Source organism: Ailuropoda melanoleuca, chromosome 10 (assembly GCF_002007445.2).
Source record: "Ailuropoda melanoleuca isolate Jingjing chromosome 10, ASM200744v2, whole genome shotgun sequence".
Taxonomy (NCBI): domain Eukaryota; kingdom Metazoa; phylum Chordata; class Mammalia; order Carnivora; family Ursidae; genus Ailuropoda; species Ailuropoda melanoleuca.
Genome location: NC_048227.1, coordinates 60,362,504 through 60,426,469, shown reverse-complemented (window position 1 = coordinate 60,426,469; position 63,966 = coordinate 60,362,504). Strand labels below are relative to the sequence as shown.

The 63,966-nt window shown below is 39.9% G+C and overlaps 1 protein-coding gene across 1 annotated transcript; it reads right to left on the bottom strand.

The window, feature by feature from the left end:
* Positions 1-19,213: 19,213 nt before the first annotated feature.
* Positions 19,214-41,892, bottom strand: AMD1 (adenosylmethionine decarboxylase 1). The gene is made up of 9 exons (XM_002927552.4): positions 41,443-41,892; positions 25,441-25,527; positions 24,325-24,451; positions 23,644-23,746; positions 22,507-22,549; positions 22,260-22,404; positions 22,063-22,155; positions 21,828-21,983; positions 19,214-21,434 (listed from the first exon to the last, which is right to left on the bottom strand). Exons 1-9 carry the CDS (start codon positions 41,550-41,552, stop codon positions 21,294-21,296), a joined length of 1,005 nt encoding a protein of 334 aa, XP_002927598.2. The 5' UTR covers positions 41,553-41,892; the 3' UTR covers positions 19,214-21,293.
* Between the last annotated feature and the right edge of the window lie 22,074 nt (positions 41,893-63,966).

Below are 63,966 nucleotides of genomic sequence, written 5' to 3'. Positions count from 1 at the left end.
AAAAAAAAATAAAAAAAAAAATAAAAAAATAAAAAAATCATTTGTTCTTTTTAAGGAAGGAGGTGCTTGCTTCAACTCTACAGAACTCCTATAATGATTCCTTACATCATTTTCTATGTGGAAGTCACTCTGGTAGGTTGGGAACACAAATGAGCACCATCAGTAGCTTTTCAGAAGCCTCTTGATAATTTTAGATACAGCTTTAGGAAGAAGAAAAATTTTTTACTCACATTTTTGCTAACTTTAAAAAAAAAGATTTTATTTTATTTTTTATTGTAATCTCTACACACAGTGTGGGCCTTGAACTCACAACCCTGAGGTCAAGAGTTGCACGGTCCACCTACTGAGCCAGCCAGGCGTCCCCTCACATTATGCTAAATTAACAGTATCTACGTATCCTTCACGAACTTGTGTTCCATGAAACACTGTCCAGAAGCTGATAAACAATTTGAGAGTAAGAGACCATGTGTCACTTATTATCGTGTCCTTTGGTGTTGTGTGTCAAGCATTAAAACAGCATACCTAGTAGGATATTGATACATACTCGATGAAATGGAGCAATTCATTACAAAATGCCAGTTTGTAAATAAACATTCAGTACATAAGGGCAAAAAAGGATTAACTTGGGCAAACAAACTTACCTTAGTTTTTCTAACTTTCTTAACATGAAAACCACATATATTTCTATTCAGAAGTATGTTACCAATGCAACTGGGTGTCATTTACAGTTGAAGCTTAGATGGGTGCCTGGCTGGCTCAGTTGGTAGAACATGAAACTTTTTGGGTTTTTTAAAAAGAGTTATTTATTTATGTTTTAGAGAGAGAGAAAGAGAGAGAGAGCACATATGAGTAGGGGGAAGGGCAGAGGGAGAGGGAGAGAGAGAATCCCAAGCAGACTCCCTGCCTAGTGCAGAGCCCTTTGGGGAGGGGGGTGCAATCCCATGATCCTGAGATTACTACCTGAGATCATGACCTGAACTGAATCAGGAGTCAGAGGCTTAACCAACTGAGGCACCCAGGCGCCTGGAGTGTGCAACTCGAGATTGGGTTGTGAGTTTGAGCCCCATGTTGGGTATAGAGATGACTTAAAAATAAAATCTTAAAAATAAATAAATAAAAATAAAGTTGAAGCTTGGAAAAAAAGATATAATATAACAAAAACTAATTTCAACATTCTTGTGTTTTATTGTGTTTGACAGTACTGATGTTCTCTTGGAGAAATAACAAAGTTTTTTTTTTTGACTGGCATGGAACGAAAGTCCTGCGCTACTCATGGGGGTGTGGGGACGGGCCACAGAAGCTGCATACAGCACTTAATCATATCAGTGCTAACTTGCTGTCACAGATGTCACATCCTGGAGAAAGCTGTGAGATGCGAAGTTTAAGAAATGTCCAAAAATGACAAATTACAGTACAAAACTTAAATATAAGTGCCTTTATCATCAAGGAAATGAATGAAAGAAAAAGCCTCACGGCCCTTAAGCAGTTGTTTAGCAGATGTCAGTGGCCTCGTTTATAAATTGAGAAAATTGGGTTGGGTAATACTGAGATCCTTTCTACATAGCTTGCTTCATGCATTTTCAGGAACCAAAAGTTCTTGTGGCTGAGACAAGGAACTGACAAAAAACCAGGTATGGCAAGAACAACAGTAAGGATGGTGCCAGAGTCATACATGGTATCACCCTTCAGTAACGCCGCCCAGCGGACCTCGGTAGTCCTGCACCCGACACTGCGGGATCCCCTGATGCTATCCACGATGATAACGTGGCCAAAATTCGCCATTAAAGGGGTTTGCTGTGTTCTAGAGCTAGACGACACAACAGTGTGGCGGTCAGGAAATCTTTGTTCCAGTCTGGGGGTTCTAGCTTTCTGATCTTCCATCATTCTGCAAGTTGTTAGGCGGGTGTTTACATGTTGGTATTCTCCACTCTATTATAGTCCCATCCAGGGCAGGGATCACCCCCCTTCACGTCTATATCCCTTTTCTACCGTGCATGTGCTTTTCGGATAGTAGATACTCAGTACATGTCATTTGAATGATCGGTCTACAAAATACTATTGAAACTGAGTTTTTAAATGGCATTTCACGTGAAAGAATATAATATTCATATAGTATCTACCACCTAAAATATTTGCTTTGCCATATGTGCATTAAACATTTGACCCTTTCTTCGAGGGTTAAATCATGAAGCACTCACTCATTGTTACAGCCCTTGATGATGACTTCTTGTTTCTTGTGCCGCTCAGGTGGCTTAGCATATTGGGTTGATATCACATTAGGTTTTTAGTTTATCACAGGAAGAATCGTTCTGTGTCTCCTTGTATCCTGCAAGCACGCTGCTTTCACAACAAAGGTGCTGAGTAAATATTTGCTAACGATCGTAGTGATCATAATCACCCATAATAAGTGACCGACTGTGTTTTCTAGGAGGACAGTGCTCAGGGAGTAGCAGCTTTGTCACTGTGTTCTTTGGTGCAGGCCTTCCTCCCAGACCCCTGCAGCCTGCTTTAGCTCATACCCAGGCATAGCCTTCTCTATATTTTATTGCTTTCGTTTTTCTGGAAGCCAGGGGATTTGGAGGAAGATCAAATATTTAAAAAAAGAAAGAGAAAGAAAATAAAAATGTTTGTCCATGAGTTAATTGTGAACATAATTGTACAAAGGGTAACAAGAGAACGGACATTGTAGACATTTGAGGTCACTGTAACCTAATGGGATAATCTGGATCGCACCACTGAAAATATGTAAGAATGTATAATGCAGAAATGTAAATGTACTATATCGTGGGGCCCCTGCGTGGCTCGGTCCATTGTGTCTGACTTCAGCTCAGGTCATGATCTCAGGGTCCTGGGATCCAGCCTTGTGTCGGGCTCCCTGCTCAGTGGGAAGCCTGCTTCTCCTACTCCTTCGGCCTTTCCTGCTTGTGCTCTCTCTCAAATCAATCAATCAATCGATACATAAATAATCAATCTTTAAAAAAATGTACTATAGCGTACACATACAACTGTATCTGTATCTCTACACTCAGAGGCAGAACTAGTCAAAGGAGTGAGGAGGAGGAAAGGAAGGAAAGCAGGAAGAAAAGGCAAGATGAACATGGCTACTAAGAGGGAGGGATGGTGCTAAGTGAGGCTTTGGGGTGAGTGGGTATGACCTTCATGTGGTATATGGAGCTGACTGGCTTCCTAGAATGGAGCTCACGCTCAGCAGGTTAAGAAGCTGGTTGAGTAAGGGGGAAAAGGTCAACTGAAAGGGGGCCTTAAGGCTCAGTGTGAATAATGGACAGTTTCTGAGAACATCATAAGCATTATACATAACTTACTTGTATTCGAAACAGTGCTTGAGGACGAGAAGCTGTGCTATGCTAGTATTAGCTAGCTAACATTTAGTGAGCGCTGACTGCAGGTCAGACGCCTATACGTTAACTGTTTCACGTATTAGCCCATTGCATCCTACAGCCACCCTGTGAAGGAGGCACTGCCACCTCTGTTGTACAGGCAAGGAAAGGGACGCAATGATCTGTTCACGTAATGCGTGTCCCCAAGGTCCCATTGCTTCTGAGTAGCAGACCTGGAATGCGAACGTGGGCAGTCTAACTCAAAAACTGGTGCTCCTACGCATTACGTCCCACGGCCTTGTCTTCCCACAGAGCTGTTTATCTACACAACAGGTAGTGAGGAGATTCCGCTGGAGTTTGTAGTAGTATGAAGCACATAGGGAGCTTGCACTGTGGCCACGGAAAAAAACGAAGGGACGAAACTGAAAAAAATTCCCAGTAGAGAATCTTTTTTTTAAAAAGATTTTATTTATTCATATGAGAGAGAGAGAGAAAGAGGGAGAGAGAGAGCACTAGCATGAGCAGGGGGAGGAGCGGAGGGAGAGGGGGAAGCGGACTCCCTGTGGAGGGTAGTGCCTGACATAGGGCTGGATCCCAGGGCTCTGAGATCAGGACCTCAGCCAAAAAATCAGACACTTAACCGACTGAGCCACCCAGGTGCCCCTCATTTTTTTCTTTTCTTTCTTTTTTTTTTTTTTTAAAGATTTTATTTATTTATTTGACAGAGATAGAGACAGCCAGTGAGAGAGGGAACACAAGCAGGGGGAGTGGGAGAGGAAGAAGCAGGCTCATAGAGGAGGAGCCTGATGTGGGGCTCGATCCCATACCGATGGGATCATGCCCTGAGCTGAAGGCAGACGCTTAACCGCTGTGCCACCCAGGCGCCCCTTTTTTTTTTTTTTAAAGATTTTATTTTCATTTTTTTCTTTTTAAATAGGCTCCATGCCCAGCATGGGGATTGAACTCACAATCCTGAGATCAAGAGTTGGGTGCCCTACCAACTGAGCCAGGCAGGTGCCCCCTCATTGGAGAATCAAATAGACTTGCTAGGTAGATCTGAAAAATGGATAAGAGAGCGATTAGAGAGGTAAGGATGATGTTTGTGTTTACATGATTTCATTCCAAAAATATTTACTGAGCACTTCCTATGTGCCAGGGACTGTGCTGGGGAAGAAACACTGAACCAAATAGGCAAAGTCCTGGCACTTATGGAGCAAGATTGTGTTACTAGTAAAACAAAACAATAAAAACAGTTATGTATGCATTGGCCAAGTCTAGAAGGAAATAAACAAACTGGTAACACTAGTTGTTTAGGAGGGGGACAAGATGGAAGCAGGGGCACATATGGAAGGGAAATTTCAGTGTTATGCCTATTGAATTTTTTTTAAGATTTTATTTATTAATTTGACAGAGATAGAGACAGTCAGCGAGAGAGGGAACACAAGCAGGGGGAGTGGGAGAGGAAGAAGCTGGCTCACAGCGGAGGAGCCCGATGTGGGGCTCGATCCCAGAACGCTGGGATCACGCCCTGAGCCAAAGGCAGATGCTTAACCGCTGTGCCACCCAGGCGCCCCTATGCCTATTGAATTTTAACACATCTGTTTAAAAATAACTTTTAAAAAGATTTCATTTATTTATTTGAGATTGAGCAAGAGAGAGAGAGAGAGCATGAGCAGGGGGTGGGGCAGAGGTGGAGGGAGAAGCAGGCTCCCCACAGAGCAGGGAGCCCACCACGGGCTGGTTCCCAACTGACTGAGCTACCCAGGCACCCTGTCATTATTATTATTATTTTTTAAAGATTTTATTTATCTATTTGACAGAGAGAGAGACAGCCAGCGAGAGAGGGAACACAAGCAGGGGGAGTGGGAGAGGAAGAAGCAGGCTCCCAGCAGAGGAGCCTGATGTGGGGCTCCATCCCAAAACGCCGGCATCACGCCCTGAGCTGAAGGCAGATGCCCAACGACTGAGCCACCCAGGCGCCCCCATTATTATTTTTTTAAACTGAGGTAATAAGACTGTGTGCTAGGTTCTAAGACATATGTATGTGTGTATGTGTGTATGTTTGTCTGTATATGCATAGACTTTCTGGCAGTTCATACAAGGAACTGGCAAAACTGTATGTTTCTGGGGTGGGAATTGGATAGGTAGGGAATAGAAGTAGGAGAGTGACTTCACTCTATGCTTTTTACCATTTGCATTTTTAAAAAATTCAGTTATTGATTTATACATAAGTATTTTTTTAAGATTTATTTATTTATTTGAAAGAGAGAGAGAAAAATAGAGACAGTGTGAGCGTGGCAGGGAGGAGCAGAGAGAAACCCAAGCTGACTCTGTGCTGAGCGAGGAGCCCAACACAGGGCTTGAACTCAAGACCCTGAGATCATGACCTGAATGGAAACCAAGAGTCAGATGTTTAACCAACTTTGCCAGCCAGGTGCCCTGAGTATACATAAGTTTTAATTAAAAACTCAGTTTTGGGGGCGCCTGCCTGGCTCGGTCGGGAGAGCAAGCGACTCTCAGATCCGAGGGTCATGAGTTCAAGCGCCATGTTGGACATGGAGCCTACTTTAAAAAGAAATTAAAATTTAAAAAGAAAAATTGAATTTTGAAAATAGCAGAGCCCAAGGAATATAGGTTTTCTATAGAAAGAAAATCACGTAAGTTTCTTTTTTAACAAGCTTTTTTTTTTTGAGTATAGTTGACACACAATGTTCTATCAGTTTCAGCTGTACAACATAGTGATTCAATGTCTCTATACATTATGCTGTGCTCACAAGTGCAGCTGCCATCTGTCACCATGCAACACTATCACAGTATCATTGACTATATTCCCTATGCTGTGCCTTTTATTCTCTTGATTTATTCATTCCCTAACTGGAAGCCTGTATCTCCCACTTCCCTGCACCCATTTTGCCCATCCCCCTACCCCTAAAAATCACACACATTGTTAATATGTTTTATATACTTCTGTGCTTTCTCCAAGTTGTAACTTCTTTTTTAAAGATTTTATTTATGTATTTCTTTATTTGTTTGTTTTTTAATTTATTCGTTTGTTAAGAGACAGTGTGGGGAGGGGCAAAGGGAAAGGGAGAGAGAATCTTAAGCAAGCTGTAAACAGGCTCTATAGCCAGTGGGAGCCCAACAGGCTCGATATCGCGGCGGAGATCAGGATCTGAGCCAAAACCACGAGCGGAACACTTAACTGACTGAGCCCACCAGGCGCCCCTCCAAGCTGTAACTTTTACCAAAGTTTACATTCAAAGAAAAAGTATGCGTGCATGAGTGCACGTGCAATCTAGGGACACCCCCCCAAAAGTTGGTGTTTGTGAAAATAAGAGTTGAAATGTTTTGGCCTTTGGGTAATGTGGGAAAAACTCCTCAGCTATCAAAATTCTCTAGATAAGCTTTCAAAAAAGGCCCAAGGCAGTTTCACTTCATACAATAGATAGACTGTTGGAACAGGTTCGGCTGGTGGCCAACCCCCACCCGTAAGCTTCAGGGATTCTGTGCTTTCTTGTAGAGCTAACTCACCCTGACAGGAGAGCTGATACTGGACTTTACATCAGAATTGATCCACTCAGTCTTCACCAACGTTTGGATCATGAAACCCCTTAATGTTTCACAGGAGTAGGATGGTCGATTTGGTGAAATCATCGTTAGGAAATTTAGTTTTGTTGCAGATATTTTAACTTTCACGGTTTTAACAGCTTTGTCGTGGTACAGTTGACATACAATAAATTGCACATACTCAAAGTGTTCAACTTGATAACTTTTGGTATGGGTACAGCTGTCACCACAGTCAAGATAAGGAACATAGGCATCACCTCTAAGAATTTCCTCCTGCCCTTTTATACTCCTTCCCTCCTGCCCTTCCAGACCCTCTCCCTTCCCTGAGCAACCGTCAGTCTGCTTTCTATCTAGAGTGGTTTGCATTTTCTAGAATTTTATACAAGTGGAATAATATAGTTTGTACTCTTTTTTTCTGCTTCTTAACCCTCAGCATAATTATTTAGGTTCACCTATGTCCATGTACCAATTTTTTTTTTTTAAAGATTTTATTTTATTTTTATCTGACAGAGATAGAGACAGCCAGTGAGAGAGGGAACACAAGCAGGGGGAGTGGGAGAGGAAGAAGCAGGCTCACAGCAGAGGAGCCTGATGTGGGGCTCGATCCCATAACGCCGGGATCACGCCCTGAGCCGAAGGCAGATGCTCAACCGCTGTGCCACCCAGGCGCCCCCATGTACCAATTTTTAAAATTAAAATTTGAAATTCTAAGTCCACATGTGGTTGTAAAAAATAATACAGGGAGAGATTGTGTACCCTTTACATAGTTACCCCCAGGGGTAACATCTTGTAAAACTATAGTCTAATTGGGGAGTCTAGCTGGCTCAGTTGGTAAATCACGTGACTTGGAGTCAAAAAGTGAATTCAAGACCCCTGTTGGGCCTAGAGCTTACTTTATTTTTTTTAAAGATTTTATTTATTTATTTGAGAGAGAGAGAGGGAGAGCGAGCACTAATGGAGAAGGGGCATAGGGAGAGGGAGAAGCAGACTCCCGGCTGAGCAGGGAGCCCGATGCAGGGCTTCATCATTGTGACCTGAGCTAAAGGCAGATGTCCAACCAACTGAGCCGCCCAGGTGCCCTCTAGAGCTTACTTAAAAAAAAAAAAAAGAATAGAAAAACACAATAAACTACAGTGTAATATCATTCAGGATATAGGCATTATACAATGCATTAATCTTACTGTCTTTTGAGGGGTTTTAGTTCTATACAACATTATCACACATAGGTTCATGTATCCACCACCACCTTCAAGATATAAGAATTTTATCACTGCAAGATTCTCATGTTACCCTCCTATAACCTCACAAACCTTCCAACCATACCCCTCAAATCAGTTTATTCCATGTTATTTCTCACTAGTATTCCGTTGTATGAATATGCCACAATTTATTTATTCATTTACCTACTGATGGACAGTTGGGTTGTTTCCAGATTTTGACTGTTACAAATACGGCTGTTACAAACATTCATGTATAAGTCTTTTTTTTTTTTTCAGTAAGCTCTACATGGGGCTTGAAGTCATGACCCCCCAAATCAAGAGTCCCATGCTCCATGCCGGGTACCCAATGTACGAGTCTTTATATGAACATATGCTTTCTCTTTTCTTGTTGAAATACGGAAGAATGGAATAGCTGATTCATATGGTAGGTGTATTCCTAACTTTTTAAGTAACTGACAAACTTTTTCAAAGTGTTTATACCCACCAGCCATGTGTGGGAGTTCCAGCTGCTACACATTCTCTCCAACACTCCAGCCTTTTTAAAAAATACAGCTTTGAGATATAATTCACATGTCATACAATTCACCCATCTCGAGTGTACAATCATAGGGGCATCTGGCCGGCTTTGTTGTTGAAGTGTACAGCTTTTGGTCTCAGGGTTGTGGGTTTGAGCCCCACGGTGGGTGTAGAGATTTAAAAGTAAAATCTTTTTTAAAAAATTAAGTATCCAATTACATTGCTTTCTGAGAAGTGACAATAATCCTGATATTGATGAAAGTAAGGTTACCTCTGGCAGTTTTGTTCCTTCCTCAAATATTTATTAAATGGTTACTATGTGTCATGGAGTTCTAGATCCTTGGTACATGAATTACCTCTTACAAAGTAAATAATTACCCCCAAATTTAGCAGCTTAAAACACTAAACTTTCTCTCACAATTTAAATAAATTTGAAATTTGGGAGCACCTTAATTTGTTCTGGGTTAGGGTGTCATGAGGTTGCAGAAAAGATGTTGGCCAGGAGCAGTCATCCAAAGACTTTATGGGCCTAGAGGATTTCTTTCCAAGATGCCATGTAAAACCTTTCGTTTGGAGTCACACTTGGTAATTGCCATACCATCCCCTTGGCTACTTAAGTCAGCTCTATCAATGTGAGAACAATCAGGGGCCATCTTGGACGCTGGCCTCCACACTTGGGAAATAAAGAAATAAAACAGACATACTATCTCTGCTCTCAAAGTGTACATTCTAGAGGAAGCATCTGGATAATAAACATGATAAATTACTCAGCATCTAATGGAAAAAATGAAGATTAAGGAACAGGGGTGCCTGGCTGGCTCAGTTGGTAGAGCATGTGACTCTTGATCTTGGAGGTGTAAATTCAAGCCCCGTGTTGGGTATAGAGATTACTTAAAAATAAAATCTCAAAGAAAAAAAAAAAGATTAAGGAACATTAAGATTGCTTTGGGGTCAGGTTGCAATTTAAAATAGGTTGTTCATGGGGTGCCTGGGTGGCTCAGTCAGTTAAGCATCTGCCTTCAGCTCAGGTCATGACCTGAGGGTCCTGGGATTGAGCCCTACATCAGGCTCCTTGCTCAGCGGGGAGACCGCTTCTCCCTTTCTCTCGGCCCCTCCTACCGCTTGTGCACACTGTCAAATAAATAAATCTTAAAAAAAATAATAAAATAGGATGTTCAGGGGCATCTGGCTGGCTCAGTCAGTAGAGCATTCGACTCTTGATCTTGGGATCTGAGTTTGAGCCTCATGTCAGGAGTAGAGATTACTTAAAACTAAAATGAAATTAAAAAATAGGGTATTCCTGGTAGGTCTTATTGAGATATTTAAACAAAACCTTTGGTTGGTAAGGGCCTGACCTATGTAGGTATCTAAAGGAAGAGCATTCCAGGGCATAACTTGTGCAAAGGTTCTGAGACAGGATCATGCCTGGTATGTTCTAGAAAAATCAAGGAGTCAATGTTCCTGGAAGGGGTGAGCAAGGGGGAAAGTAGATGAGGTCAGAGAGGAGGAAAGGGGAGGAGCCTGGGTGGCACAGTTGGTTGAGCATCTGACTCTTGGTTTCGTTAAAAAAAAAATGTGTATATATATATATATATATTTTTTTTTTAAAGTCAATTAATTAACATATAACATATTATTGATTTCAGAGGTACAGGTCAGTGATTCATCAGTCTTATATAATACCCAGTGCTCATTACATCACTGCCCTCCTTAATGTCCATCACCCAGTTACCCCATCCTTCCCACCCCCTGCCCCTCCAGCAACCCTCATTTTCCTATGATTAAGAGTCTCTTGTGGTTTGTCTCCCTCTCTGATTAATCTTTTTAAATTTTTCTCTCCCTTCCCCTATGATCCTCTGTTTTGTTTCTTAAATTCCACATATGAGTGAAATTGTATAATTGTCTTTCTCTGATTGACTTATTTCACTTAGCATAAGTGAAGCTCCATCACAACGTTGCAAATGGCAACATCTTCTTTATCCACATCTTCTTTATCCATCACATCTATCATCTTCTTTATCCATTCATCTATCGTTGGACATCTGGGCTCTTTCCATAGTTTGGCTATTGTGGACATTGCTGCTATAAACATTGAGGTGCAGGTGTCCCTTCAGATCACTACATTTGTATCTTTGGGGTAAATCCCTAGTAGTGCAATTGCTGGATGGTAGGGTAGCTTTATTTTCAACTTTTTTTTTTTTTAAGATTTTATTTATTTGTCAGAGAGAGAGGGCACAGCAGGGGGAGCTGCAGGTAGAGGGAGAAGCAGACTCCCTGCTGAGCAAGGAGCTTGATGTGGGACTTCATCCCAGGACCCTGGGATCATGACCTGAACTGAAGGCAGATGCTTAACTGAGGCACCCAGACGTCCCAATTTTCAACTTCTTGAGGAACCTCCATAATGTTTCCCAGAGTCGCTGTACCAGCTTGCATTCCCACCAACAGTGTAAGCTGTTCCCCTTTCTCCACATCCTTGCCAACATGTCGTTTCCTGACTTAATTTTAGCCGTTCTGACTGGTGTGAGGTGGTATCTCATTGTGGTTTTAATTTGTATTTCCCTGATGCCAAGTGATGTTGAGCACTTTTTTTCATGTGTCCGTTGGCCATTTGTATGTCATCTTTGCAGAAATGTCTGTTTATGTCTTCTGGCTGTTTCTCGACTGTATTATTTGTCTTTGAGTTTGCAAGTTCTTTATAGATTTTGGATACTAGCCCTTTATCTGGTAAGACATTTGCAAATATCTTCCCCCACTCTGTTGGTTGTCTTTTGGTTTTGTTGACTGTTTCCTTTGCTGTGCAAAAGCTTTTTATCTTGATGAAGTCTGATAGTTCATTTTTGCCTTTGTTTTCCTTGCCTTTGGAGACGTGTCTAGCAAGAAGTTGCTGCCGAGGTCACAGAGGTTATGCCTGTGTTCTCAGTGGAGAATTTTTGGTCCACTGACTTTTGGTTTTGGCTCACATCTGATCTGGGGTGATGAGAGAGAGCCCCACGTCTGACTCCACCTTCAGTGCAGTTGGCCTGAGTTTCTCTCGCCCTCTGCCCCTCCCCCACTCTCTCTTTCTAGAATGAATAAATCTTTTAAAAAAAGATTTTATTTATTTGCAAGGGTGTGAACATAAGGGGGGGAGGGGCAAAGGGAGAAAGAGACTCCCCACTGAGCAGGAAGCCCAACACAGGGCTCGATCCCAGGACTTCAGGATCATGGCCTGAGCCAAAGGCAGGCACTTAACCAACTGAGCCACCCAGGTGCCCCATCAATAAATAAATCTTAAAAAAAAAAAAAAAAGAAGAAGAAGGGGACAGATCTTAAAAAGCCCTATAAACGACTTGGAATTGAGTTAAACGGGGGAAGTTTTGGAAGATTCTGAGCAGAGGGTTTTGTATTTTACGTCTTAGGCTTCTGTTCAGTAAATATTTGTGGACTGATTTCAGTGGGAGCCATATGTGAAGATGCTGACTTGAGAGTTTTATACTAATAGCGACAACTGTCGGGAGGCCAAAGGGTAGCCAGAGGGGAAGATGTTTTGAGGCAGACAAGACATAGCAGAACCTTCAGACTTTACCACATAGCTAAAAACAATTTAAGAAACACCACAGAAATAATTCACATACTTTCCTAAAAAACATTTAGTAGTGATTTAATGAATCTTGACAACAAGCTTTGGGCAGCAAGCTTCTCTTCACCAGTTGCCTCCCATACTTAATAGGCCTTCAGTCCCACTGTTTCCTCATTCTTTTGAATGGAAATAAAGACGTCCTTTTGATTACTGATAAAACTTGATAGCTTTTTAATTATGACCAATAAATAGTACATCACAAATATAGTACCATTTAGTGATACTGTAGTGTTCTCTTTAAGATTTTATTTTAGAGAGAGCACATGCGGGAGCAGGTGGAGGGGCAGAGGGAGAGGGACAGAATTTCAGGCAGACTTTGAGCAGTACCCGATGCGGGCTCGATCTCCCGGCCCTGACATCATGACCTGAGTGAAAATCAAGTCGGCTGCTAAACCGACTGAGCCAACCAGGCACCCCAACAATGTAGTGTTTTTAAAAGGAGAATCGATGTTAAGGGACGCCTGACTGGCTCAGCTAGTGAAGCATGAGACTCTTGACCTCAGGATCCTGAGTTTGAGCCCCACATTGGGTGGGGAACCTACTTTAAAAAAAAAAAAAATTAAGACCTGGTAATTTGTTAAGAACTGGATCAATTTCCTCCCAGGATGTAAAACAGTTAGCTACTAGATTAAGGATCTATTGATCATAACTGTCAGGTGCAAGAAAGGTTAAATTATGAAGCAATTGCTTTAAGTTCTACGATGTCCTTTAGCAAGTCTTGCCTCCCTCTATAGTAACAATGATAATGATTATTTGAAATGGGATGATCTACTTTTCAGCTATAAGCCCTTTCTGTTCTTCTAGGAAGTGAGCATTGTATTTTATATGTATTTTAATACTATGTTTTATAAATGTCTAATAAATTCTAAAAATTGCCCAGAATTATTCTGCCTTTAGTGTAGAGCTCATTTTCTCAGGACAGGCAATACCAACACTCAAATGTATTTTGAATGAACCTAGTGAATGAGCTGTGTGGTGGGGATGGCCCATGTCCTCAAAGGCCACTTTAATTCGTATAGGGGTGGCATGACCTCCACAAAGACAGTAAAGTGACCCCCTCTTGTCAGGTTTCCCCTCTCCCATTCTTCAGTTTCTATATTCGGAAGTACCTTAAAGCTCAAGATCAGTGCTACCAAATGTCTGCTGACTGCTGTTGGCCCCAAACTGTTACCAGTTTATGACCTGATAAATACAGAAACTAAGGGCAAGCATTTCGAGTTTTTGTAACTATTTGACAGAATAATTGTTAGCTGAATTTTTTTCAATCACACTTTATCTTTTAAAAACCCATTTTCATTGTATTTGGGTTTTTACAGTGTACAGTCTTCAGGCTGTGGGAATTTGGAAATAAAATCTGGTTAAGTAAAAATTATCTGTAACACTGTTCTAGATGACCCTTTACCTCTGATGTCTTCAGAAAAATGCCAGTTCCTGCCTCAGTCCAGCCTTGTTTTTGAAAGTGTGAATGCTAGTGGCCTGTCTTTGAACCTAGTCTTACTGTGACCTTAGCCTCCATTCCATCTCTGCAGCAGGGCTGAAATCAGTACACTCATTTCAGCAGGCCTCCCTAGTGCTGCATCTGCTCACGGGAGATTCTAATTCACACTACTATCCCTGCACAGTGCGGATTATGGTAGGAGGCTCAAGGGAATTGGTGACCAGCAGCAGGAATGCTTTTTGTTTGATAATCTTATTTACTACCCAAACATTATGCCACTATACATCTAAGTTTTGACAGCTTCAATATATTTCAAAGTATTATCTAACCAGGCCCATACAGGTGCACAGGTTTTGCCTGTGTGATGCAATTCTTTTTAAATCGAAAACTTTAAAAGCTTGGAGAATATAGGGTTCCTGGATGGCTTAGTCGTTGAGCGTCTGCCTTTGGCTCAGGGCGTGATCCCAGGGTCCTGGGATCAAGCCCCACATCAGGCTCCTCCGCTGGGAGGAGCAGAGTGGGAGAGGAGCAAAGTCCTCCTCTCCCACTCTCCCTGCTTGTGTTTCCTCTCTCGCTGTCAAATAAATAAAATCTTAAAAAAAAAAAATAAGTTTGGAGAACAGGTTAGACATTCTATGAAAGTACCAATAGTCTCACAATCCCAGCATAGCAAATTTGGGTTTATTCACCTTTCGGCTCATTAAGCTCAACATATCCAAAAGCAAACCCAACCCTCCTCCCTCTCCTTGTCAGTAGAACCAAGCCAGAAAACTCCAGGTCTCCTACCATTTTACTGTGATTTCACCACGTTAGCTGTCACATTTACCGCTCCTCTTGCAGAGGCTCACTGGTCTCCAGAAAGCTGGCCTATTTTGAAACTCCTTCCAGAATTATTTTCAAATGTTTTCATCATACAGAAGTCTTTGGATGAAACAATTTGAAAGGGGCTCAGGTTTGAGGTGCCATTAGCCAATACTCCTGGTAAGTAAGGGAAATTAATGTGTTGGTCCTGGGAGCAGGGTTTGAGGGAAAAGGAAATCTAGGTTTACTACCATAGCATCCACCACCATCTTAACCACCTCCCCTCTGTCCATTCAGCTCCTCCACAGATTCTTGAGATTTCTACAGCAATTCACCTCTCTGAAAAAAGATTAGAATGCTGTCCTTGCTTTTTAGTGATTCCCACAACTGGGAATAAAAGGACTTCTATTAAACCTTCTATGCCCCAACCTCCCCAGGGAAGGGGCAGACTCTCCTCTGCACTTGCACCTGTTTCTATCACTCTATGCATCTTTCTCTAAAAGAATGAGACCCTTGAAGGCAGGGGGTGGGGGTGGATTATGGTTCATTCATTTATATATTCTCAGCATCTAGCATTATGGCCAGCTTTTAATTCATACTCTGAATTTTTTGCTGAACACTCAGTTTTACCTGTATAGTGAAATACGATTTCAAGAATGAGCAGGTGGGAGGGGCTGAAGAAGAGAATCCCAAGCAGACTCCATGCTGTGCCCATCTATCTCAGGACCTTGAGATCACTACCTGAGCCCAAACCTAGAGACAGACACTTAACTGATCCACCCAGGCAGCCCTTAAAAATTTTAATGCAGGGGCACCTGGGTGGCTCAGTTGTTAAGCGTCTGCCTTCGGCTCAGGGCGTGATCCCGGCGTTCTGGGACCGAGCCCCGCATCAGGCTCCTCCCCTGGGAGCTCGCTTCTTCCTCTCCCACTCCCCCTGCCTGTGTTCCCTCTCGCTGTCAAATAAAATTAAAAAAAAAAAAAAAACGTAATGCAGTTGCACAGACATGTCCAAATGAACTAGACAGCACTCTATTTTTGACATCCAGGTTGTTTCTACATGCAATTTTGAATAGGACTATATACATATTTTGGAAAGTTTCTTCAAAACTGAAAATGGATTGCTGATTTTTCTCCCTAGGAACTATTATTCAGACTACCATCATTGAAGTAGTGTTATTTCCAGAAAACCTTGCCAGTGTTAAGATTTCGTTATTTCACCTCATTTTGCAGGCTCTGAATCCCTGCAAAATGATCAGGGCTGGTCTGGAAAATGGTTGAGGAGATACCAGGAAACTGTAGAACCAGGGTCAAGGACATCAAGGGGTTAATGAAGGCTTCTCTGACATCCAGGGTTCACCTCAACCTCTCTTACTGCCAAAATGCTAAAGGTGAAAGCTAAATAGGCAAATCTGCTATCAAAGATGGGGAACTGAGTTGTAAACAAAGGTGAAATAACTGAAAGAACTCCCAAGTTTTAGGGTAGCTGTGAAAAGGAAACATTTCAAAAAGATTTAGCATAGGCCACACGGTGATTAAGAAAATGAGTCAGAGAGGGTGCCTGGCTGGCTTGTCAGCAGAGTGACTCCAGGTTGTGAGTTTGAACCCCGTGTTGGGTGTGGAAGCTACTTAAAAAAAAAAAAAAAAACCACCAAAAAACCCTGAATCTGAACGCTTACGTCTACCTGGGAAATCTTGGGCAAAGTTACTTTCTACGAGACATTTCTGCTTCCAATGCTTGGGAGCCTGCTTCAGGCATAAAGCTCTGTTATAAACTCCCCGAAGGACAGGAATATTAATAAAGATAGGATCATTTCATGCATGCCAAAAGGTGGAGGGCAGGTCTGATAAAATAATTTACCCACTCATGAGAAAATAAGCAAACTATAAACGGAGACTAAGTAAAAGTTATCCATACATAGAAACCAACAGCAAACTTTTCCTAATGGAATATGCAAGGTTTCCTTCCCAAAACTGAAACAAGTAGATGACTTTAGTAGGAGACCTGGATAAGACTCACGCAAAGCCCTTGTCGAGCAAAAGGATAGGATGTACTCTCAGATGCCCACTTACTCTAGAAGAGCAGCTCCCTGAATTTTGCTCCCTGGTTGTCTTAAACTCACCTTAGCCACAGCCTGCTCCTCTTACCACCTATATTCAGTGAATTAGAGCTCCGAACCAGTGCATTAATAAAGAGCTCAACAAGGTCCTATAAAGACTTCAAAAATTACGAATGATGTATAAATTAATTGGAAAGCAATTTCAATTGACACTAGCCTCAAGGAACCTAAAATACTTGAGTTCATCAAAATCACGCAGAACATCACACAAAACATTTGAGAAAAATTATAATGGATTCTACCCAATCCTACTAATTTTATCAGGCTCTTTATTACTTTTTAAAAGATTTGAGGGGGGGAGGGGCAGAGCGACAGGGAGAGAAACTCCAGCAGACTCCACGCTCAGCTTGACCAGCTTGATCATGACCAGAGCCAAAACCAAGAGTCAGATGCTCAACAGACTGCACCACCCAGGCGCCCCACGCTCCCCAAAAAAGAAATTGAAGGGCACCTGGCTGGCTCAATTGGTAGTAGATGGGACTCATGATCTTGGGATTGTGTTCAAGCCCCATCTTGGGTGTGGAACTAAAAAAAATAAATAAATAAAAAATTAAAAAAAATAAAGGCTTGTTCTGTGTAAACTAGTATTTACACAGAAATACAGGTAACCATTAAGTAGTCAAAGCAGTCAGAAACTAGTCAAATGAATTTAAAAGCTGCCAAAAGTAATTCAATGGAGAAAGTACAAATGGTGCCAGAGTTAATGGCACAATCACATGGGTAAAAACAAACTTCAGTCCCTACCACACACCACACACAGAAATCTAAGACGGATGACAGATGTGAAAGCCAACAATTATGAACCTTTCACAAGAAAATACCACCACCACCACGTGAGGATAGGTAGATTTTCTGACAGAAAAATATCCATTTAGAATGCTGGTTAATCAAGACTTGAGATTAAGAACTTCGACTCATCAAGTCGCTATTAGGAGGAAAAAGAAGAGACAAAAAGACTAGATAGAAAACATCGGCAAAACACTAAACAAGGAACTTGTATGCAAAACAACCAACCTAACTTAAATGTACAGAACACTTTCAAAGAACTGGTGAATAAAGATATGAATGTTCAGTATTCAGAGAAACCGATTAACACAAGATACCACTACACATCCAGAAGCCATAAAAACACTTGTATGCAAATGTTCACAGCAGCTTTATTCATGTTTTCCAAAAATTGGAAACCAATAAAATGTTTAACAGAATGGATAAACTACAGAAAATTCAGATACAATGGCTCCTACTTGGCAAAAGGAATACATGATTCAACGTCTCAAGAACTTTGTTATCAAATGAAAAGCACTGAGTATATACCTCATGATTCAGTTAAGGTAAAGTTCAAGTGGGGCAGGGTCCCCAGTGGGACCCTATGCTATGGTGGAAAAAATTGGAAAAGTAGTTAGCTTGGAGGTAGACGTAGATGGCTGAGTTGCCTAATTAGGGTGAAAAGGAACTTTTGTCCCAATATGGCTGTGAGCTAAAAAGTGTATCCACTTTCCAGAACTGTAGTTAAGATTTGCATATTTCAACTTTATAAATCTTCCTTAAAAAGATGTGTGGTAGATAGATGGATGTACCAGAGCAGAACTGAGGATAGTTTGAGGATATGAAGATTCAACGTACGGTTTTGTTTACTTTGTGTATTTGAAGATTCTCCAAATAAAATGTTTAATTACAAATCTCATCTATTTCTGGGGTCCTAGCTAATCCCTGCAGAGAGCTGGGCTTACAGTCTCTCAAGGTATAAGGGATGGAATCCAAAGAACAGTTTCTATTTTAAGAGGAATAAAAGCGGGGAAGAAAACATCAAGTTTGACGGCAGGGAGTCAAGAATTAGTGACAGTTCTTTGGCAAGGACAATGAAAGTAAGGTCCTTTACCTTTCATAGTGTAATACCACAACTGTGACAGGTGTCTGAATCTCCATCACTTACCTGTTCCTGTAAAAGAACCTGGTGTTGACGGTATTACACTATGTGACAATGTTTTACTTTTCTAGGATCCATCCTTTATTTGCTCATGTCTTAGAATATGCTTTTTCTGAAAAAAATCTAATACACATTTTTGTAAGATTCTGCTTTTCAGATTACTGTTGACATGAGACTGAAAAACTGAAATTCTGCCACATAAATCATGAGACGTATCTAACATGGCAGAAATGATCAAGGCTATAACTTTGTTCTAGTTAACAGAAATAACAGTGAATGAAATAAAGGATGTTTACAACTTGTTCCTCCCCACGCCACCAGTACAAGCCTATTCCACAATAAAGGATAACGTTCTATCTTCAAACTCCAAACTCACAAACGCATTTTCTTATTCTTACCACTTACCTTTCCTACCCTTTGATGTCCGGTATACATCTATAACCCAGCTATTTCTTTAAAGCTTCAGTTATGAAGCCACTAACCAAAAAATGCTTAAATCTGAGTATAAATTACTTATTCTCCCAGGAGCTTAAAGATCTTACGTCTTCGTGATTATTCTCCCAAATGTTAGAAAGTAACCATCAAATATAAATTTCCTCAAATCACAAACATTGTAGATTTTTAAAACAGTATACAGGACCAAATACTAGACATCAACAGAAAACTTTGATTGTCACTGGACAATGAATTAAGCAAACTTTTATTGAAGCTTAAAGTGTGGTACAGAAATACATTTCAACTGATTTAAGTCCAACACCATGAAGAGAGAAATAATGGCACCACAATTTTCCCTCCTCTATCATATATACTAGGATTAATTTTGATTACTATTTAATCTATAATTTTAATTTTTCTAGGCTTTATTCCATACAAATTTGTGCAGTTTTTCAACATTAGATAGAAATCTTAAATCTATTAGGAAAAAAAAAATCAGACCTCAAGCCAACAAATGTCATCAAATCTACTGGGATACTGTTCAAGAACAAAATCCACTTTGAGCATTGGTCCTCAAAACAGTGCTGAAACATTAGGTACTGTGTGGTAATTACAGAATCAAACTGATCCACTGACTGAAAGTTTCTTCAATGAAACTTCGAATCGACATGCTTAAAATAAAAGTCAAAATTTGTGTTCCAACCACTTGATTTCAAACCAAGTAGATTTTATGTTTAGAAACACTAAAGAAAAGTGTTTCATTTATAAATACGGAAGGAACAAAAACATAACTGCATCAATCCAGAAAGAATCAAAAAAATTTTGTGAGGACAAGAATATAAAAAATTTAGTCAACTTTGTTTTCTCAGCTGCTTAAATCTCATATTTGCAAATATAGCTAAAAGATGCCAACTCCTCAAAGCCTGTATTTCTAGTTATTTCCCACTGACCAGTTTGGAATTTTGTCTTATGGATAGCATTCTGCTTCACCGTGTATGACTGAATAACCTGAACAGTTCTCATTCTGGGAAGTTTCACTTGATGCTATGAAATCATGGTGAAAGGAACACCAAGAAGAAAAGCAGTTCAAGTCAGAACACTATCATAATGCACACTACAAGGTCAAAGAACTTTTAAGTCACAAGATGACAAAGAAAGACTCCATTTTCAACCAAAGTTTATGTATATTATGAATGAAAATGATTGGAGATAGCTGCTATAGTAAAAGTTAGGGTGAATCATCTGAGCTGACTTATTAAATCCTGTAGAAATACCACCTTTATCTTAATTTCCTTGCTAACAAACTTAAGTGATAAAAAATTTTATATACCTACTTAGCAAATTACTAAAGGCATGGTACTCACGAGAAGCTAATCTCATTTAATGGGAACACAGAATGGCATAGTTTCTAGAACAGTTCTGCCAGTATACCCTAATATAAATGTATGTGGCTTCCTTGCTAATCAACAACAGGTTTATTTTTGTTACTATCTCCCAAAAGAGCCCATGTTAATATAAAAGGAGGCCTTGACCTTAAAAAGAAGATTAAGCCCAGGGTCCACTCTCCCTTCCCCCTCCCAGGTGTAAGATTAGTATAAACCCACAGTGTAACAGTGTATTGCTTTATTGGGGGAGGTTGGGAGGCAAGACACCATGGTGAGAAACAAAATCAATTAAAGTACAGGTACAGGAAGCAATAATGTTAAAATAGTAATACACAAAATGGATAACTGCAATCATTTTCTTAAGAGGACTTGACTCGTGTAAGATAAACTTTAATTGCTGTTGCAAAAAACATCTGTATGAAGTAGAAACTGGTTTCAGTAACATTAGTAGAGAATATGTTCTAGAAAGTGGAGGTAACTGGATGTAAAATCCTGGCAGCAATTTAATAGAACAGTCCCAGATGATTAGGCTGAGGCCAACACCTAATGAGGACGAAAGCCTTGTCTGTGGGGAATTTTGGATGATACCTGGAGAAATATTACACTGTGCATAAACCAAATTGAATTGTTTTCACAAGTGTTGTAAAGTTTCATATAGTAAAAGGTTTTTTCTACATGCACTTCAATTTCACAGCAAGAGTGGCATAGGATACCTAAACACAGAAGAGAGCATTCATGCAAGATATCTAACTCCTTGATATAATAATGCATACAATTCAAAATGATTACACTATCATTACACCTAGGGCTTTCTGCAGCTACAAGGTGGTGGTTATGGAAAGCATGGCCCCCGATATCAATATCTAAAAAGCAGCCACCACCTCCTTCTATGTGTGTTCTCTTTTTGCGTTTTTTCTTCATTTTTATTAATCAACTTTGCTGTTGTTGCTGCTTCTTAGCAAAACTGGTAAAAACAAAATTGTAATCATTGAACATAGCGCTCTGGCAATCAAGACGTTTAAAGCCTTCAATCTTCTGGGGTGAAGAAAGCACTGTGCGACATTTAGAACTCTGGGGAAAAAATTTAAATAAAGGATTAATGTTTCCAGTCTGAAGAAGTTTTCAAACAAAACAGTCAATAAGTGTTTAAGACTACTGTCTGAAGAAACTGTGGCATTTGAATATTTTAGCTGTCTCATGTGTGGATGGAGTGAGACATCCTATGTTGTCCCCCCACCTGCCCATCTGTCTACAGGGAAAACAGGACAAAAGGAACCCATCAATTGGGCTAGATAAAAAGCAAGGAACAAGTCTAAACGAAGATATAAAACATCTCCTCTTCCAGTAACCTTAACAGTAGTACTTCTAGGTATCTGATATTTGCCATCTTAGAATACACTATATGACATGACTCACTATCCTCATTTCCTTTAAGATTTTATTGTAGGTAATAAAACAAATTACCTGATTTACAAACAGGGTGGTCACAAATTTTCCTGGCTTGAAGACTTCCACAACTTTCCTGATCAGGTCATCATAGGAGGTCTGACTTAAGTTTGTTTCAAAGCTAACATAAGAAAATTCTGGTTCTGGAGTGATGTGAATAGTCCAATAAGTTCCCTTAAACAAATAGTTTTATGTTAATAATGGAATGAGTACACTTAAATATTTAACAATTATTAAGCAAAATATCACTTACATCCGATTTCATTCCATTCATCGAATACCCACAAGGATTGAAAAGTGTGGCATCAATGACAGAACCTGGTATCAGGTCACGAATTCCACTCTCCTGGGAAAGGAAAGACTGAATTACACACAAATTTGAAAAATTTGTGAATGAGTTAAATTTTCAGTCCCCAAGAAGAATCCAGAATTATTCTTGAAACTGCTTACACGAGTGACATCCTTTGCAGTAACACCATCTTTCATGTAGAACTGGTCCATAACTGCTGGGTCAAGCTCACTCATCAGAATTTCCAGGGTTTGATCTGGCTGACTGATTACCCGAGTCTCTGGGAAATCCAAAGTATACAAGTACCTATATAAAAGTAAAGAGTAGTTTCTAAAAATGACAAATGGCAATTTAAAATAAATCCTGTAGAGACACACACACAAATCCATGAAACTGTGTCCAACATACCAACAGTCAGAATTCATACGTCCCATACAATATGCTGCTCCATCTGTTGAGGGAGGAGAGAATGTAAAGTAAATTTAACAGCTCCTTTGGTAGGATAGCCTTGCCCCCACCCTTCCAATGGTTAGGGTGATAGTGCTTGCCTCCTATCAGAAATGTTCTCATTGAAGGGAAGTGAACTCGCCATCCCTTAAAAAAATATTTTACTAAAAATATTTTACTGTCTTTTAGAGATATACTTCAGCTAGTGAGTTACTTTGAGTGCTGAGAAAACTATGGCTCATTCTCCCCAAAAGCTCCATTAAGGAAATGGAATTTGATCACCCATTTATCTACATTCCCAAGTAAGTACAAGTCATTTTATGTAATACATTCTTTCCATATTTTTGTTCCAAAGCCTAACACAGTAAATTAACTGGGAGATATTTACACTCAATTATACTCAGCACTGACAGAGCGTTGTATAATTTCCTATTAGTAGATAAGAACAGGATAAAAATCGGACTTTCTTTTCGAATCATGCCTGTGAGGGGGGGGCGTGGAAATCTTAAATCATGCCTGTGATGACTTTTGTGCCAAGTTAGTAAAATCATCCTAGGTTTTCGGCCACATCTAGAATGTAAGGGTGTTAAGGGTGTTAGATTAGATAACCTTTAATTCCCTGACCTTGAAGCTCAAAAAGGAAGGTCTATAAATAAAAGCTTAGTAAATGGAAGAAAATCTTGCCAATTTATTTGAAGTGACACTATGATCTCACTGTGTTGATCATTTTTAAGCCACCTCAATTCCTGAACAGAATGCCAGACCAGAGTTTAACATGGACCAGCATCTTAGCATGGGTATGTGAAGGCACTATGCATTTTTCTGGATGGAACAACCCCTAAGTTAGATATAAATTAGAGCAACTGGCTAGACAAAGATGATCTCTCCCTCTGCCAAGTGATCAATTCATTTTCTTTTTCCATCTTTTCAGCAACATTGACCTGACGAGTACGCACACTGTAAAATTTGTAATCAACTTTACTGATATGTATCTTAACCAAATAACCATATTTGCATTCATATGCTTTCACAAAAATAAAAAGATCCTGGAAAGATAGACCCTCTAAGGAAACAGGTTTCAATTCTATTTAAACTTACTTGGGAAAATTGCATTAAGAAACTCTATTTCTTCCTGGAAATTCCGGTGTGGGTACCCTTGGTGAGAAGGCTTCATGAAATTCTTACGAGAATAAAAGAAGCTCTGAAAAAGATAACTTTGTATGTAGGATTCTGTCACCTTTCCTAGTCAACTATTTTCTGCATATGCATATCAAAATCAAACCTATAGATATTTTCTCCAATGAAATTTAACATCTTTTCCCTTTAATAGGTTTAAAAGGTAAGTGGTCTTTTGCTGGCCAATAAACAAAAAATGAAGGCCACTGTGTCAGAGCAAGGTTCCAGACCAATCAATATCCATGAGATAGTGTTACACAGAGCAACTTTGTTGAAGCTGTGAAGAATCTCAAGAAAGCATTAAGAATGCAGATCACATCCTGAGTTTCTGGAAACGAAAAAATACCCAATCTACTCATGATGGGTCACAACAACTGTAGAAACAAGGTACATTAATTATTTCTGGAGCAGTAATTTTAGAACTGATTTAAATAGGCATGGAAGCAACAATTTGAGAACATATGTACATTTAGTTTCAAGAGTCAGTGATTACCCACCACAACTAAGCAATAAATATACGTATTTATTTACTAGACATATGCATATCACAGAGCCCTAACGTTTGCCTGGGGGGAAAAAAGGATTAAATGTTTAATTACTTACTTGAATCGAATCAAACCCACTGTAATCCCTAGCAAGTTTCAACAGGGGAACCAGTGCTTTCAGCAAGAGGGTGGTACCACATGTCTTCAAAATGAAACGTCTCTTGGAGACAAACATGCTACTCTCACTGCATTTGAAAAAAGTCACAAGGTTATAATGATGTTTATGTATTACTGAGATATTAATCTATTATTGGATTATTTACAATGTAAAATTTGGCTATTAATTTTAAACGTGAAGAAATCAAGGAAGCCAAAAATAGGCACTACAGTATTCCTTTTTCTATTTTACAGAACTCATTTTAAGGTTCCAGAACCCACAGAAAGGCACTGAATTAGGTATAAAGCATATCAGCTCATTACACAAACTCCCTTCTAACTATAAACTTTCCTCCTCACCTCACGTATCTTAGGATTTATTTACTAAAGTCATACTTTACTTCAGCTTGTACCACCCACTCTCACATTATTTCTGTAAACATCTCATTACTTCTTTCACTAGATAATAAACTCCACGAGGAAAGGAATTTGTTTTTACTCACCATTATATTCCTAGGGCCTGGCACATAATAAGCATTTGATAAACATCTGTATATGCCAAACACAAGCTTAGTAAAAACCAGGCACTTATGCACCTTGTTCAATCCAGTAGCCTCAAGGTCCATTGTAATACATTTAAGAAACTAACATTTTACTTGGGGCGCCTGGGTGGCTCAGTCGGTTAAGTGTCTGCCTTCTGCTCAGGTCATCATCTCAGGGTCCTGGGATGAGTCCCCCATTGAGCTCCTTGCTCAGTGGGGAGCCTGCTTCTCCCTCTCCCTCACCCGTTTGTGCTCTTTCTTAAATAAATAAATAAAATTAAAAAAAAAACCCACCAAACTAATGTTTTTATTGGATAAATTAGCTGTGTACTTATAAACATGTTGAATGGCTTTCTTCTCCTGTATACCTCAAAGGACATCTAAAGTAAACACTTTTATTTTATACCACTATTTCTCAAAATAAGGTAAAAATGATTATAGTGCTAAGATCCAGAGGAACAATTTGCTATTCCCACGTAAAGTATGATTCAGACTGAAATCAGGTAGCTAACACTTGTTGTTTTTGCAGGACTTACCTGAGTACATAAGCTTCCTGCTTGTCAGTTTTTGTCACACTTATGATTGAACATTGCACATCCTTCAGAAGTATGTCCCACTCAGATCTATTATTCAACAACAAAAAAGATGATTAAGTCATAATAGTACTTGCCTACCTGAATAAAAATTATAAAGCTCTTATACTTCAGTGTTCTAACACAATTTACACCATGTATTTTATGTTTGTTGTCATATTCTTGTTCCAGCTTCTAGGTAACATTTAGTTTTACTTCAAAAGCCTACCTATATTGACATATCCACCAAGTAACAAAGAGCAAACTGGAAAACTGGAAAATATAAGCTATTTGCAACTTACTAAGAAAAAACAAATGACAACTGAATAAGCCATGCACAGAGGAAATTTAAAAGGCTCATAAACCAAGGAAAATCATTACCTTTCACCAACAAGCAAGTGAAGAAATTAAGTCAAAATGAGATTTTTTTGCTTATCAATTTTTTTTTTTTAAAGATTTCATTCATTTACTTGACAGAGCACAAGCAGGGGGAGCTGCAGAAGGAGAGGGAGAAGCACACTCCCCACTGAGCAGGGAGCCTCACATGGGGCCTGATCCCAGGACCCTGGGATCATGACCTGCGCCAAAGGCAGAAGCTTAACTGACTGAGCCACCCCGGAGCCCCGTTGCCTATCAAAATTCTTAGATTTTTGATCTTACTGGAAGAATTACAATTTAAAAAGCATCGTTTCCTTCCCTGATCAGATTGGCAAAAAGATTTAAAGGACTGACTGTTAGTAAGCTGAACTCTCATTCTGTTTAGATACTATTTTCTATCAAATTAGCAGCTAATCATAATACCTAGTAGTATCTAAAGTCTAGAAACATCAAAAACTTGAAACACAGCCTTTGTTGGCAATTCAAAGTCAATAAGATTTTGGGGGAACATTATGCCACTCTTTAATAGGATTAAAAAAATGAATATTTCAACAAAGTGAAAAGTCTGTATTACAGGCAACAGCAAAATGGAAGTCAAATGGGCATGAAGTTGGTTTTAATTTTATCTGATTGAGACCTAAGAAGTGCTTCCTCTTTAGTGTGCCCACTATGAACAGAAATACATAAAACAATTCCATAGGACAAGCTTAGAATGACCAGAGTAAAGGCTAGAAATGTTTTTAAGGCTCTTAATGTTTGACAGATCATTCTTGTATACCTAAGAAAATGGCATATTACGGTTAGCTTTCTTATCCAGTTAAGACTCTGTAAATCCTCAACAGCACAGTCAGCAGAAAAACAGGTATGTTTTATTCTTTTGTATTAAAAATCAAGCACAAGGGGGCGCCTGGGTGGCACAGCGGTTAAGCGTCTGCCTTCAGCTCAGGGCGAGATCCCAGAGTCCTGGGATCGAGCCCCACATCAGGCTCTTCCACTATGAGCCTGCTTCTTCCTCTCCCACTCCCCCTGCTTGTGTTCCCTCTCTCGCTGGCTGTCTCTATCTCTGTCGAATAAATAAATAAAATCTTTAAAAAAAAAAAAAAAAAAACAAGCACAGGGACACCTGGCTGGCTCAGCCGGTCGAGCACGCAACACTCGACCTCAGGGTTGTGAATTCAAGCCCATGTTGGGTATAGAGAGAACTTAAAAAAACAAAAAACAAACAAAACAAAAAAACACACATAAAAAAACCCAAAACACACAAGCATAGTACCAGTCAATCCTGCTAGCATTTTGTGCCCGTTTCATCGTTTTCTAAAAGAAATTACATAACCAATCACAGAAGGCAGTAATTCCTATGTTGGGTAAATTAGTTAAATTGCACACTCAGACCTACCTGAAAAAACTTAAAATACGTTAGGCTTGCTAATGATTTTAAGATTTTATTTATTTATTTGAGTGAGAGAGCAAGAGAGAGAGCGTGTGAATGGGTTCCAGCACAGGAGAGGCAGGGGGAGGGTCAGAGGGAGAAACAGACTCTCTGCTGAGCAAGAAGCCCAATGTGGGACTCTGGGATCGTGACCTAAGCCAAAGGCAGATGCTTTACCAACTGAGCCACCCAGGTGCCCTAGGCTTGCTAATGATTATAGAGCCTATTTGCCTATAACTTTGCCAAGGAGTTTAAAAAATTTATATTTTGGGGGGGCGCCCGTTTCTCCCTCTCCAGCTCCTCCTGCTTCTGCTCTGTCAAATAAATAAATAAAATCTTAAAAAAATTTATTTTTACTTTCTAGAGAGGGGGAATGGGAGGAAAGGGGGAGAAAGAGTGCAAGAGAATGCATCTCAAGCAGACTCTCCGCTGAGTGCGGAGCCTGACACAGGGGCTTGATCTCACAACCCTGAGATCATGACCTAAGCCAAAAAAACAAGAGTCAGACACTTAACCGATTGAACCATCCAGGTGCCCCTGCCAAACAATTTTTAAAAAGAGCTAACAATTAGCTTTTAAAAAGGTGTCAACAATTGTTTATATAAAGAAAAAATACATACTTGGCCATATCTTGGCAGTTTGTTTCAAATTTTTTTAAATGGTACAATTTGTTATTTAGGAAGAAAACATAACAATTAAGACCCAGTTCTGAGCAACACAAACTGATCATTTTAATCCTTTCATTGTAGGTGGTCATACAATAATTTGGGCTTTCGTATTTTTTTTTTAAAGATTTTATTTATTTATTTGACACAGAGAGAGAGACAGCCAGAGAGAGAGGGAACACAAGCAGGGGGAGTTGGGAGAGGAAGAAGCAGGCTCATAGCGGAAGAGCCCGATGTGGGTAGATTCCATAACGCCGGGATCACGCCCTGAGCCGAAGGCAGACGCTTAACCGCTGTGCCACCCAGGCGCCCCTGGGCTTTCGTATTTTTAAGACTCAAAGTTCACTAATGTATGAACATTTCAGAATCCACTGTAGTTCAATTCCACAAATAATTGCTTTAACGCAAAAAGGAGTAAAGGGGCTCTAAAAGAAGCTATTGCTTTTCTGCTTTGTGACATTTCTTGCAATTAAGTATCTCTGGGCTTGGTTTCTTCATACTTAATAGGCAATAAAACCCACTTCCCATGACTGGTATCAGCGTCTGCCTTCGGCTTAGGTCATGATCCCAGAGTCCCACATTGGGCTCCTTGCTCACTGCTTCTCCCTCTGACCCTTCCCCTGCCTCTCCTCTCCTGTGCTCGAACTCATTCACACGCTCTCTCTCTCTCGCTCTCTCACTCAAATAAATAAATAAAATCTTAAAATTACATAACCCATACAAAATTTACCTACTTGATGGTAAGAATTCAAGCACTGGATACGTAGGTAAATAATAAAAATACCCACTATAAGAGGCACTGAGTAAAATTCTGCAGCACAGGGGGGTCTCTCTTTAGAGCTCATCTAAGTCAGATCTTACCTAACAACTTCCCACTAGAATCCAGCACTCTTGCAAATATTCTCTTCCACCCACTGTACACGCTACTTCCTCAGTTATATTCACTATACATGGAGACTCCTTCACCCCCAGTTTTACTGAGATAATTGGCATTCATCACTGTAAGTTTAAGGTACACAGCATAATGGTTTGACTTACATGTTTGTGAAATGATTACCACAGAAAGTTTAGTTAGGATCCATCGTCTCACATACACAATAAAAAACAAAAAACAAGAAAACAAATCTTTCCACTATGAGAACTCTTCAGATTTATTCTTGTAACTTTCACATATCATACAGTAGTGTTAACAGTATATTAAGATTTTTTTAATTAAAGATTTTATTTATTTATTTGACAGAGAGACACAGGCAGGGGGAGTGGGAGAGGAAGAAGCAGGCTCCCAGCGGAGGAGTCTGATGTGGGACTCCATCCCAGGACTCTGGGATCACGCCCTGAGCCGAAGGCAGACACTTAAAGACTGAGCCACCCAGGCGCCCCAACAGTATATTAAGACTTCTAATCATGCTCCGTAACTTTCCTTCTTGTAGAACTTTGTTTTTCTCTGTATTTAAAAGCTGTCTTGCTTTTTCATTTGCTTTGGTTTTCTATGCATTAATGAATCCTCAGATGTTCCCAACTGTTTCCTTTGAACATTTTTGAGTGGTTCTTGGCCAAGATTAGGGTACTAAGACTTAGCTAGTCAGAAAGTCTATACCCATGGATAGGGCTTGATTACTGTGGGCCTACACAGGGCACTGTGGGGGTTTCACTGGGGCACTCCCTCCCTATCGGTATTTTTTTTTTTTTTGAAGTTCTTTCCTGGGCAAGTCAGATTATCCAAATATTCCATTTTCTTGCCTGGAGAACATTAAGATTTCTGGTAAGCAAAAGAGGGTAAAGGGCTAAGGATCTCACTCATTAGAAGTTTTTATTCTTTATTTTCAGTATAGTCACTCTATCCCTCAACAGTACCTGGTCCCCTCATTTCAGAGAGATCCTTTTTTACTCCCAGAGAATAAACCATTATCTAATCTTCAGATCTCCTGGTACCCCCTCTTTTCCTCTGACTCAAATTTTATAATATGAAGACAATGAATCAGAAGAGCAGTTGAAATAAATAAAACACACACTGATGAATACATAGGTAACTAGCTCTATCCCCATTTCCTGTATTTGAGCCACAGTGGACTTTTCCACCAACCATTCTCTCCCTAGAAATAGGGCACCATAAATTTATTCATCCAAATCAATCCACATGAAAGTGAAAGACAGCATTATAATTACGTGGAGACAGCACATATAAACTTTGCTCTGGGTACTGTTGGAATGGATTTCACCCTACTACAACCCCTGTCCTCAGCAGCCTTCCTCTATCTCAAGTCACCTCACTCTTCCCATCAGATCAAAGTTCTTTTCACAAAAAGATTTTAATACTCAGAAAGCTTTCCAAAGCATTTTATTTGTGTGGCTATTTTGGTATTCATGCAAATCCCACTAGTCATTCCATATAGTTAGGGAGTTTGTGTTTTATTGTTTTTATCTCCAGTGCCTAGCCCAGTTCCTAAGAGGCCCTCAAGTATTTGTTGAATCTGGCAATAATTATTCCGATCAAATTTTATGGACATTTGGGAAAATAATGAACAGCCTTAAAATTTTTGTTTTTTATTATTTTTAAAAGTAATCTCTATGCTCAAGTGGGGCTTAAACCCACAACCAAGGATCAAAAGTTGCATGCTCTACCAACTGAGCCAGGCAGGCGCCCCACATAGCTTTAAAGATTTTTAAATCTAAAACTGTTACATGCTCCTTTACTGTTTGGGATCTGTAGAACATTTGCTGCCCCCAAACCTGTGTGTTTAGAATAGATAATTCCTACTGATGTATCTCACTCTTCTGTCCTCTCAATCTACTAGAGCCCACCAATGAAACTTTTTATTCCAGTAGTTATTTTCCTGTTGCATTTTTAAGTTCCACCTTCTATTTCTCTAAGACTTTGTCTTTTCCTTTTAAGAGTGTTCACTCTTACAGAATGGTTATGACAGCTGTTTATAAAGGTTTATCTGCATCACCTTGAGGCTGTCTTTTTCCTTTGAGGGATACTGAGAATTTCCCATTCGTAGGTTGAGCAATTTAAGATTGCATCTTGAACATTTTGATCATGTTACGTAATTTTAAATCTTGTTTAAATCCTATGGAGCATGTTGATTTTTAAAACTGTTTTAACAGGCAACTGAAATGGTTAAGTTCAGTCTTCAAGTTTTTTTTTTTTTTAAGATTTTATTTATTTATTCAACAGAGATAGAGACAGCCAGCGAGAGAGGGAACACAAAGCAGGGGGAGTGGGAGAGGAAGAAGCAGGCTCATAGCGGAGGAGCCTGATGTGGGGCTCGATCCCNTGTGGGGCTTGATCTCATAACGCCGGGATCACGCCCTGAGCTGAAGGCAGACGCTTAACCACTGTGCCACCCAGGCGCCCCTCAGTCTTCAAGTTTTTATCCAGCTTCTCTGGGTTTTAGTTTAGTTATGAAAGCCCTTGCCATGGTACTCAGATCTGTCCTGCTTTCATGTCACCCAGTGGCCAGACTGGGACTGGGAGCTGATCCATCAGTTTTCAAAGCCGTTGATATACTGTTTATGATCAGATCTATACAGGAACAGCCCACTGGTCTTTATACAAATTTTTATGGGATCACTTTCTTCACCTCTCCCCATAATCTTGCCGACAATTTCTGGTTTGGGGTGGGGGGCCCAATTCTTGGGTCCTCCGGCTAGAAAGCAAAGGCTTTAGTTTGTCCACCTGCCGCAGGCTGTCTGTGACTACCTGTCCCTCTGTGGCCAAATGGGTAGACAACAAAAAGGGAAAAGAGCAATAGGAATATCCACGATGCTCTTCACTCCTGGGACCACAGTTCCTCTGGTCAAAAAGGGGTCCCCCCCCTGCACCCAGAGTGTTAGGCATCTCTCTGGCCACCACAACTGTTACAGGACTGCCTGCGCTGTGGGCAGAATGCACACACAAAAAGCAAAGCAATACAAAAACAAAAAAGGGATTTTCCCTACTCTCTCTGACCCAAGGGAGCAGGCCCCCTTTCCTTCTCTGCACATAGTGTGCAGCTCCCAGCTTCTGGCAGCTTTTCAGGCCACCCCAAGAGATAACCAAAGGCGGGGGTGGGGAAGAAACAGGAAATCACAGTTATTTCAGTGGTATTTTGAGTTATGGTATCCTTCTCAATTCACCTGCTAACATTTACTTTTCAAAGTCCTCAGCTGTTCCATGCACTCTGCCCAAGGTTTTTAGTAGATGCAAGAGACAGTAGAGTGTGCTTATTCCACCTTGAGGGAAACCGAATGTTCTTGCACTCATTCACCATCAATTAATAAATTTTTGCAACCAAACTCTTCCTCACCTAAAAGAAACCCTCTACTATTTTTTCAATGTCACAGTATGAAAGAATGTGGTTATTTAGAACACCTTAAAACACAGCTGAATGATCAATCAAAAAGACAATTTTAGGAGAGCCAATAGGCTCAAAAAAAGAATAAATCAAGGGGCAAGATGGGAGAGAAAACTGAAAAAGCCAATACAATGCTATACATGTATATAAAGAGAAAGGTGAAAAACCAACACCAAACAGCTGAGAATTTCAGAAAATTATTTTATCACACTTCTTCCAGGAAAATAAGCCTCCTTTTGTAAATAAAGGTTTATTGGATCCTAGCCACAACCAGATCATGGTTAAGTATCTCCCCCAAATTGGATGTTCTTTACTAATAACAGTACACAGATTGAATAATATTAGGTTACCATACCAGAAAGCAAAACATTAACAGTATATTGTATTTGAAGTTTTCTTAAAGAATCTGTGATTTAATAAAAACAGAACAAGTTAGAGCACTTACAAAGGAAAAGATACATCTAATATGAAAGACTTCTAGATCATCTGATTCAACAAAACCAGAAACGGACAACTGACTACATTTTTAAATGTAATATGTAAAAAGTAAATGCCATAGGTCAAATGACCTTCAACAAAGGTGCCAAGACTACAAAATTAGGGGGAAAAGCCATCAAACAGTGCTGGGAAAACTGGGTGTCCTCACAAAAGAATAAAGTTGGATCCTTACCTTACACCATCTATAAAAATTAATTATTAATAGGTTAAAGATAAAAATTAAGACCAAACTGCAAGTCCTCAAAGACATAGGGTAAACTTCAGGACACTGGATCTGGTATTGCCTTCTTGGATATGACACAAAAAGCACAGCCAACAAAGGCAAAAGAAGACAAACAGGAATACATCAAACTTAAATTTTGCACATCACAGGAAGTACTCAACAGGAGAAAATACTTGCAAATAATACAGGTGATAAAAGGTAAATATCCAGAATATATAAGGAACTTCCCCAAGAGCAAAAACAAATGACCCAATGGAGCACCTAGCTGGCTCAGTTGGTGGAGTGTGGGGTTCTTAAAATGGCGTTGTGAGTTCGAGCCCCACTTTGGGTACAGAGATCACTTTAAAATCTTATAAATAAGTAAATTAACCCAATTAAAAAACTGACAAAGGACTTGAATAGACAATTCTCTAAAAAGGTACACAAATGGCCAACAAGCATATGCAAAGATGCTCAACATCATTAATCGTAAGAGAAATGCCAATCAAAACCATGAAATAACACCTCACATCCATTAGGATGTCTATGTAAAAAACAAAACAAAAAGTTTTGGCAAAGAAGTGGAGAAGTATTAACATTTGTGCACATTAGTGAAAATATCAAATGGTACAGCCATTACAGAAAACAGTAGGGACGTTCCTCAAAACCTTAAAGATAGAATTACCACCACATGACCAATCCAGCAATCCCACTTCTGGGTATATATTCAAAAGAATAAAGAATTCCAAAAAGGTCTGGAAGAGGGATTTGCACACCCATGTTTGTTGTTGTTCACAACTGTCAAGAGATGGAAGCAACCTAAATGTCCATCAAAGGATTACTAGATAAATAAAATGTGATATATACATACAACATGGATGAATCTTGAGGACCTTACGCTACGTGAAATAAGCCAGTCATGGAAGGACACATACTGTATGATTCCATTTATGAGGTACTCACACTCCTATGAAGTATCTAAAATAGCCAAAATCCTAAAGGAATATGGTTGCCATGGACTCGGGGAAGAGGAGAGGGTAACTTACTGGGTATAGTTTGTTTTGTAAGATGAGAAAGTTCTGTTGCACAACAATGTGACTATACTTACAATACTACCCACTTAAAAATGGTAAATTTAATGTTAGATTCTTTTAAATCACAATTTTTTGAAGTAGAAAAGCTTCATATTGAATTAAGCTTCTCATTACATTCTTCACAAAAGTTTCAAAAAAGTTTGAACTGCTATCCTCAGAGCACCCATTTTTAAAGAAGTATGCGTTGAAAGTAAGGCAGGAGTTCCGGGAAAGTTAAAATTGTGATTCCCCAGCATTCTGAGGGAACAGAATGCTGCTGGCAGATGGAAGAAACCCGTCAGAGCAGAGTATCACTCTCACATCACCAGATGAGCTGTATCCTAACCTCAGACCCTGTAGGTCAGACCCGCTGCAAATGGTGCCTAGAAATTTGCATTTAAAAGGCCTCCATGCGAATAAAAACTGCTGGTTTCAGGGTTACCAAATAATTTACCCCAAAGTCACACAACAACATGAAGCTTCCCTGAGCTGTGACCTTAAGGTGACAGCCTGATGTCTGTTTTAGAGACTTTCCCCTTACCACAGTACATTCAGGCCTCCATACCTTACCCAAGGTATTAGTATTTGGGTCAACACCATACTTAAAATAGGAGATCATTCTTTAGCAAAGCCTAGACTGACCAGAAGTCTGAGTATATCTTCCACTGAATTAGGGCAGTTAGTTCAGAAATCCAGAAATACAAGAGCCTTTCCCTTTTGTTCAAAGAAATCAACTGAAAATATACTGCTAATTTTAATCACAGTATTAAATTATCTCAAGCTTTAAAATTTTAATCACTATTAGTATAATTACTGCTACACTCAGCTGATTATTACTTTCAACGCATACTTCTTTAAAAATGGGTGCTCTGAGGATAGCAGTTCAAACTTTTTTGAAACTTTTGTGAAGAATGTAATGAGAAGCTTAATTCAATATGAAGCTTTTCTACTTCAAAAAATTGTGATTTAAAAGAATCTNCACACTAAAAGGTTTGTTGGCCATTAATGGGTTGTACATTTCTTCAGTGTAAAATCACTGATACTGCAATACTGTGCAATGATGTGGTTAAGTAAGGCAGGAGTTCTGGGAAAGTTTTTTTTTAAAGATTTTATTTATTTATTTTGACAGAGATAGAGACAGCCAGTGAGAGAGGGAACACAAGCAGGGGGAGTGGGAGAGGAAGAAGCAGGCTCATAGCGGAGGAGACTGAAGTGGGGCTCGATCCCACAACACCGGGATCACGCCCTGAGCCGAAGGCAGACGCTTAACCGCTGTGCCACCTAGGCGCCCCAGGAGTTCTGGGAAAGTTAATGTTGAGGTGTGATTTACATTCTTTGCAACTGCCCCCAATCCTTTACTAAAAATTAAATTCTAGCTTACAAAATTTGAAGGAGAAAAACAGAACTTCCCACTAGACCTCAATGTCTTCTCCAACATGAACACTATAGATTCTAGTTGTTATGGTTTCATGTTAACTGTGCAAATAATACACCTCTAACTTTCCCACAGTTAATATTTATTCTCTTCACCTCCACTACAATTTCCCATCTGAACCCACCTCATTACTACAAATAATAGCTCAGGGTTATGAATTCAAAAGCAAAAGTCTTTCTTCTCAGCAAAATTTCTTATTTTCTCACAGACTTCCTCCCCATAGCTGCCATTTCCTAGAACATAAAAGGCTTTTGTTTGGTCCAGCAACCCTAAGACCTTTTAATATATGATCACTGATTTCTGTTCAGATCCTTTTTTTTTTTTTAAGATTTTTTTAATTTATTTATTCGACAGAGATAGAGACAGCCAGCGAGAGAGGGAACACAAGCAGGGGGAGTGGGAGAGGAAGAAGCAGGCTCACAGCAGAGGAGCCTGATGTGGGGCTCGATCGCCGGGATCATGCCCTGAGCCGAAGGCAGACGCTTAACCGCTGTGCCACCCAGGTGCCCCTGTTCAGATCCTTTTGAAATCTGAAAAACTGCTGGAGAAACTGCGGGTTAAACCTAATATACCATCCCTTCCTCAAATTCAAGTAATGTGTGAATTAAGTCTGTTTTAGAACATATCATCTATTCCTTTATTCATATGGAGACCCTGGACTGCAGCTTTTCTTCAACATATTGTTAACCAGTATTCTTCAACCTGAGCTACACAAGATTTTCCATTTTTAAAATTTATTTTTATTTTTTAGAGCCTGATATGGGCTCAATCTCACAATCCCAGAACAAAAAGGGGTGTCTGGGTGGCTTGGTCGGTTAAGTGACTGACTGTCCTTGATTTCAGCTCAGGTCACGCTGCGATCGGGGGCTGGGGCTCCGGCCCCTTGTTCAGCGGGGAGCCTGCTTCTCCCTCTCAATCAATCCAGAAATCTCAAATAAATAAATAAATAAATAAAATCTTAAAAAAAATTCCCGGATGGAATGCAGATCTAAATATGAAAAGCAAAATGAAACTTAGGAGGGAAAAAAAGAACATCTTCATTAATCTAAAATGAGCAAAGATATGTTAAATAGAACGCAAAACTGCTAACCAGAGGCAGCTGGCTGGCTCAGCTGGTAGAGCATGAGACTCTTGATCAAGTTCAAGCCCCATGTTGCCTATACAGGTAGGTTACTTAAAAACAAAAACAAAACAAAACAAAAAAACAAACCCTACTAACCATTAAAGGTAAAATACTGGTAAGTGGACTACATTAAAACTGTGCATTTCTGGGGCACCTGGGTGGCTCAGTTGGTTAAGCCTCTGCCTTCGGCTCAGGTCATGATCCCCAGGTACTAGGATAGAGCCCCGTGTCAGGATCTCTGCTCAGTGGTGAGTCTGCTTCTCCCTCTCTGTGCCCCAACCGCCTCCCACTCATGGTCTCTCTCAAATAAATAAAATCTTAAAAAAAAAAAAATAAAACCACAAAACCTATGCACTTCTGTTTTTAAAGATACCACTAACAGAATAAAAGGGGAAGCNTCCCGGCGTTATGGGATCGAGCCCCACATCAGGCTCCTCTGCTATGAGCCTGCTTCTTCCTCTCCCACTCCCCCTGCTTGTGTTCCCTCTCTCGTTGGCTGTCTCTATCTCTGTCAAATAAATAAATGAAATCTTTAAAAAAAAAAAAAAAACAAAAAAAAACCACAAAACCTATGCACTTCTGTTTTTAAAGATACCACTAACAGAATAAAAGGGGAAGCCATTGAGGGGGCAAGGTATCTGTAATATACATATTAGAATTCATCCACAATAAAGAACTCCTACAAACTGAGGAGGCATTCCAAAAGAATAGGCAGCATTTCACAAAAGATATCCAAATGGCTAATAAAGATATGAAAGGATGCTCAACTCCATTAGTCCGATGGGAAGTACATACTATCGTACACCCGCAATAGCTAAAATTAAAAAGATAATACCAAGTGTTAGATGAAGATATGGAGCAACTAGAACCATCATGCTGGATATATGCACATCTTATGACTTAACAATTCTACTCCGAGGTGTATATGTAACAGAAGCGCAGACATATTGTTCACCAAATGACATATTAGTGTCCATAGCAACATATTTGTATTAGCAAACTGGAATCTACTCAAATACCCATTCACAATAGAATGAAAAACTGTGCCACACTGACACAAAACACTACACAAAATGCCAAACGTAAGGTTGACCAGAGAGAGGCCTTACATAATGATTCACACTAAATGATTCCATGTTATTAAAAGCTCAAAAACAGGGAAAACTAATCTATAGTGGTTAAAAGTTGGGAGGAGAGGGTAGAATTGGAAAGAAGTACAAGGGGGAATTTTCCCATAACATCTTTGTTATTTAATGTCTACCATCTATAGCAAGGCCCTCTCAGAACAATTTGTGCCTTCCCAATTAATCCTTTTCATGTCCTTAGGTTTTTATCTGTTTTATTAACAGTGTAATTTATTTGTTTATTTTAATCCAGTCTGTTAATGTCTTCTAACTATGACTTTAGTCTATTTGCATTTTAATGTAATTACTTAGTGGAGGTGTGGAGGCAAGGGCTTTCTGGCTTTTACATTTTTATCATTAAATAAAAACAATACTAAAGATAAATTTTACTTTATAGAAATATAATGATATAATCTAAAACTCCCTAGTGACTCGATCTCCTCCCCTCGAATAAAAATACATCAAACTGCTAGGACACCCTTTAACATGTAGCCTTTTAGACTACAATCTGACAATCTCTTCCCCAGCCTTGTTTGCTTAAAAAAAGGAGAAAAGGAGAAAAGGAGGGGCGCCTGAGTAGCTCAGTCGGTTAATCGTCTGCCTTCAGCTTAGGTCATGACCTTGGGGTTCTGGGATGGGGTCCTGGGATTGAGTCCCAGAACCAGCTCCTTGCTCAGCCCCCCTGTTTGAGCCCTCTCCGGCTTGCTCTCTCTTAAAGTAAAAAAAATAAAATTAAAAAAAAAGGGGGGGAGATGGTCTTTAAAGGCAAACAAAACAACTCCCTCCAAAAGATAATAATACTTACAGAGTGGTTACTGTGTGTCAGTTTCTTAAATACTGTACATATATTAGCCCACTTAATCCTCACAACGACCCTAAGAAGACAGGTACACCATCATCATCTTCATTTGAGAGATGAGGAGACACTGAACAGCTGGCTATTAAATGGTGTCTGAATTCAAATTTAGATATTCCAAGGCAATGTACTTAACTACTTCATTATACATTACTCTTTCAGGTTATAATCCTCCTCCTTGCCCAACTCCTCAAGAGACCAGAAACCAATGATCCCTCTCACCAGGCCATTGATTTTAGATATTTACCAAGCATCTACTATTTTTCACGTATTTTTACCTTCTACTAAATAACCTAACTTGTGCATCCTTGCTTGACAGGTCACAGAGAAAGGTTCCTAAAGGTTGCCAATGGACTTCAGCTAAATGCAACAGGTTTTTCAGTTCTTTCTTGCTCTAATCTCCAACAGCCGAAATGTGATATAAACTCTCAAAATAGAGATTTAACGAATGTTTAATGTCTATAAAACATTGTCGCACTAAATTACGAACAAAACAGAATATGCTGTCCTTGAAGGTTTAACTTTTGCCATCATTTTAAGAATCACACCGAAGGAGCAAAACAATTTCAGCAGCCAAAAGTACAAAGGAGGGGCTCCTGGGTGGCACAGCGGTTAAGCGTCTGCCTTCAGCTCAGGGCGTGATCCCGGCGTTATGGGATCGAGCCCCACATCAGGCTCCTCCGCTAGAAGCCTGCTTCTTCCTCTCCCACTCCCCCTGCTTGTGTTCCCTCTCTCACTGGCTGTCTCTCTCTGTTAAATAAATAAATAAAATCTTAAAAAAAAAAAAAATACAAAGGAAAAGTGGTTCTCAGACATTTAAAGAAGGCAAGCTCCCCTTTTATAAGCCTTTCTCCCCCTCGACTCAGGGAACTTAACCAGAAAAGCCCAAGCGTAAATTCTGGCATTTTTGCCTAAGAACCTGGAGGAAGGAAAAACCCTCTTTCCTTTACTAAGAATGTGCGCTTACAAATAAAGCTTCCAAACACGTAAAGAGCCAGAGCAAAACAATTTGTTATCCACCTTGTAAGACTCACTCACTAGTTCTTCACTGACAGAATTTTCTAACAGTATCTTTTTTTTTTTTTTAAAGATTTTATTTATTTATTCGACAGAGATAGAGACAGCCAGGGAGAGAGGGAACACAAGCAGGGGGAGTGGGAGAGGAAGAAGCAGGCTCATAGCAGAAGAGCCTGATGTGGGGCTCGATCCCATAACGCTGGGATCACGCCCTGAGCCGAAGGCAGGCGCTTAACCGCTGTGCCACCCAGGTGCCCCTTCTAACAGTATCTAATCACATTTGTTTCATCGGACGCATACCACCACCACCACCACCAGGGAGTTTTCCCCTTTGTGAAATGAAGGAAATTTAAGCTTCCCCTATCTGTAAGTAACTGCTTCCTAGAATATAAAGTGTTTAAAGCTCAGCCTGGCACGTAGTAAAGGGCTACGATAGACATTTTAAAGTGTCGCTTGAAAAATGAGACCTGTCACATTTTAGCTAACACGACGCTTTCCAGGAGGAGACTCCTTCAAGATAGATATACTGCCTTAAAAGTCCTCGCAGCACGTGTCCGCCTGGATTCCCTTCCCCAGTTGCTTTTTGTCAGGGACAGCAGCGAGCGCAGCCCACATTCCTGAAACGCCCATTGGCCCACACCCTGGGGCCAGGCTCTCTGTCGGGCCCAGGAGCTCATTGGTCGTCGCCTCAATGAGGCAGCCGCACCGGTTCCTTCGCCGCACCGCCACACTTGCCGCACTTGAGCGCCGAAAGGCAAGGGGTGGCTAGCGGTGTGAGCGCCGCGGAGAAAGGCCCAGCACCTTCGCAAACGCCTGCGCGTTTATTTGCGCTTGGCTTTCCAAAAACCTCAAGCAGACCTCTCCTTTCCTGCGCGATCAGCCCAGCTCTCTCGCGTGACTGCTCGGGGTGGGAGGCTGGGGCCCCAGATTCCTTTGCAGGCTTAGGCGCTAAAGGTATTATGTCCTGGCTCGGACGGGCCTCTAGCCCGTAAATGCAGGCAAACCTTCCAGCACCCCGCACCTCGGCCGGAACCCGCCGACGCCGTAACAGGTTACACCCCCAAGGTCAAGAGTCTCAGGGGCAAGCCTCGGTGGGCTTCGCGGCCGTTTCCCGGGGCCGCCCCGAAAAGGATTTGGTGCAGAGCGCGTTAAGGCGGCGGTGGGGCCCAGCCACTGCGACACTGCTCCCGCCCAATCCCCGCCGCCCGGGCGCCACATGCTGCCAGCGCGGACCGCGGGCGGGAGGCCTGCGCGCCAGACCCTCAGTCGGAGACCGGGAGAGCCCCCTCCTCCCGCAGCACGCGGAAAGAACGAGCCCGGCTTCAGACTCGCTCCCTCCCTCCTCGCTCCCCGAGACGGGCACGCCCAAATTAGCGCCTGACTAAGCCTGCCGAGCCACACCTNGGCCGGGGGGAGCCACACCTGCCGGGAAGCAGCCCGCGCGGCCCCAAGACGTCCACACCCGGGGCCCCGGACCGCCAACTCCGGAGGGGAAAGTCGTAAGGCGCGGGCCCACAAACCACCCCGAGTGGCGCCGCCCGCCGCCCCGCACGCCGCGCGGGGGACGTTACCTGAGCACGCGGCGCGCCGGCCTCCTCCCCTCCCCCCCGGGCAGCGCCCGGCCCAGCAACGGCGGCGGGAGGAGCCGGCTCGCGCCCCCCGTGGNTCGCGCCCCGCGTGGACGCGGCCGCTCCCCCCAGCACCGCGGCCCCCTCCACGGCCACCGAAACGAGCCCCGCCTGGGGATCTACCCCCACCTGAAGGCTGCGGGAACCCGGCCCCCGCCCGTGGCTGATGCCTTCGAGGCGGCGACAGCTCCCAGCACCCACCTGGGGATGGTGCGAAGATCTCCAGATCCTTGATTTGCGTCGGGCTGCTGCCTGGAGAACCAAACCTCCAGCAGCTTCTCGGTCCCTTCGAAAAAATGTGCAGCTTCCATCACCGTGAGACTAGCGAACAACCAACAACCACAGAAAATCAACTAAATTAAATCTCTTCTCCCGCCGCCGCCGCCGCTGCGGATTGTTCCAGCTGTGTTACTAAAGTTCAGGTTCCTTTTTTTTTGCTATAATTTTATATTAACTTTTTTTTTTAAAAAAAGGATTAATAAAATTTTCCCGGCTTTTTTTTTTTTTTTGTGAGCGAAAGTTGAACGTGAGTCTGTTGGAAATAGAGGCAGATACAGTTCAGTCTCTTGTAGTCCGCTGTTTCCCCGTTAGAGAGAGTAGAGCGAGCGCTAGCTAATGTCGCCGGCCATACTGTGGAAGCGAGGGCGCTGCGTGAGCACCGCATTTATATACCCCGTCTCCCCCGAAAGGCCAGGAAGTGACGCAGCATCCCGCCCCTGAGGCTCATTGCTGCTGCCGGCTGTCAATCAGCAGCCGCCGTGTTGCGGCTGGCTGGCGGCCCGCCTGCCAGGAGCGCGGGGAGCTACCCGCGGGGCTGCGGTTCGGGTTCGCGCTGTCCCCTGGGCGGGAGACGGCGCTGTGTGGTCCGGCTGGGGATTAGGAACCTGGGGTCGAATGCAGAATGGGTGGGGAGAACAGGAAGGGAGTGAGGAAAGGCTGTATGGTGCTGCGTTAAACAACTGATTAGCAGAGAACATGGGTGGATCCTTAGGAAGGGTTGGCGGGGTTCGGCGGGGGCGGTGGCCACTGCTGGGATGGCGTGGTGGTTTTGATCCTGTGCAGTTCACCGCGATTGCTGAGGTACTTGGCCGTTCTCAAAGTGCGTTTCCCCAAGAGCTAAAGAAGCCACGCATTAAAACTCAACATTTGTTCGTGACGCACATGTTGCTAAGGGTCGGATTAGAAGGCACTTTAATTCTGGTCGTGCCTTAGCTGATGTGCGAGTAAATGCAGTTCTCGACCCGTTTACACAATAGCCAGAAGCGTTGTCTCCCTATTTAAAAAGAGAAAAGCAACGTGGCGCCCAGCCTTGGAGGGCTCCGGCTCTTACCTACCTCCCACCATGTGGCTTGCCAAGCCTTGGAATTGGCCGAGTGCAGCAGCTGCCGTGGAAGCACTGGCAAGTCCGTGCTCGATTAGGTCAACTGGTGGGAATTTATTTTGCAGAACTATTTCTAGAAACTGGTTTATTAAATATAATCTGAAATTGTTTGATAACATTTTTCTTTGACTATTCTCAAACTGATGAACTAGTTGAAAGCCCCCCCCCTCCAAAATTTACAGTGATATCATCTCATGTGCTCCAGAAGAATTTGGAAATTCATATAACAGGCATTCTGAACTATGACTAGCAGTGATATAAAGAACCATGAATTTAAAAAAATTAAAAAAAAGAACCATAAATTTAATACTTCAGTAATCAATGTAAACTGTAAAATAGTTGGCAAGTCGTAGTTTTCAAACAGTTTAACCCGAGGTGGCAAAATTGTGGTAACAAAGTTGATGACTTTTACTCGGGAATGTGGGAGGAAAAAACCCAGCCTGACATAAAAATTACCATTGTCACAATCCAAAAGACTTTTCCCTATCATCCTTAGAGAAGACTTCCCTCAACCGAAAGTGAAATGAAATAATGTTTTAAGCGTGAAAAACCTAATGAAAAAGAAGCGGTTTGAATTTGCACTCTAGATTCCCTCCAGGGTAGTATTTGTCTTACAAGAATATGAGTTTGTTCACATTTCTCCATGAAACCTGTTGAAAGAATCTACGTTGTGTGGTAGGTACATAGACTACTTTTGCCATGTTTTTAAAAGCATCCAATTCAAACTGGGAATTGGGACAAAAGATAAATGTTGCTTATTTTATGATAATAATAATTCAAAGAGAATGTGGTAGTTATACTTGGAATAAAGATAAAAGAAGTATTTATGTGTTTTACAAGCTATTCAATTATTTGATGGTTGCTTATTGAAATGAAGAATCTGTCTACTAAACCACCTCAAACACTAATTGTGGTGTAAACATAATTTGGCTTATAATTGCTTATAATTAGTTGCTTTTCAGTTACTATTATGCTTTTTCCCAATGCAATTTAAGTTAATATAAAAGTGCCAAGAATCTTGGCAAGGTAAGTCCTTGTTAATTTGATAGAGGATAATTTATTTTATTTTATTTTTTTTTAAGATTTTATTTATTTATTTGACATAGATAGAGACAGCCAGCGAGAGAGGGAACACAAGCAGGGGGAGTGGGAGAGGAAGAAGCAGGCTCACAGCAGAGGAGCCTGATGTGGGGCTCGATCCCATAACGCCGGGATCACGCCCTGAGCCGAAGGCAGACGCTTAACCGCTGTGCCACCCAGGCGCCCCGAGGATAATTTAAATAGTGTCTACCAATTGGATTGGTCCTTTGTAAAATACATTATTTTTCTTTTTTTTATAATAATTTTTTTTAAAAGATTTTATTTATTTATTCAACAGAGATAGAGACAGCCAGCGAGAGAGGGAACACAAGCAGGGGGAGTGGGAGAGGAAGAAGCAGGCTCATAGCGGAGGAGCCTGATGTGGGGCTCGATCCCATAACGCCGGGATCACGCCCTGAGCCAAAGGCAGACACTTAACAACTGAACCACCCAGGCGCCCCAGTAAAATACATTATTTTTCTTAAGCATCATTACCATCTTGAGGCTCAAAGTCCCTTGTACTAATTACTAAGTTGGTCAGTTAATTGCATTTGAATATTTTGCTAAGCTTGATATGTCCAAAACATATCCTTGGCTCCCTCAGATGATTTACCACAGAGCAAGCCTGAGTGATTTTTTTAAACATAAATCCAATTATGACATTTCTCTTAATATTTAAAAATCCTCCAATGGTTTCTCCTTAGACTTAAAATCAAAATTCTTTACTTAGCCTCCAAACCCCTACATCATGTGGTCCTCAACTAATTTTTCTCTGAGCCCATCTCCACTCCCTGTGTCCGAGGCATACTGACCTTTCTCTTTTTAGGTCCTTTTCATATGTCTCAAATGCTCTCTCTCCACTTTGTATAGCTTTTTCATTCTTTTCACTTAGCTCTTAGCTTAAATGTCCCCACCTCTGAGAGGTCACCTGTAGTAGTAGGGCATAGGCTAAACTAAGATAACAAAGAGACCCTCAAATACAGTAACTCAAGAAAAAGATTAAAATTTATTTCTCTTTCACATAACATCCAGAGGCAGGGAGGTGGTGAGGCAGTTCTGCTTTAGGAGATCATACAGGGATCCTGATTCCTTCTAGTCTGTTCTAAGCACAGGGTGCAATCTTCATTCATATGACTAAAGCTTGTCCACATCTGTCTATATTCCAGCCTGGAAAAAAAGGAAAAAGAGAAAGTGCAGAAAAAACAATTTTCTTATGCAAATAAGAAATAAGAAATTGCAATATCAATTCTGCTCGCATGTTCACACCTAGCTGCAAGGGAGGCTGGAAAGTATGGTTCCTACTTGGGTAGCTAGTTGCCTGGTCAAAACTTGGCCAATTCTGTTACTTAAGAGGAAAGAGGGAGAGAATGGATGTGGGGGCCATTCTCCAGGCCTGCCACACATTCTTACTTTCTAATCTACAGTAGCCAAGTACAAACTCCCTAACACACCATTCTGCTTTAATTCTCTGCATTATTCTTATTGTTCTCTTGTATTTACTTATTTGTTGATTGTTAGGTCTCTGTCAGATTTTAAGCTATGTAAAACTTGTCTTTGCTTAAAACTGTATAGGATTGCCCCAAAAAAGTATTCGGCATAATGTATTCAATCAGTATTAGCTGAAAACATGAATTTTTAAGTGCCCTCCTAATAGATTCTGCTTTTTCAAATGAATCTTATCTCCCAACATCCCCTCAAAGCCCCTCCCCCAATTCTTCACACTATAAAAAATCTTATTCAATTTCCAATACTAGCTATAATTCCACATAACATTCTCTAGGACAGTACTCTAGCACACACTGACTGTATTATTTTTTGTTGCATGATAAATTACACAAACTTAGTTGCTTAAAATAGTGCACATTTATTATCTCACTATGGGTCTCTCACAAGACCATAATCAACCTACTGGACTGTGCTGCAGTCACATCTGAACGTTTGACTAGGAAAGGAGCTGTTTCCTCGTTCCCATGGTTGTTGGCAGAATTCAGTTCCTTACAAGCTACTGGACTGACGGCCTCAGTTCCTCACTATAGGTCCTTGCCATATCCTGCTTCATCAAACCCAGAAACAGAGAATGCTAGTAAGCCCGAAATTACAATCTAATATAACAATTACAGAGTGGCATCCTATTAGCTTTGTATCATTATCATATTCTATTGGTTAAGAAAATTAGAATAATGTTACAAGTTCTACCCATACTGAAGGGGAGTGGATTTGATAAGGGTGTGAATACTGGGAGTCAGGGATCATTGAGAGCCAGTTTAGGACCTACCCATCATCGCACTCACTACCCTCTGGCACTCTAGAAGAATTTATAAATTTTTAAAAAAATATTTACTTATTTATTTGAGGAGGGAGGGGATGGAGGGAAAGGGAGAGAAAAACCCAAGCCAATTCCACACTGAGCATGGAGCCTAATATGGGGCTTGATCCCATGACCCAGAGATCATGACCTGAGCCAAAACAGAGTTGGAGGCCCAACCGACTATGCCACCCAGGTGCCCCTCCAGGAGTATTTATAAATATGACCACATAATTTACCATTTAATAGCTTCATTGTTGGTTTAATATGCCAACTAAACTGGCACACCCGTATCTTCTATTCAGATATTCCAATCTCAAAACAAGGCACGTATACACTTTTGGATTGAATTTAAAGTGATTGAGGGGGTATGCTAGAGCTGGCTTCTTCCTGTTTGTAAGAGCCATTTGTTACGTGTTCAGAACTTTTAGGAGCCAACTGACATAGGTAGGTTGAGTTGGCCACGGTGGGAGCATTTACTTCAAGGAAATTGGTAAACTCTATGATTAGGGTTCTCCATACCTTCAAAGAGTCAGTTGTTAAACATTTACCAGTATACCACTGGTTGTCCCAAATCTGTCACATTCATGGTGTTGAAAACATGGTTTTCTCTAATGTAAATGTGAGTTCCACCACCCAAGGCTGTTGTGGGATTGTAAGTGATAAAAGTGGTTTGGAAACTATAGAACCACATACAAGCTAAGACATGGCATTATCACTGCAACATACAGAAACAAAAGGGAAAGGAACAATACTGTCATAGCTGATGTGTTTTACATTAAATTGTGAAACAAAAGTTTCCAGATATAATCTGTCCCCAAAACTGTTGATTTCTTTGGTGTGACTAATATGAATAAGAGAAGACATGCCAAAAGTGAAAATGCAGTTTTCTTTGGAACAATTCCCCTTACTGTTCTGTGTTGTATTTCAATTTATCAGATACAGGGGAAGGACAAGTAACATAAGAAAGTGAAACTAGTAAGAGAGAATAAGAATCTCAGAATATAACAAATTTAGTGATGGTGTTTCCTAGGCTGAATTAAATATTTAGCCACAGATATAAACTTAAAAATAAGAAAGGACTGACAACGACCTTAATGGAAATGGGCAAAGCCACTTATAAACAATGTGCTGGCCATTGTCCTGGCAAAATATACTAACATAATTTTCTTACTTGTTTTCATCAGTAATTAAATATTCAGTAAGCAAAGAATTTGTAAAGTACTGTTTGCAGATTTTATGTGGTTCATAAACACTTTCTTTTAGTTTTTAAATATTTAAGCAGATAGCCTCTTCAAAGGTTTTTAAAAATTTTTTGAGACTTTTTTTTTTTTTTTTTTTTTTTTGTTTTTGAGGTCCACTTTTGTTTCCTCTTTTTTGGTTATGACCTCAACTTGTACTCATTCTGTCATCTAAAGGTTTAAAAAAGTAAGTGTTTTGAATATGTATAAAATAGAAATTAAATGTAAAAATATCACAAATTAAAAGTTTTTTTTACAAAATAAAATTATTTTCAGATACTTCAAAAAGCTATTTTTTCAAAACGTATAATTATGTTAAAATTAAAGACAATATGTATATGAATTATAATTAATAACAATTTACAATTATAAAGGTAAGTTTTTATTATTTTTTTTTATTTTTTAAAGATTTTATTTATTTATTTGACAGAGAGAGAGAGCACAAGCAGGGGGAGCGGGAGGGAGAGGAAGAGGGAGAAGCAGGTTCCCTGCTCCTAGGACTCTAAGATCATCACCTACCTGAGCAGAGGCAGACACTTAACCGACTGAGCCACCCAGGCACCCCTAAAGGTAAGTTTTTAAATTTAATTTTTACAAATGTATGAAACATTAAATATTTTTATGAAAATTAAACTATTTGCAATTCTCGTATAACATGTCAATTTTGCTACTAATGTAAAGAATCTGTATCACATTTCATGTATATTATGCCTATACCTACCTATACATAAATTTTTTTCTTTTTAAAGTAGGCTCACACCCAACACAGGGCTTGAACTCACAACCCTGAGATCCAGAGCAGAGGTCCAGAGTTGGATGCTTTACCGACTGAGCCACCCAGGTGCCCCTACATAAATTTAAGAATAATATAAAAGGGTTCAGTATTGCAAAATGTTCCTCAGCCATCATGTTCAACTATTTGAATTTTCACGCTAATTTGTGAGTATCTCTGGTGTCCTGAGAGAAGCAAGAAAATGGATACTTGGCACCAGGAAAAGATACCTCATGAGGCCCAAAGCTATTGCATTCACAGTAAGAGGAAGAATTTGACAGTTATTTTGTCTCTTCTCTTATCAGTTTCTGCTATTCACATCCTCCCCACATTCCAAAGGTCTTTCTTCTATGTCAACAGCAATGTAAACCATGAGCCTTTATGGCATTTGTATTCAGTTGCCTTCTGCGTAGTGAACATAGGGCAAGAGACATGGAAAAGTATTTCCCTGGGGTCTAGTTGGTGTTATTTCCAGGACTGGGTGTTTAAGTTTATGGGTCACACTATGCCAACAATGTGCCCTGAATTTCAAGTGACAGAGGTACTCATATGTTATTTAATAAGTGCTTTTGGGGTATATATTTGTGACATGCAAGGGCAAGGCCCTTCTTGCTGGGTGTAAGATACTGGTTTCAGAGTTCACAGAAGTTAGCTTCTAACAGCTTTTTCTACCTGTAGCTTAAAGCTCCAACTTCCCACCTCTTTCCTAGTCCTTCTATGCCACTGGTAGACAAAGTTTTCTTAGAAGTTTTTAATCTTTTGGGTCCCATCAGCCATTCTACCTCAAAAAAATCTGTCAGATTGAAATAAAAAAGCTCTGGGGTGCCTGGCTGCCTCAGACGGTAGAGCATGCAACTCTTGATCTCGGGTTGTAAATTTGAGCCCCACATTGGGTGTAGAGATTACTGAAATAAAAAAGTCCGCATTCACTGAGGGACAATATTTACAGAAATTCAGTTATTGTATCTATTGCTTACAGTAAATTTTTAAGTCAAGTATTATGGGAACTAAGTTCTTCTGAATTTTTAAATTTAAGTTCTAAGGGAAAATTAGCCCCATTCTCTCCCTCTCTCAGGTCAAGCATCTAATTTCAGAAAGCAACTCAAAACTCAGAGTTTGGAGATTCATACTCTATAGAAGCTGAGTACCTCTAAGTCAAAGAATTCTATCTACATACTCACATTTGAGGCTCATTTCAAGAGGAGAAAAACTTCAGGGTGCCTGAGTGCCTCAGTTGGTTGAGTATCTGACTCTTGATTTCGGGTCAGGTCATGATCTCAGGGTGGTAGGATCCAGTGCTAAGCAAGGAGCCTGCTGAAGAGTCTTGCTCTTTGCCCTGCCCCCCACCCCCCGCACCTTGCGCATGCACTCTCTCAAAAAAAAAAAAAAAAAAAGCAAAAAACCACACCCTCAACTTGGTCTTTCTAGGGTGAAGCCCACAAGTTCAGAAGCCAAGAGGTTACAATCTGTTTTGTAGTGCTTAAGTACTTACAGCCAAGTTATCAGATATTAGAAGAAAACTTTCCTTCAACATTTAGAGAGAGATCAAAATAAATAGGAAAGAAAGGAAACCAGAGGAAATAGAAATAATGTAGGCAGTAGAAGTAAACTTCCAAGAAAAAAGACCATAATTATACACCATGGGAATAGGAGAAATTATTTTATCCACAAAAACAAACACAACAGACAAAAACAGAATACTACATAAATAAAAAATGTTCAAAGAACAAAAGAGAGTGCTTGAAAATTAAAAATAGGATAGCTGATAAAAAAAAAGGTGGGAGATAAATTTGAAGATCTCTCTGGGGCATCTGTGTGGCTCAGTGGGTTAAGTGTCTGACTTTTGATCTCTGCTCAGATCTTGATCTCAAGGTTGTGAGTTCAAGCCCCATACTGGGCTCCATGCCTTGTGTGGAGCCTACTTAAAAGATAAAAATAAGAAAATAAAAGTTAAGAAATCTCTGAGAGTGGCACCTGGGTGGCTCAGTCAGTTAAGCTCTGCCTTCAGCTCAGGTCATGATCCCAGGGGCTTGCGATCGAGCCTCAAATCGTGTTCCCTCTCCCTCTCCCTCTGCCTGCTCATGCTCTCTCTCACTTACTCTCTTTCTCAAATAAATAAAATCTTATAAAAAATAAAAAATTTGTTCATGACTTATTCTCTTGTACTCTCCTTACTTGAGAAAGGTAATAACTGGAAGAATTGGAGCAATAATCTATCACTATAAATTGGTATCTCTCTTAGGATATCTTTATTTGCAGCTGAAGAATAAGAGCTGTTCTGGCACCTGGAAACACGTTTCAGTTGGTCATTCAAAGCTTCCACTCATTCTGGAAGCTAGGGAGGTCGGTAGGAACCAAGAACCTTTCAGACACCCCATTTTTTAAAATATTTTATTTTTAAGTAATCTCCACACCCAACATGGGGCTCGAATTCACAACCCAGAGATCAAGAGCCACATGCTCCACTGACTGAGCCAGCCAGATGCTCCCCTTTCCCATATTTAATAGAACAAACTATTTCTGCCACAAACCAAAAGCTTACCTTGTTTTGTAATAAGAATATGCTGAGACAATTTGACATTTCTGCCATCCATAGCCTGAATTCCCAAGTTGAAAGAGACTTAAAAACAACTGAGAAAGTCGAACTTCAACCTATCTGGTATCTGGTAGCTTGAGATACTCATTATTTCATCCCCACCCACATCCCCTTCTCAGAGAATCTGCCCAACCCACAGTCCCTGGAAGGGGCAGCACTGCTACCATTAGACCCTGTCTCCGGAACTGTGGCTGATTGGATGAGGGGAGAACACCTAACCCAGTCAGGTTCTTTTGCTTGATTATTTGAACCCAGAGACCTATACATCGAGTCAGTAACTCTGTGGAAGAAACTAGGGCTGTAAGGTCAGGTAGGCTCAGGAGTGGCAGTCATTTGTTGCTGTATACATGCAGGGAAATCTGGTCCTCAGAGATAGGCTATAACGTGGATGTGCCAAAGGAAGCAGAAATCATACAGCTTTAGAGAAAGGTAGAGAAAGTAATGGTCTGACAAGTTGGACCATTTCTATATTTGTGTTGGGAACGATGAGATTTCTCGTCTGGGACTTCTTCTTCTCCTCCTTCTTCTTTTTTTTTTAAGATTTATCTATTTACTCTAGGGAGAGAGAGAGCATGCACACATGCACGTGTGAGTGGGGGGAGGGGCAGAGGAGGACAGATAGAATCTCAAGCTGACTCTGCACCTAGTGTGGAGCCCAGTGCTTGGCTCAATCCCATGACCCTGAGATCATGACTAGAGCTGAAACCAAGAGTCAGATGCTCAACCCACGGAGCCACCCAGGCACCCTTCCCCTTTGGGACTTCTAATTACCTCGTTTTTACTTGAGTTAATTTGGATAGCTTCCTTTTACTTGTAACCAAAGAATCCCTGACTCAATAGTTTTTCAAAGTTCATTTTTGTCACCCATGACTCTACCTTTTCATACCTCTTTAGCCATCTGGATCCTACAGGTCCTCTGTAATCTGTTTTAAGCTATTTGGGAACATAGAAATATCCAAGAAAAAACATTTCCTTGCAATGTCCTACAGAGGGGATGTCTGGGTCTTTCTAGTTACAGGGATTCAGAGGTGCTTAAAAGATCACCCCTTCAAGACTCAGCCTGCTCTTCAGTAGTTCTTATAGATGTTGGAAGAAACCAGAGGATGAACCTGATGAATAAGCTACATAATTTGATGCCATTTATTAGCTTGCTCTCTCTCTCATTCTGAAATAAATAAATAAAATCTTCAAAAACTGTAAGGTTATATTTTTTGTGGAGTTTTTTCTTGGTCCCTTGTTGAAACTTTAACACATACAGTATTGAGATCTCTATTTGAGAAAGTCTCTGCTGAGAAATTGTCAAAATAGAGAATTTTTATCCATGTACTCAGAGAATGTGTAGAGGACTTCCCCAGGTAAATATTTGTAAACATACCTAATCTTCACATTTTTAACAGAACCAGTTTAGTATTACTTATTCAAAATCCACAATTGTAGGGGCACCTGGGTAGCTCAGTCAGTTAAGCACCCAACTCGTGGTTTCGGCTTAGGTTGAATCTCAAGGTCCTGGGACCAAACCCCATGTCAGACTCTGCGATGAGTGCCGAGACGGCTTGAGTTCTCTCTCCCTCTGCCCCTCCTGCTTGTGCTCTCACTCACTCTCAGTCTCTCTCAAATAAATAAATCTTCAAAAAAAAGAAAACCAAAATCCACAATTGTAGTTTTCAATTTAGCAAAATTTGTTGTGTCTGCTGTGTACTTAGCACTATGTGAAAGCATAAGATGAGGACCCTTCAAAGGACCATACATAAAATGCATGAAACTAGGAATTTATACATCTCAGTATAAATTCAACTGATGAATTTCATTCCATAGAATGAAAGAATTACAAAAATCTGAAGTAGGGGAAATCATACTGTTAAGAAGAGTAGATAACTTTTTGTATAGGCAAACATCAGATAATTAGGGGTACTCTGATATTTGGTCATATCACAAAGTATGTGTGTTTTTTTTTTCTTTTTTACAAAGTATGCACTTTTTTATTTTTTATTTTTATTTTATTTTTTTAAGATTTTATTTATTTGTCAGAGAGAAAGCGAGAGCACAAGCAGGGGGAAGCAGCAGGCAGAGGGAGAAGCAGGCTCCCTGCTGAGCAAGGAGCTGGATGTGGGGCTTGATTCCAGGACCCGGGGATCACAACCTGAGCGGAAGGCAGATGCTTAACCAACTGAGCCACCCAGGTGTCCCCAAAGTATGCACTTTTAAAGTAGATTCCTCCTTAAATGACTTTCAAATTCTGAGATACTAAAAACCATACATTTATTTATGTCAGTCACAGTGTTTACAATCATTAAATCCTTATGAAAGTAAGGTGGACCAAAAATGAAAATCATCATCATGGATGAAAAAAAATAAATTGTTTCTACCCTTGGGTAATTAAAAATTAGAATATCTTACGAGTTTAGCTATATAGACAAGTTAATTTTTATCTACTTTGAATAGTGAAGTCACAGTACTGTTTATTTAGTTTCATATTTAAATGAAATGTGAAAGTTTTCCATTCATTTTGGTATTTCCATAACCTATTTCATATCTAGTATTACTTGCACTAAGCTTTAAAAAGAATATAACCTTTTTATTGCTTATAAGCTTAGTTTTCCTTAAGAATATTCCTAAGAAAAACAATATTTAAGGAAGTAATTAATCACTTCATTACTTTTATTAATTTTCCATTGAGTATTTTAAAGCTCAATCTTTTTTTTTGAAGAAAGCAATTATGTGAACAAAGTATTACAGTAATTATAGCTTAGTTTTGTCCAAATAGGCTAGTTTGATGTATACACTTCAGCCACTTAGAATTATAATTACACTGAAGGAGAATTTACTTTATCCATTCACATTATACTTCCATCCAAGGAATTATGTAGAAAGAAGTGATTCCTTTCTCCTCTGTACTCGTTTATTTTCCTTTTTGTGCACCTTGCTAACCTACATAAAAGTTAGTTGTAGCTCATTTAAAGTCAGTCTCCGATGTGAAGTTGTACATTGCTTAACTGTAACCCAAAGTGTGAGAAGGGGAGTGTCAGTGTTTTCTCAACAGCAGTGTCTTTAGCAACTAAGGTGTGGCATCTCTAGTGCTACTGAACCCTATTCCAGTCAAACACGTTTCTGTTCTGCATCTTCCATTGTGGAGTAAACTTTCTAATATATAGCTTCTAATCCTTAAATAAAGAAAAAAACGCTAGAAAAAATAACAAAAATCACCATCCAAAACCAAGAGTCATCCAGAGTGTCTGAATATTCCTGGACATAAAGTATCACAGTAGCTGAGTTTTCCTTCACCCCTGCCAAGTTCCGCCTCCTGAGTAGGTTTCCCAACAGGAGATGAGAGAGGGGGCAGAAAAATGTTGCTAAGGAACCCACGGGGTACAGTTGTGCAGTGCGCCTATCAGATGACACAACCTTGAGCTTTGTGCTGGCTTACAAGCATTCCACAATATAATAAAAGAGCTGCAATATTATGTAGATACAGAGAGGCAAAATAGAGAGTTCCTAACCTCAATTGTTAGTCCAGAAAGTCAGGTAGTTGAAGAATGACATGGTTACTTATACCTCTGATTTTTTCTTGTTAGTCTTATTTTTTTCCCCAGAACACCTTTAGGTTTAGGCATCATTTTTATGTATTCATGATGAATGAATCAATGAATGAATGAATGAATGATTTCATTCATTCAACAACAATTCACTGAGTACCTATTTTGACATTTTGTTAGGTCTTAGCTATTGCAATTGAGACTCTTATAATGATATTGTGAGGTTTCCATAAGCAGTTTGTTATAAAAATGAACAAGTATAGAGATCAAAATCAAGGGCGCCTGGGTGGCTCAGTCGTTAAGCTGCCTTCGGCTCAGGGTGTGATCCCAGGGTCCTGGGATTGAGCCCCGCATCGGGCTCCTCCACTGGGAGCCTGCTTCTTCCTCTCCCACTCCCCCTGCTTGTGTTCCCTCTCTCGCTGGCTGTCTCTATCACTGTCAAATAAATAAATAAAATCTTAAAAAAAAGATCAAAATCAGCAATTCCTTGAATCCTTTATAATTGTCACATTTTATTTTTGATAAGGTTAGAATTTGAGCCTTTATTTGATAGGCCTATGAGTTACAAAACAGATATTTCCCAACTGTTAAGGGAGGTGGGGAGAAAGTCTGAACATGAATAGCTACATAATACATATTAGAAAATCCATTAGTTATAGAAGAATTTACCAGAGTTCCCTTTTAAACAGCAGCTCTTGGTTTGACTTTAATCAATGTATATACATTTTAAAGTTTTATTTATCTAAGTAATCTCTTACTCCACATGGGGCTCAAACTCACAACCCCAAGATCAACAGTTGCATGCTCTTTTGACTGGACCAGCCAGGTGTCCCAATTTATACACATTTTAAAGGGGTGCCTGGGTGGCTCTGTTGGTTCAGTCTCCAACTTTTGGCTCAGGTTGTGAGATCGCGTCCCCAGTTGGGCTCTACACTCAGTGAGGAGTCTGATGGAGATTCTCTCTCTGCCTCTGCCCACCCTCCACCCCCCTCTCTCTAAAATAAATAAATATATCTTAAAAAAAAAAAAGGCAGGGGCACCTGGGTGGCTTAGTTGGTTAAGTGTCTGCCTTTGGCACTGCCATGCCTTTGGTCATGATCTTGGGGTCCTAGGATTGAGCCCCACATCTTTCTCCCTGTGCCCCTCTCTCCTGTTCATGCATGCTCTCTCTCTCAAATAAATAAGTAAAATCTTAAAAAAAAAAAAAAAAAGCAGCACATTAGAGTGCCTGGCTCACTCATTTGGAAAAGCACATGACTCTTGATCTGAGGGTCCTGAGTTTGAGCCAATGTTGGGTGTAGAGATTATTTTTAAAAGGGTGTAGGGGCGCCTAGGTGGTGAAGTTCATTGAGTGTCCAATTCTTGGTTTCAGCTCAGGTCATGATCTCCGGATTGTGGGATCAAGCCCCTCATTAGGCTCCGCATTGAGTGTGGGATTCTCTCTCTTTCTTCCTCTGCCCCTCACCCTAAAATAAATAAATCTTAAAAAAAAGGGGGTGTAGAGTGTAGAGCTCACATACACAAAAAAGCACATTATTGTCTAAAGTGAGCTGTACCTGTTATTTATTTTTGCATATTCAGCCCCTATTCTTTGTCTAGTGTAACTTTACTTTTTTTTTTTTCTGGCAAACTTAATATGTCTAAAATATATGAATAATGCTAATATTTATTGACCGCTTAATTTATATAACCTGGAGTCATGTTAAATACTACATGCTTTATCTCACTTAGGTTTTAAGAAGCAGAGACTGTCATTATCTCCACTTTACAAATAGTAAAACTAAGGTTATATAAACACCCCTATGTTCATTGCAGCATTATTTATAATAGTTAAGATATGGAAGCAACATAAATGTCCATCAATAGATGAATGGATAAAGAAGATGTGGTATCTATACCCACAGCGGAATATTATTCAGCTTTAAAAAAGAATGAAATATTGCGATTTGCAACAGCATGAATGGATCTTGGGTATAATGCTAAGTGAAATAGTCAGAGAAAGAAAAATACCATACAATTTCATTTATATGTGGAACTTAAGAAACAAAACAAATATACAAGGAAAAAAAGAGACCAAAAAGAAAAAAGAAAAAAACAGACTTTTAACTATAAAGAACAAACTTGTGGTTGGCAAAGGGGAAGCCAGTGGGGGAATGGGTGAAATAGGTGATGGGAATTAAAAGTACACTTACTGTGATGGGCTCTGAGTAATGTATAGAATTGGTGAATCACTATATTGGATGCCTGAGTCTAATATAACACGTATATTAATTATACAGGAGTTAAAATTTAAAAAATTTCTACCAAATACAAAAAAAAAAAAGAAATCTTGCCATTTGTGACATAAATGGACCCGGGAGGGTATCATGCTAAGTGAAATAAGTCAGACAGAGAAAGACAAATATCATAAGATTTCACTGTATGTGGAATCTAAAAAAAACAAAACAAAACAAACAGAAGCAGATTCATAATTACAGAGAACGGACTCATGGTTGTCAAAGGGGCGAGAGGTAGGGGAATGGGCAAAATGGATGAAAGGGATTAAGAAGTGCAAACTTTCAGTTATGAAATAAGTGGCAGGGATATAAAGTACAGCATAAGGAATATAGTAAATAATATTGTAAGAACTACATATGGTGACAGATCGTAACAAGACTTATTGCGGTGATCATTTTGTAATGTATATAAATGTTGACTTACAATGTTGTTCACCTAAAACTAATTTAATATTGCATATCAATTATACTTCATTGAAAAAAAGGGGGGGTATGTGAACAGAGACAAACAAGGAGAACACCAGATGAAGACGAAAGCAGAGATTGGAGTGGTGCTTCTACAAGCCAAAGAATGCAAAAGACTGCCAGCAAATTATCAAAAGTTAGGAAAGAGTCATGGAACAGATTCTTCTTCAGAGCCCTAAGAAGGAACACTACTGAGATTTTGATTCCAGACTTTTAGACTCCAGAACTGAGATAATAAATTTCTCTTGTTTATAAACAAATAAATAAGGTAAACAGAATAAAACTAAGGTTAATTAAAAAAAAAAAGGGCAGGGGGCGCCTGTCTGGCTCAATCAATAGAGCATGCCAGTCTTAATCTTGGGGTCATGAGTTCAAGTCCCACATTGGGCGTAGAGTTAACTTACAAAAGAAAAAAAGAAAAAAAAAAAAGAAGGTGCAGTAAGTTGGCTAAATTCATACAGCTATTGAACTACAGAACCAGATCTGGACACTCTGTGTCCAGAACCATCCCCATTAATTGAAATGCTCTACAACTTCCCATGAGCTTCAGTTGTATTCATCTGATAAAAATTTCGTATGGTACATCAAAATGCCTCTAACACTTAAAAATGTTGAACTAGAGAACTACAGTTTATTAAATGTAGTTTGGCTTCTCATTTATTGGGAATAAAATCCACCCATATACACAATGCATTAATCACAGAAAAGTGCTTAAAGATCTCAACTTAAAACCTTTTCTCTATAATTATAGCATTTAGAAACAAAACACTTAAAATTATAAAAATAAACTACATTACTTTTTTAGGACAAAATTCATGAATTGATGTATCAGGGCATAAAAGCAAGTTTGTTTGGTTTTATTTACTTGTGACACCATAATGAAGTTTAACTTCAGTCTAAATTTTATTTTATTTTATTTTTTAAAAGATTTTATTTATTCATTTGACAGAGATAGAGACAGCCATCGAGAGAGGGAACACAAGCAAGAGGAGTGGGAGAGAAAGAAGCAGGCTCCCAGCGGAGGAGCCTGATGTGGGGCTCCATCCCAGAACGCCGGGGTCACGCCCTGAGCCGAAGGCAGACGCTTAACGACTGAGCCACCCAGGCGCCGCTCAGTCTATATTTTATACATACTTTGTCCTAAAAACAAACACATGTCAAAGATTTTTTTTAAATCAACAAACTATGCTTTTTTTTTTTAACATAATGAATTTAAAGGGAATGAAACAGCATATGTCTTTTGTGAAATGGGAAATGTTTCCTTTTCTGTGAAGAGGATTTCACTAGGCTAACAGTCTCTTTCACTTTCCCCTATGCATCCCAGAGAAGGCAAATGATTTGATTGATGAATTGTAGGGAAGAAACTGGGTTTGTGTATCCCACTCACTTCTTCCATTCTCCTGATAGCTGGCAGCCTCCATGAGCATCCAAGTATTGTCATGGGAGAAGGGGCCAGTCTCTTCAAGTGAAGCCTATGGTTTTCCAGCATTACCCGTTGACCAGATAGGCAAATCTGCCTACTTTGGAGTTCAGTATTAGGAAGCCCACCTGCCCACAAATGTAAGCCATATTCTCTAATATCTGCTTTTAGTGTTAATAAAGAATATCCTGGGGTGCCTAGGTGGCTCAGTCAGTTAAGTGTCTGACTCTTGATTTTGGCTCAGGTTATGGTCTCAGGGTCATGACATTGAGCCCCACATCGGACTCACGCTGGGTGTAGAGCCTGCTTAAGATTCTCTTTCTCCCTCTCCCTCTGCCCCTCCCCCACCCTCCCCCTGTCTCTAAAAAAAGTGTGTATATATATATATGTGTATCTATCTATCTATCTATCATCTATCTATCTATCTATCTATCTATCTATCTATCTATCTATCATGATTCTTCATATACCTGCTCTTAATTAATTCAGAACTCAGGTGGGGAAGAGAAATATGTTTGTTTCCCTTAAACATGAACGTGTGTGTGATTGATATTATTAAATGGTATATTAAAATGAACCAACTTTTTTTGAACATTATTTTTAATAATAGCTCTCTCTCTCTTTCTCTCTCTCTCTCTCTCTATATATATATAATCTCTACACTCAACGTGGGGCTTGAATTCACAACACCAAGATCACGAGTTGCATGCTCTAGACTGAGCCAACAAGGCGCCCCTAAAATATTTTATATTTAAAATCAGCTCTTCATCACAGACCATATTAAATTGTGAAATAACTGTACAAATTCCAACGAGTGATAAGATTATATATTTCTGAGAAAGGGACTATCAAAAAAGTTGAACATAAATCTTAAAGCTAAGGGCCAGTAGGATCCAGAAGCCCATTTTCTCTATAGTAGGCTTTCCCAAACATCCCTAGCACCTGGGCCACTTGTCAAATCTGCAGGTTATCTATCATGTCTCTCCCCTGGACATCTTGATTCACTGAGTCTTGATTGGGGCCCAGGAATCTCTGTTGCTAACTTTCTCCTAGGTAAACTTTCCCATTAGGGAAACTGGGAAAACCATTGCCTTTCACCAGAAATAATGAAGCTAACATATTTTGATTTATAGCTGTGCCTAAAAATGTAGAATAAGGGACGCCTGGGTGGCTGAACCCATTAAGCGTCTGCCTTAAGATTCTCAGGTCGTGATCCCAGGGTCCTGGGGTTGAGTCTCACATTGGGCTCCTTGCTCAGGGAGGAGCCTGCTTCTCCTTCAGCCTGGTGCTCCCCCTGCTTGTGCTCTCTCTCTCTCTGACAAATAAATAAATAAAATCTTTAAAGAAATGTAGAATGAAATTTAGGTTTGTATTATGACATCATCCAATAAATGAGTTTGGCTTATTTTTCTAATACTTCCAAATAAACTACTTGTTAACAGGAATATTACAGAATCGAGCATAATATAAAATACAGAACAAAACTTTCAGGATTTTGGGGTCACATAATTCGCACACAAAATGATAGGTACTGTAGCATTTGGATTCAAATCCCAGCTCTGCCACTTCCCAGGTAAGTGAGCTTGTTACAAGTTATATAACCTCTCTATCCCTCAGCTTCTTGGTCTGCAAAATGAAGATTGTATTAGTAGTAAATTCCTACAGAGTTGCTTTGAAGAGTTAATAAGAGTTAATGAGTTAATGAGATAATGTAGTCTTCACAGTAAGTAATTAGTTGTTGAGTATCTTATTATGCCTTGTGTTAATTAATTTCAAGAGTTAATACACATAAAGCTCTTAGAAGGGTACACAACACATAGTAAGCACTCAACATAAGTTATTGCATAAAGTAAGATTGAGATAATGATGACCTTCATTTCTATGACTATTTACATTTTAACATCCATCTTTACATAAATATCCTTTCATTTGTTCTTTCCATTAACCCTATGAGGTAGGTGTTATTAGCCTTTTTTATTAAGGGTTCCTCCTTAAGGAATTCCTTTTTGAAGCTTACAGAGATTAAAAATTTACTCAAAATTTCACAATTTGTTAGTTGAGCCCTACTTAGAAGGCTCAATGTGCAGGAGTTTGTGAGGTGAGTCTGTTTCTTTTGTCACAGAAGGGCCTAGACTCAGGATGCTTCATAACTGTTTGATGAATTTGATTAACCTACATCTTTTCTCATAACCTTAGTAGTTCCAAAGCACCTAATAAATCAAGCACAAACTCTTCTGAGTTTATCATTTCATTTCATTACTTAATCTCACTCATCATATACACCCTTATCTACTCCCTCTGCTTAAGTATGTTTCTTGTTTCTGAGGCCTAATTATGATAACATATTCTCCAAATCTAAGCTTGGGACATATGATTTGAATAATAGTCCAACAATGGGGCAGAACACTGAAATCAGTTTCAGCCCAGAAAACTAGGGATGTATATATACTCCCTGTAGCTATGACCCTCCTTTCACTCTTGATCTTTCACTCCTGGTAGTATATGATTTATTCCCAATCTCGGTCCCTACAATTCTGCCTTAGAAATGTGCTCAAAAAGTATATATTTACATATGCATATACATTAAAAATTTTTGGAAAATATACACCAAAGGGTTAACAGTGGCTACTTCCGGGTAATGAGATTTGGGGGTATGCAATCTGGATTTTGATTTTTTAAAATGTTATATAGGAGCGCCTGGGTGGCACAGCAGTTAAGCATCTGCCTTCGGCTCAGGGCGTGATCCCGGTGTTCTGGGATCGAGCCCCACATCAGGCTCCTTCGCTATGAGCCTGCTTCTTCCTCTCCCACTCCCCCTGCTTGTGTTCCCTCTCTCACTGGCTGTCTCTATCTCTGTCAGATAAATAAATAAAAAATCTTAAAAAAAAATAAAATGTTATATATAATTTTTATTAGTTGAATGGTATTATAATGATATGTTCTGTATTTCAAAACTACTTAGAAAAAAACTACTTAGGAATATTTTAAAAAATTAATCACAAATAGAACTAAAATCAGGATGTCTTCTTTCCAAATAATAACCACTGCTTAGTCTAGGTTTCAGTCAACTAATCAACCCAAATGTTAGAGCCATCTCAGCTACTCCAGTTTGAACACTAAATTCAGGATCTCAAGTCAGAGCCTTTATATTGATAACTTGTGCCCAATTTGGTATTATATTCTATCTTCTTTGCTCTAACACTCTTAGAATCCATTCCCACAAGCTTCCCAGGTTCCTATTAATACAGACTTGCATGGTTTTGCAATTATTTTGGTATGTAAAGCCGTATCTTCTTGGAACAGAAATGCAGTTTTCCCCTTGGGGTACCCTGGAAATTTAGCTGGTTTCTGGAGGCAGGAAGAGATGGTGGCAGTGAGTCTTCAGGAAAATAGGCATCCTCTGCTAAGGTCACTGCCTTAGGCAAGGTTTTACAGAGTCTTTTACTAAGGGAAATTGGTTTACTCAGGCAGAGAAGGAGGTTCTGTTTTTACTTGCAAGGGAGGTTCAGGGGAATGTGTGTACAAGATTCTCAGCTTTGCATTACTCCATCCAAATATCTCCAATCAAGTCTCAAGAGTTTCCCTCCTTCCCAACTAATACCCTGCTCTTAACATTAAAGACTTGGCGAGGGGGCACCTGGCTGGCTCAGTTGGAAGAGCATGTGACTCCTGATCTCTCGATCTTGCGGTCATGAGTTTGAGCCCCACATTAGGTGTAGAGATTACTTAAATAAATAAAAGTTAAACAAACAAAAAGGACTTGGTGAAGTGTGTTCTCCTGTAACTCTGTCATCTGCAAAATTAAATTGGAGGCTTGTCTGCCAGACACTTGCAAGAGATCAATTTTTTTAAGGTTATAGAATTTCTGTGGTTTTCTACCTATTTTTGAGCTCAGAACTAAATGTCCTGACATTTTCTTATTTTTACCGAATATTCTTTTACTCCCTAGTATAATTAGAAGGAATCTCACCTCTCAGTTTTTGTGGCCATCTTTACCATCATACTAAACTAGCCAGTACTTGAATTCTCAAAGCCTTGCCCTTTTCAGACCCTCCATCTCAAACAGATCATTTTTTAATTATGATGTCATCCTATGCAGTAATGGTTAGTTTCATGTATTAACTTGGCTAGGCTATAGTACCTAGTTATTCAATCAAACACTAATCCAGGAATTTCATAGGTGGGATGGGGATTAAATTGTACAGTTGTTAACTTTAAGTAAAGGAGATTACCCTCTATTATTATTATTATTAACTGGATAATTATTCTCATCCAATCAGTTGCATACCTTTAAGAGCAAAGTACCGGGGCACCTGGGTGGCTCAGTCAGTTAAGCATCTGCCTTAGGCTCAGGTCGTGATCCCAGAGTCCTGGGATCAAGTGCCGCCTGCATTGGGCTCCCTGCCCAGCGGGGAGCCTGCTTCTGCCTCTCCCTCTGCCCCTCCCTGCCACTTGTGCTTGGTCAAACAAACAAACAAACAAACAAACAAACAAACGAACAGTCTTTAAAAAAAAAAGGAGCAAAGTACCTGAGGAAGAAATTCCACTGAATGGACTTCAGCTTCAGTTTCTGTCTGAATTTCAACCCAGAGGGCCTGACTGTCCTATAGATTTCAGACTTGACTGCACACACACAATTGCTTAAGGTAACAATTCCTTGAAATATACATATTTATATACGTACTAGAGAAATATATGTATTAGATTTTGTTTCTCTGGAACCTCAGAACCCCGATACACATGCCATGTCAAAGCTAGCTACGTAATTTGTTTGGCCCACTGCAAAATGAAAATGTAGAGACCCTTATTCAAAAAGCAGGAGACAGGGTCACCTTGGTGGCTCAGTTGGTTAAGCATCTGACTCTTGATTTCGGCTCAGGTCATGAACTCAGGGTTGTGAGATAGAGCCCTGTGGCGGGCCTGCACTGGGCATAGAGCCTGCTTAAGAGTGTCTCTATCCCTCTGCCTCTACCCACTCCCCCCCCCCCCAAATAAAATATAAAATACAACAAAAAGGTGGAATGGGGATTCTTTTAAAAAAAATAATAAAAAGCAGGAAACAAACAGAAGAGCAGGAAATAAGTGCCATACTAAAACATAAAACTTTTTTCCTTAAAAATATTATATTATTTATAAAACATATGGAGCCAATGATACACTAGTAACAACATAAACTTACTGATTACAAAAATGTCCTTTGGTGTCATAATTTTAAATAAATGAAACTTTATTAATGTGATATCTTGATTGATCTTAAGATTTTTCTGGCTTGCTTGCCTGCAAATTCATCTGTTAGGTCATCAAAATTTATACTTTTAGGAACTTCACTTTTAATCAATATAATTGAAAGTAACATCAATTGGTCTTGGCAAATGCCAGATTGCAAATAATTTTTGATAATTTTAAATTTCAAGAAGGATCTTTCTGCTGATGCAAATGTTACTGGAGCTATTAAGAGTATTTCATAGACTTTGACAACACTGGGGTAATTTTCTGATAACTTACATTGAAAATACAACATATAACTTATGTTATATATATTTTATATATATATTTATTTACACATACAAACGTGTGTGTATATATATATATATGTAGCGATTTTTAAAAAAGTTTTTTATTTATATTTTTAGGTAATCTCTATACCCAACATGGG

What these genes read in the sequence shown, in the direction of transcription:
- AMD1 (XM_002927552.4), bottom strand. Translation starts at nt 41,552, where the DNA reads ATGGAAGCTGCACATTTTTTCGAAGGGACCGAGAAGCTGCTGGAGGTT. An exon ending in CAGGAAGCTTATGTACTCAG is followed by an intron (nt 24,452 to 25,440) that starts GTAAGTCCTGCA and finishes TTTCAAATGCAG; the next exon opens with TGAGAGTAGCATGTTTGTCT. An exon ending in TGAATGGAATGAAATCGGAT is followed by an intron (nt 21,984 to 22,062) that starts GTAAGTGATATT and finishes TATTTGTTTAAG; the next exon opens with GGAACTTATTGGACTATTCA.